Here is a 72,089-nt window from a genome sequence, read left to right as displayed (position 1 = left end):
TTTAACACACTAATTATAGGTTTGAATGGATGATATGGACGCCTTTTGGCACCAGTGAGGACCATTTCATAGGGGAGCTCTTAATCAGATCGTCTTATGTGCATTCCTAACATGCCTTTAACTAGGCACCATTGCTTCCATTTAATTAGGGATGACAATGGGGTGGGTTTTTTCGGGTACCCGCCCCACCCCGCCCCTAATGGGACGGGGTTAAATTTTAATAAACGGGTTTGGGAATTGTTTAAAAAACCCAGGGCGGGTTCGGGGCGGATTCGGGTATTGCCCCACCTTGCCCTGATTAATGTTTCTTTTATTCACTCTTCCACCGTTCTGAGTATGGTAGCTTCCTGTCGCCGGAAACCAAAGAGCACTAGCTCTTCTCCATTTCTTGGCTTCCCTCACCTCAGATTCTTCCGTTACCGCCGATTGAGATAATCTGTTCGTTGAAATTTCCTTCCCGCCCTTTTAGAATTCTACTATTATCATCATGTCTACTTCCAAGACTCATTGGAGAGGACACGAAGAGAAGAACCTGAAGGGGAAGCTAGCCCAGAGATTGTCGTCATTCCACTCTGGTATTCCGATGACTATGGCCCCGCAAGCGGAGCTTCACCGTCCAAAGACCTTACCGAACCTGCTCGCAGGTAGGAGTGTCTCTGGACTATTGCCGGAGGGAGGGGGCCACGGTTGACTAAGTTGTTGCTCAATCTCACTGTTTAGAGGAGTTTAGGGCCAGTTTAGGTTGTGATGTCGCTAGATTCAACAGTCGGAGATCTGATCACGGCGGCACTGCTGCAATACGCGAAGGAGGGGTAGCGGTTGTTTCAGTTATGAATTAAAAAAAATAAATAAATAAACGGGGCAAGACGGGGAGGGTATGAGAATTTATCATACCCGCCCCACCCCGTTTAATTTTTTAAATGGGACGAGGATGGGATTTGTTTTGAATAAACGGGGTGGAGTTGGGATGGAGGCGACCCGTCCCAAACCCGCCCCGTTGCCATTCCTACATTTAATCTTGAGCTTTAGTTTCCTTTACTTTGTGTTGGATTTATTATTATTATTATTACTTTTTGTATCTTGAAGTCGTTTTGACTTAGTTTAGTTTATATTTTGTTTGGTTTGAACATTTTTTATTTTATTTTATCATTTGTATCCATAACTTTTGCCTATATATGTATATCAGTTTATGTTATTCGTCTCTTTTTTATTTGTGTTTATGTTTTATCAATCTCTTTGTCATTTTTGCTATAGAAAAAGGGAGAGAGTTATGATTGATTGATGGTTAGATATCCACTACATACTTGACTCATATCGTGACTTGTGTTGTGACTTGCATCGATTTACTCTTACCTGATTTGATAGAATTATAAGTTACATTGTTTCCTGAACATTGCTTTACCGAGGTATCTGGTTGGTTATTTTGAGTAGGTCACAGGTATTAAGGTATTGCTTACATTTGGATGTAGTTTGATCATCATATGCTGGTTAAGGAATGTTTGGTTTAGAGGAGTGTTTTTTAAGAGATTTATAAACTCCATTTGAAAGTATTAGGAGGTATATATAATTTGCTTTTTGTCACAAAAATTTCCAAAGGGGGAGATTGTTGGTACATTAGGCTATGTAGCTTAAAATTGATAGTTTTTGTTCCATTCTTTTTACATTAGGATCTTTTTAGATTGTGCCTTACTCTTCATTGAAGAGACTATGTGATCAATCAAGATGACACAAGTATAAAAAGGTTTAGGAAAGGCAAATTATTGGTTCTTAGTTATCGCATGGATCAAGGTTTCTAAAACCTAGTTAAAAGAATTTTAAATTATTTTTTAAAACCTCCATGACCACTCAAGCATTGAAGAAAGTGCTCAAGCACTCTAAGGGTGCTTGAGTGCTCGTGGCAATATTCTCTAAAATTCTGAAGATTCATCTTTTGAAATTTTAAAGGTTTTATTTTTAGGAATAATATAGATCCAGTCTACCAGGTTCCTAGGCCTATAGATACCTTCTCTAAAAATGTTTTTGGTTTGATGCTTTTGAGGTTTAAAAATAAATAAATAAATAACTTAATTTACCTTTTTTTTATTCCCAAAACTCTTAGAGATGTTCATTTTCACTTCTATCGAGTTGTGAAAGAGGTCTACATCCCCTTAAGCGCTAAAGTTAGATCCATTAGAAGCACACGAGGTGTTGTATCACATATGTGAAGTACAATGTAGGTGCTAGGTAGTAAGGCTTATGGATAACTTCAGCTAGATAAAACTATATATTATACTGTACTTTCATATTGTGGATTTTTTATTTGAGGTCTTTGGCCATATGGCTTTTACATCCACAAATTGTGTGAGTGGTTTTCCACATAAAAAACTATCTCTTGTGTATTGATTGCACTTAGGGTATCCCTAATCTAAAAAGAGATAGTTAAATAATTGAAGTATTTATTTTTGGGCTAAATAAGGTTCAAACACCTATTCACCTCCTTTTAGGTGTTGCCTATATTAAATAAATGAACTTTCAAAAAATAATAAATATTATTATTGACTAATTATTTGAAATTAGTAAGTCCTAAATTTTTGTTATTATAAAATAAAATAATGATCCAAACTAAAATTTTCTTCCAAGAATCCATTTTTCTAAACTAAATCTTTTATTAACAATGTTATTATCATTTTCACCTCACTTATATAATTCAATTAATTATGTTTGTTGAATTACAACGACAAAAATAATAACAATGGTGATGATGATGACATTGTTGTTGAATAATAATAATAATAATAATAATAATAATATATTTAGTCTTAACCCTTGAAAATAATGTAACTAATAAAATACTTCGAATTGTAAATAATGATAAATATTAAATTCTAAATAACTACTTATACTTTATTTAAATAGATATAAATATCAAGAGATTTATATGTTAGTAATATTGTTATATAATAGATAGTTTCTAAATAAAAGATTTTATCACTTTCAATTGACTTTTTACTTATTTAAAAGCAATAATCTCAAATTTTACTAAAATAAAAAATAATTTATTGAAAAAGTTTTTTAAAAATTTTTTGTGAAAAAAAAATTGAAAATTTTTTAATCAAATTTCTAATATATATAATTGTAAAATCTAATTTTTTTTTTTAACCAATATCTTTTGCTAGATGATAAATACGATATCATATTTTTCCCAAACCAAATTTTCTAGCTCGGCGCATATATTTAAGTATCCCATCTGAAATCAATGCTTGAATAATTTGATGTCAATAATTTTTGGGTTATATGGTATAAATTGTTAAGAACACCTTAAAAGTACCTTTCAACTTTATATCTTTGTAAAAATGTTTTCGATGAAAATACCATTGTGGAAAGCTCCAAGGATAAAAAGACAACCGCAAAGAGCGGACACCTAGGATGCGGTTAGTAGGAAAAGTCATAAATAAAATCAATCCCCATGCAGGGTGACATGGATTTTGCAGCCATGTCTATTTTAGTTTATGATGAAAATTTTAAGAGGAAGTATCATTCAATGCAAGTGATCTTAGGAAGAATATGGGCCACATAAAAGAAAATAATTTAACAAAAACCACTAAATTTTTAGTATGGGTGAAGGAAGGGGATAGGCTAAATGTATGCATCAGTGGGCTGTGATCATTAATAATATGCTACCAAAGCTTGAATGTCATGTTACACATCATCTCCATCACAAATTGATGAACATAGAGACAAACTACATAAAATTTCCTCACCACAAACGTCATTGTTGCAAATCCCATATCCTTATTTATGGCCTTTAACCCCGCCATGCAATTGCAAAACACCGCCTTCACACAAACTCCATTCTCTTTTAGATTAACAGCCACACAAACTTTACAGCCATGGGGTCTCCGCATTTCCTCCTTGTAACCTTTCCAGCGCAAGGCCACATCAACCCAGCTCTTCAATTCGCAAAACGAATGATACGCACGGGAGCAGAAGTCTCCTTCGCCACCAGCGTATCGGCCCACCGGCGCATGGCTAAAAGGCCAAACCTTGAAGGCTTACAGTTTGTCCCCTTCTCTGATGGCTATGATGATGGGTTTAAATCCAGTGATGATATTCAACAATACATGTCCGAGATCAAGCGTCGAGGATCAGAGACTCTCAGAGAGATTGTTGTCCGGAACTCGGATGAAGGCCGCCCTTTTACTTGTATAGTTCACACCCTACTGGTTCCTTGGGCTGCTGAGGTGGCACGTGGCCTAGTGGTTCCATATGCCCTTCTTTGGAATGAGCCCGCCACTGTTTTAGATATTTATTACTATTACTTCAATGGTTATGGTGATGCGTTTAGAAACATTAGCAATGAGCCTACATGCTCCATTGAGTTACCAGCACTGCCGCTTCTCTCTAGTCGTGACCTTCCCTCTTTTTTGGTGAATTCAAATGCGTATACGTTTTTTCTTCCGATGCTTCAAGAGCAGCTGGAGGCACTCAACCAAGAAACAAACCCAAAAGTACTGGTGAACTCCTTTGATGCATTAGAGACCGAGGCCTTGAAAGCTGTGGATAAACTTCACTTGATTGGAATTGGTCCCTTAGTTCCATCTGCATATTTGAATTCAAAAGATCCATCTGATACTTCTTTTGGAGGTGACTTGTTCCAAGGTTCAGACGACTATATGGAATGGTTGAACTCCAAGCCCAAATCAACAGTTGTAAACGTATCATTTGGGAGTATATCAGTTTTGTCAAAGACGCAAAAGGAGGAGATTGCACGAGGTTTGCTAGATTGTGGCCAGCCTTTCTTGTGGGTCATAAGAGCACCAGAAAATGGAGAAGAAGTGAAAGAAGAAGACAAGCTGAGTTGCAGAGAAGAACTGGAGAAGAAAGGGATGATAGTACCATGGTGTTCTCAGATAGAGGTTTTGACACATCCATCGTTGGGTTGCTTTGTATCACATTGCGGGTGGAATTCAACCTTAGAGAGCTTGGTTTCTGGGGTTCCAGTAGTAGCATTTCCCCAATGGGCAGATCAAGGGACCAACGCAAAGCTGATCGAAGACATATGGAAGATAGGAATTAGGGTGATAGTGAATGAAGAAGGAATAGTCGAAAGTGATGAGATCAAACGCTGCTTGGAAATTGCTATGAGAGGTGGAGTAAAGGGGGAAGAAATGAAAAGGAATGCTGAGAAATGGAAGAATTTGGCCAGGGAAGCTGTGAAGGATGGTGGATCATCGGACATGAATCTCAAGGGTTTTGTGGATGAGGTTGGACAAGGCTGTAACGAGTCCATTGGTTCATGAAACATTGTTGTTTTGCTGGAAAGGTCTATAGACAACTGGTTTGGCTTCGCTTTTATTTTTTTATCTTTTCCTTTTGTTGTATCTGTGATTCGATTCGCAGGACGTGACCAGTGGTCCTCTTCCTTAGGTCTATTCCTCTCTATTATTGTTTTTGAAATTGAGGGGAAAAAATGAATATTAATTTATACATTTAGACTATAATTCACGTGCATTCAAGAGGACACGACAGGTCTTGTCGCAGGCCCATCGATGGTATTTTTGGTCCTACAATTTACTCTATTTGATGAAACTATAGATCCTTATGAGATCATCACCTTATGCAGAAGCAGCACTAATGATCTTAGAGTGAACGAATGATGCCTTACTATGCAAAGTTTTTCCATCAAAAAATACGGTGAGGTTAAACTCTCTTGTTTCCATCAGCTGCATTGAAATTCTGTAGATTTAGTTAGATCTATGTGAGCAAGTTTGTTGGACAGCATAGGATTTCTCCCTGTGTTGAAAATATTAACCTGACTTAAAGTGAAATTAAAAGAATTTTAGGAATTTGAGAGATATTTGGAATTATTATTTATTTAAAAAATTTTCTTTTTATGTTATTTGATGTTAGGATAAAGTCCTTAAAAGTATAACATAATTTGATAAATTTGAAATTTATTATTCTTTTAATGATATTCCAATTTCATTTTTATCTATTCTTTTTTCATATATTGTCTTATGAGCATTTTGGCCGAACATTTTTTGCATTGTACATGACTTAGGTGTCTTAAGAGTTGCATGAAAGATCCAAATAATAAGATCCTTGCAAGTAAATGATTTGTTTATAGTTTGTTCGTGGACATAGCCAATCCGTTTGAGGTTATAGTGTACTACCTCTTAATTTTAGGGATGGTTGATCTTAGCCATCACAATGAGGTTCTCATGGTCAGTACGTTAGTGTATACAATTACTCATTAGAATAGGGCCTATGGTGAGTCATGACATAATGCTATAGAGTAGTCATGATTTCACCAAACTACAATATTATATTGTCTCCCAACCTTGAGAGAATATTGAGTTTGTGTAAAAATTCACAATCACTTTGACCTATAAGTAAGATTCTAAAGTGATAATATATTTCCTATAGATTAGGTCATTGTTTGATTGAAGTATAAAGTAATAGGTATTTTTAATAAAGGCACAATGATATCTCATGGACTTTTTTGTAGTGTCCCCTTCAGTGATCCTAAGGAAGTGTATTCAAGTAAACTATGACCATAGTAGTTCCTTAATTGGAACTTGACATAAGCTCCTTGTAAGCTAGGATATGTTAATTAGTTGATCACACAATAGGCAGATTTGTAACTCAGGGATTGTTAAGGTCATCTTGAGAGACTGGTAGCATTTATCCTATTACATTACAAACATCAGTTCATGAGAAGATTATTTACAATGGATAGCAGGTCATGGATCCAAACACCTTATATCTCATTGTTATTTACATAAAGTACTAGACTGGAGTTGATTCTCTATAGTAGGATGTTGAGTCAACTTTCAACTAGTATTGTTGTATAGGTCCTAATGGACCCCATTCGAGCTCATATTCCTTGATGGTATAGTTTTATGAGGGTTAAATTGGTTCTTGATTCACTTATGAACACAAAAGTGTTTTGGTAAATAAGCAAGATTGCACAAGAGTTAGTGAACAAAAACTATTAATTGGGCTAATTGATTAATTAGTAACCTATAAGGTTAATTAATCAATTAAAAGCCTTTTAAGTTAGATTAAGTGACTAAGCCCAAGGTGGGCTTAAGTCACTTAAGCCTATGGAAGCATATAAATACCCCTTTAAGGGTTAAGACTTCAACTCTTGCTCTTCCATTCACTCATTCTCCTATACATTCCAAAGAGAGATCCATAGCCTCCACCCTTTCAGATCTCTAACATTTGAGTGTCAAGATTCAAGTACTCATCAGGTGAAAGATTATTGGGGTTTTTAGACCATCTTTGTTTCTACAACAATCTTCATTGATAAGAATCGATCTAGGAATGCCTAAATCATTGGTAAGGACATTTAATCCTCAAATACAAGATCCTATAAAGTTTTTCATATTTGTTTTCCTTCCCTTACTAAGATATAGTAGCTCGAGGGAAAGTTGCATGCACCTAATGAGGCTAGGGTTAGGGAATAAAGTAATACGAGATGCCCAATATTTAGGAGTCCTTGTTCAATTAGAATTAGATCTATAGTTTGACATGATTTTAGATTCATTAATGAGTTGAATAAAATAAAATATTATTTTAGTAAAAATAATCGTCAATACCTATAAATGTGTAGATTCCAACATGTGATATTAGAGTCATAAAATAAATAAATGTGCAAGGCTAGAAGATCAAAGCTATAATACTAAGGAGTTGCTAGAATATCAAGCTACAATTTTTATTAGTTAAATTACGGATGCAAATAATAACTAAATTCAATTTCAATTCCCAATTTGACTTATAAGAATTTCAACAATTGATGTATTAAGATGTGTGTATTTTTTATATCTTAAAATTTATATAACCTAATAATAACTACAACAATGTTTGCTAATCTGAAGACACCATCAAAGGAGCATAAATACTTATTTGAAGATTCTCTAAAGAAAGATAAAAAAAACACCCTATGCAATATTCAAAGCAATAGAGGAACACCAGAACCTAACCAATAACTAACAAGGGTTAGTAATCTAATTGATAGCATAATAGTTGCCCAATTCTCCTAGTTCTAATGGCATTTTATTGTAAGTCAACCATTTATCCAGAATACAATTATTGATTCATTTTCCATTAGTATCTCTAATGATTGGAATTAGAGGTTTTATTTTATGTTTAATCATTTTGTTTAAGAGGATCCTTAAATCAATGCTAGGGAAATTCCATAGGTTTCAATCTAACCATTGGGTATTAGTGGTTTGCTTTCAAGGAGGGATTGATTCCTGACAACCCTACTAATAAAGGGCTTAATAGTAACAAAAAAAATAAATAATAAAATACACATGTCATACTCCCAAAAAAAAATTATACAAAGTTGATGATCACGTCAAAAGAATGAAGTTGCAAATAGGAAGAAGTAAATTCGAGTATATCCACATGAATGACTCGAAATCAATCTCAGATTATTTTGATAAGGTGTAGATAATTGGAAACCATATGTTAGAAGTTTGATGATAAAAGAATAGTAAATAAAGTTATGCGATATTTAATGTAAAATTTGAATATGTGGTTGTTACGATTGAAGAAGAAAAGTACAATTGTAAATATAGTAAGAAGTTTGGGATATCATGGTTGTTATTCATAACAATATTTCTATTGAGAAATATATATATATATATATATATTCCAAATTTGAGAGTATAGGAATGAAAAAAGATGAAAGTTTCTCTAAATTTTGTATTAAACTAAGTTATTCAAGCTTTAATCTAGGTAAAAGGACCCTAGAATCTAAGGTAGTAAGAAAAATATTGAGATCTCTCCTTTCAAGATTTAGGCTTAAGGTTATCACTAAAGAAACAAAAAACAAGAATGTAAATATCTTGAGAGTGGATGAGCTAGTCAAATCCTTCTATCTTCAAAGAAGTCAAAAGATCTAAAAGCTTCTATGGAAGATTAAAATAAATAAAGGCTCATGATTAAAGGTGCAAATCCTTACTAAAATCTAAATATCAATGTTTATTAGGAAATTTAAATCTTCTATGAAACTTTAAAAGAAATCTAACAAAAAATTAACTTCAAGAAAAAGAAAGGAAATATCACTAAGAATAAAGGGAAATAGAAACCATCATCCTAATCCAATTTCTATGATGATAGTACAAAAAAGCACTTTTTTTTTTACTACTCTAGTCCCAAAATAAACAAGAAAGTAATGGAAGCGACTTAATGCGATTCAAAGTTTAATGGGAATAAATCAAATGACTCTAATGAGAGTAATAAAAACTCAAATTTTGTTGTTTTTATAGTTTTTCTTAAAGTAGCTAAATTAGAAATTAAAAAAAAATGAATCTTGTAAGGAATATGAAAATTCTTTTGAATAAAATAAAGAGCAAGAACCTAAAAATTTATAAGATACTTATAATTTTCTATAGAATTAAAGCTTCAAAATGAAATGTGTAAATGTGAAAAAAAAAATGACTAAAACAATTTTTAATATTGAATTTTTGAATGCTAAAATTCATGAAATGCATGGTATTCTAGATTCTTGTAATTATAAAAATAACAGTTTGTGCAACAATGTTATGGCTATGAAATCTAAAAAATTTAGTTTGCTTGATGAGATAAAATTTATAAAGTTTACAGATTGCAATGAACTTAATAAAAATGATGCAATGATTCCTAAGGAAGCATTTTGGAGATGACCTATGTAAAAAGGAAAAAGGTCTATTTGGTTACTTGGATGCCTTAGGCTCTACAAAATGTCGTATGTTGTTGGACTATAAGCTAATTTGATTAATATTATCCAAATTTATGATAACATGTTTGGTGCAATGTTCTCCTAGGACAAATGCGAAATCTAGGATGAGTGAGGGAAGTGTTTTCTTACTAGATTAAGTATAGTGCTGGGACACTCAAATTACTCCATTCCTTAGTTGTGGATTGTATAGCTCTCTAGATCTAACACAGTGGAAACATGGCATTCAAAAACCATAAGAGGACCTAGATCTAAAGAATATAGAAACCATACTTGTGATATGGATGTTCTCAGATTGATTTCAATTTGTAGAAGATATTGATGAAGATTCTAAAACCATAGAAAGCATTGTAGAGCTCATCTACCTAGTGTTCTTCCACTGAATCTCTCCTCACACAAATTTAGGTATGAGAAAAGTATAGAATTTTCTTTATAATATGGCTAGGGTTTCTATCTAGTGGCTTTCTAGAAGACCAAATGGCAAAAATATTTAACCCTAAACCTCTAAGGGGGTTTATATAAGGCTTTCTATGGGCTTAAGTGATTTAAGCCAAATTAAGCTTGGTTCATCTAATCCAACCCACATGAGTCCTAATTAATTAATTAGTTCTATTGGGCTCCAATTAATTAATTAGTCAATCCAAAAAGTCAATTCATAAGATTTAGTGCAACCTTGTATTTTTACCCAAATCCCTTAAATAAAAATGTGCCTCCATGAATGAGAAACTCGAGCGAGGACCACTATGACCTATGAGAAAATACTCACTCCCTTAGAATCCAATTTTGAAGTCGATTTAACATTCCACTAAAAAAAAGTCAACTATACTCTAGCATCTTATGAAATTACAATAAGGTGAAGCTCAGGTCTGTGACCTACTATCCACTACAAGCAAACTTTCTATGAACTAATGTCTGTAATCTAACAAGGTAGTGCTATCAACCTATCAAGATTAGCTTTACAATCCTTGAGTTACAGATCCACTTATTATGTGATCAATTGATATACTCAAACTCTAAAGAGTATATGTCAAATTCCACTAAAGGAATTGCTATGATCATAGTCTTCTTGATCACATGTCCTTCAGATCATCGAATAAGACATACTATCTCAATCCCAAGAGATTTCATAGTACTTCTATTGAGAATATTTATTGCCACTAGTCTCCATCAATAGTGACTCAATCCATAGGGATATATGACCATATTAAGGTCTCACTCATAGGTTAAAGTCTTCTATTGATTTTGACACAAGCTCAATATCCTCTCAAAGTTGAAAGTCTATGTATAGCTTGGTGAATCATGACAACCAATAGCCTTACATCATCATTCATCATAGGTCCCATCCATTATGTAATCGTATACACTAGTGCATTCACCATTTGAAACTCATCCCAATGGATAAAACAAGTCATCTCTCTAATTAGGAGATAGTGTACTATAGTCTCTATTGAGTTGCCTAAATCCATGAATCGACTGTGAATAACTTATTATCTTATGAGGAACCCATGACTAGGTAAATAAATAAATTAATTAATCTAAAACTATTACATCATGTCATGCTTTTGAGGGCTTTATTCCAACATATAAATAGTTAGTGTACCATTTAGTTCTAGTCCTTCGGTATATTGAAACAATGCTTAGTTAGATTCAATTAAGTTATAGTCTACAAAAGGTTAAGACACATTAACAATTAGACTTTAATCACCATGGAAAATAGAAATCTTACTAGAGGTGTCCCTAAGCTAAGTGAACCTAATAATCCCATTTTTTGAAGAGTGTCTCAAAGTAAAACAAGTTAGAAGGCCTTACAAAAAAATTAATGAACTCAATACTAATAAACCACCAAATTTGATTCACAAGGACCTTATGGCTCCTATAAAGACAATGAACATGGAAGGTAAGAGGTATGTCGTAGTTAGGTTGATGACTTCTCTTAGTATAATCTTTTTTTCGCATTTCTAAGAGAAAAGTCAAAAGCCTTTGATCATTTTAGATTAGGGACACTAAGACTTTATCAAGTAAATTCTCTAATGGTGATCATAGGGTAGCATAGGTGTCAAATGTATCCCTAATATGTTTTAAGGGCTAATGGGAGATTATTAGAATAAAACCCTAAAAAGTATGACATGATGTAACAATAAAGGATTTTATTATCTATAATATGATTCTAACTTCCTTTTTTATTTATCCTATTCATGCATTACATTATTAGAGCATTCAGGTTTGACATATCTTGCAATGCATATGACCTAGGTGCATTAGGAGTTGCATAGATGATCCAAGTCATAGGTTCCTTGGAAATAAATGAGTTATTCACAACTAGTTCATAACCTTATGCAATTCATTTAAGGTTGTAGTGTACTAATTCCTAATTGGAGGGATGACTTTTCTTAGTCATCAAAATGGTTTGCCCATGGTGAGTACACTAGTGTTTATGATTACACATTGGACAGGACCTATGGTGAGTCATGATATTGGCTATTAATTGGTCATGACCTCACCAATCTACTATATTGTTGAGCTCTCAACCTTGAGAGGGTACTAAGCTTGTACTAAAGTCTTCAATGACTTTTAACTAAGGGTGAAACCTTAAGGTTGCCATGTATTCTCTATAAATTAGGTCACTGTTGATAAAAGTTGGTGGCACAAGTATATTCAAGATAGGCATCATGATATTTCATAGGTTTGAAATAATTTGTCTTTTTAGGTGATCCTAAGGATTTATGATTAAAAAATCCATGGCCATAATGATTCCTTAATTGGAATTTGACATATGCTCTTAAAGAGTTACAATATGTTAGTTGATCACATAATAAGAGAATTTAAGATTGAAGAATTGTAAAGGTATATTGGAAGGTTGATAACATTCATCTCCTTAGATTGCAAACACTAGTTCATAGGGAGTCTATATACGATGGATAGTAGGTCACAAACCTAAAATTAGTATTCTGTTATAATATCGTAGAATATAAAAAAGCAATTGACTCTTTATAGTGGGATGTTAATTCACTTTCATAATTGAATTTTAAGGAAGCCAATATTTTCCTATGGGTCTCAATGATTCCTACTCAAGCTCATATTCCATGCTAGCATGGTTTTTAAGGGATTTGTGGATTCTATATTCATTGGTGTGCATGAGGGCATTTGGTCAAACATGCAAGGCTGCACAAAAGCTTATGAATTATCTTTGTGGATTGAGCTAATTGGCTAGTTGTAGTCTAATAGGGTTAATTGATTAGGACTCAAGAGTGATTCAAGCCTAAGATGGACTTAAGTCACTTAAACCCACATGTTAGCCTATATAAACCCCCTTAGAGGTTTAATATTTGTAGTATTTCCATTCACTTTTACACAAAAAGTAACCCTAGCCTCCACCCTCAAGAGTGGATTCCACCTCTTCATGTGCCAAAATCCAGAAAAGTCTTATCGAGTGGAAAATCTACTAGTCTATGAGATCCACATTGACTCTTCACTAAGTAGATTTGACCTAAGAACATCCAAGTCATAGATAAAACACTCTTTTTCTCTATATCTAAGTTTAAATGTATACTATGCTTCTATTTTATATTTAGAGAGCCCTTAGGATAGTTTGCATGCACCCTAATGGTCTAGGGATAGGAATAGAGATATCTAGGTATTTCCAACAAATTACATCAAAGTAATTATAACATATCATAGGGAGGTTAATATGGCATGTAAAATCAATTGATTTTGTCTCATCTAGAAAACATGAGCAAGGTTAGGATTAAAGGAAACATTGGTTACAATAATAGAAGGATGAAATGGTAAGGAGTCATATATCAAGGTAACTATTGGCCTAAAAATATAACTTTGATCTAAATGTTCCTATATCAAACTCCAAACAAAAATAAAATAAAAAAATAAAAATGGTGTAGGTCTTGAAAATTAACCTCGTGATCTTCTACTTCATAACTTTCTCCCAAACCTTGGCATGTGAGAACAGTGTAATCTTCTCCATAGAAATGAAGACTAGGGTTCTCTCTTCTTTTTGGAAAATAGAATGACTTATATTATATAAGTCCTAATCCCTAAGGGGATATAGACCTACCTATGGGCTTAAATAAGTTAAGCTCATCCTATGCTTAGGTCACTCAATCTAGTTTGCTAGGCCCTAATTAATTAATTAGCTATATTAGGCTCCAATTAATTAATTAGCTTAATTTAGAAAGACCATTGATAAACTCCTATGCAACCTTATGGTTTTACTAAAATCCCTTTATGCACACTTGTGAATAAAAATAAAAATAAAAACTCATTTATTCCTCAAATGATGTGCCACCAAGGAATGTGAGCTTCTGTGAGATCACTAGGAACTATAGGAGATTATTGATTCCCTTATAATTTAATTTTGAAGTTTTACTCAACATCCTTCTCAAGATAGTCAATCGCACTCTAGTATTCTTCAATATGAAATCAAGATATGAAGCTCACTCCATGACCTATTAATCAATTGTATAAAAACTTCCTATAAATTGGTATCCATAATCCGATGAGATAAATACTATCAACCTCTCAATATTAGCTCTCCAATCCTTGAGTTTTAGATTCTCCTATTTTTTAATAAACTTAATTACATACTTCAACTCTCTACGAGCATATGTCAAATTCCACATAAGGAATTTCTATGGTCATAATTTACATGATTACTAGTCATTAGGATCACCCAATGGGATACACTTAATCCCATAAGATATCATGGTGTCTATCTTGAAAATATCTTTTGTCATCTGCCTTAATTAGTGGTGACTCAATCCATAAATAATATACAACCACCTTCAGATCTTACACATAAGTCAAAGCCACTATAAATTTCAATACTAGCTTAATTCTCTCAAGGTTGGGAGCCTATGCAACATAGCTAGTATCTTGATGAATCATGACTACCTTATAACTAATGTCGCAATTCATTGTAAATCTTATCCAATGTGTAATCATACATGGTAGCACACTCACTGTGGGAAAACTATCCTAATGATTCCTCTTATTTTTATTTATAGGCTCCAATTTTTATGGATTAACTCCAAATTTTTTGGGTAAGTAAAATTTTGGTTGAAGCCCTAGTTTTTATGTAATGTTGATCCTCAATTTTTGTGGATATATATATATATATATATATATATATATATATATATATATATATATATATATATATTGTATAACCAACATTTTAGTCGAAGCTCCCATAATATATATATATATATATATATAATAGAAATATAAATTTAAAAATAAAACATTTTAAAAATCGTACCTATATCATCATTCTTATTGTATCATCAAATACATCTAAAATGGATATTTATGTGTAAGATATGTTTTAAAGTTTTACATATTATTGATTTACTACTCGATAATACAAATTTATTATACATATATTATTTAAAAGTAACAATTTGAACATTTGTATTATATCTTGTTTTATCAATTTTTTTTCTCAAAAATTCTTTGGTTGGTATTATTTATATATTCATAAAATCTAACTATAATATATCGATGAAAACCTATAATTTCATCTTGCTCATGAAAGAAAAAATATATATATGAGACTTGACAACATCTTGAACATATGTATTATTTCTTATTTTATTAATTATTTTTCTAAACTTTCTTGGATCGATATATCTTAATATATCCATAAAATCCAAACTTCTAGGAGATGATTTCTAGATACCTGGAATAAACTTGCAAATTCAAAATATTGAATCAAATAAGAGAATTAATGGAATATGAATACAACACCCAGCCTTAGGGATGGCAATGGGGCGGATTTTTTCGGGTACCCGCCCCGCCCCTAATGGGACAGGGTTAAATTTTATTAAACGGGTTTGGGAATGGTTTAAAAAACCCAGAGCAAGTTCGAGTATTGCCCAACCCCGCCCCGCCCTGGTTATATATAAAATTAATCCGGCTTGGGTATTCCTTGATTCCTCGTCCGAACACACTTTTGCCCTTTAACTCTTCCACCGTTCTGGGTATGGTAGCTTCCTGTCGCCGGAAACCAAAGAGCACTAGCTCTTCTCCACTTCCAAGACTCACCGGAGAGGACACGAAGAGAAGAACCGAAAAGGGAAGCTGGCCCAGAGATCGTCGTCGTTCCACTCCGGTATTCCAATGACTATGGCCCCGCAGGCAGAGCTTTGTCGTCCGAAGACCTTGTCGGACCTGCCTGTAGGAGTGTCTCTGGCCAAAACAACTTTCCTCGAAAACAAAAAGCAGCTAACAAAAGAACAACAAAAGTTTGTTTTTTTTTTTATTTTTTATTTTCTTGATTCCCAAACAACTCTACTACTCATCTCAATTGCCCATGCCAATGTGATTAATGGTAGCATTTCTGATATTTCCCTCACTCTGCGAGCATATCCCGTTGATTTCAAGTCCTGACATGTAGTTCCTCACTTCAATCTTGATCATGTCTTGTACCATAAGGAAAAAGTCTGTACTGATTACTACTCAAAAAGTGCTATTTGATAGCCTATAATTAATCCTTTTAAACACTTTTGAGTAGTAGTTTAGGTCTTTTAACTCAATTGGCATGTTAAGGATCCTTTAAAGCAATTTTGATCACTTTGTGTAAGTTTTGGTGTTTTTGTTAGTATTTTTGATCACCAAAGCAAGTCAAGACTGAGGAGAGCTATGAGGAATCTTGGGCAAAGCTTAGAATTCACTTTCCAAGAGTGAATCCGGATTGCAAGGAGAAAAAAGCAAAGAGAATCTGCCAGAAAGCATATTCTTGATGACAGTCGTAGCAGCCACTTTTGGAGCACTTTCTGAAGTCCAAATGATGCATGCTATATACCATTTCAAAGCTCAGGAAGTCAACAATCCAATGCTTCAAACGGTGTGCAATTTGAAGTTGAAACGAAGAAGTTTCAGCCATTACAAGTCAATCACTCCGAGCTGAAGGAAGCATTTTGCAAAGTGTTGCGAAATCACCCTTTTGTTGCGAAGTGATTTCGCAGCATTTTTGTACAGTAAGGTGTTTCTCCTTCTGACGATGCACGAACCATGCCGCGAGAAGGGAGCTGGGAACCTCAAGGTAGAAGCCAACTTCGCAGCCCTATGAAGATAGCTTGGTGTTGTGAAAATATTTCGCAGCCCTATTGAGTGTCTGCGAAATCTCGCAGACACCATTTTTCTCCTGCGAAATGGTTCCTGAAGCCTCCTGATATTTGCTACCGACATTGGGAGATATTTTCCATTAGATTTTTGTTGTCTAAATCCCAAAATACTCCTTGTAAACCACCAATTACAAGATTCCTTAGTTTTTAAGTTAGTAAAAAGACTAAATATCTATGTAATAATTAGTTTTATATTATGTTCATATATATACCTCTCGGGAGGCTATTCTCAGGGAGGAGTTCCTTCTGTAAACGTTTGGGTAAGCAAGTAAAGTCTATTGTCTTTCTACTGCCTTACCTTCTCACTTTGTATTTTCATTTTATTTCTAAGTTATGAATTCTCTGAGGAGTTTTCCCCAGAGAATGAGTAACTAAACCTCTAATTCCTTGGAGCTAAGGTTGCCGGGGAAGGTTCCAAGTGTAAGGATGCAAAGCTTTGTGGTTTTAGCTATTAATGAAGAGGAAGTGAAATCCTTTAGTGATTTCTATGTTTTTAGTTAACTTAAAACACCTTAGAGTCACCTAGGCCAACACTTGGTAAGGCAAGTGATTTCCAACCATGGAAATGCACTAGTTTACCCCTTGCGAGCCTCTGGGAGGTGACTTTAGGGTAGGATTTTCTAGAATAGCCAACACTTGGTAAGCTTTTGGACTCCTAGGAGACATCCATTAGTTATCTCTTGCGAGCTTTTGACGGGTAATCCAAGGTTAAAGATCACCTTGAATGGTTAAGGCTTAGTGAGAGGCTTAAACCATTGCAAGTTGCATCAGTGAAAGAATTAAAGTGAAATCTAATTGAAGGAGTCTCTGTACAACACCGGTTAGAGAATTGACTATGTGTTGAATCTCTAACGCGAGGAAATGAACCATCTGACCGGAGTTATGTCTTTTGCATGAGAAACCACTCCAGTGAACCTAACTCTCCAGGGAATGCTTTTCTTCCTAAATTATTCCAAACTTCTGTTATGATAGTTAGTTTAAGTCTCAACCTTTACCAATCAAAGTTTGTGTTTTACTTCTTAAGCTAACCATGAAATGAAACAAAACCAATTCACTTGGAATTGGTATCATTGAGAGCTTGTCAATCTTTCCCAGTGGACGATCCTAGAGCCACTATACTATAGTAGTTTTTTCTTTGCTACCCTAGTATATGGTGTTATAGGTTACAAATTTTGTTGATTAATCCCTCAATCAAGGAGCACCAGCTGGACACGAATCAGCTGAGACACCAATTGGGCACGAATCAAATGGCACCGTTGCCGGGGAATGAGTGTCAAGTTTATAGTGATACCATTTTTTGAGCACTTGTGATTTTCATCACAAGTTGGTAAAGTTTCTTTCACTTTACTAATTTTCATTCTTTCTTTGTTTATTCATAATCTAAGTTTATCTTTTAAAATTTAGCCTAGTTTAATTTTGTTATTGTAGCTCTGTTTTTCTTGTTGTCCTCTGTTTTTATTTAAGTTGCAGGTAGATACTAGTTGTGTATGCCCAAGTGGATACGAGACATTGGAGGTAGGCTTGTTAAGTGTGATACACCTCAGAGAAGAGAATTGGAAGTGATCTTGAATATCATGGAAGCTACACCTGAAGATCAGCATAGTCACCAAGGTCGTCAAGACAATCTCAATGAATTCAGATCAATGAGGGACCGCATGCATCCACCTCGTATGAGTGCACCATCATGTATAGTGCCCCCTACAGAGCAGCTAGTGATCAGACCATATCTTGTTCCACTTCTACCAACTTTCCATGGGATGGAAAGTGAGAATCTGTATGCACACATCAAGGAATTTGAAGATGTTTGTAATACATTTCAAGAGGGGGGAGCTTCAATTGACTTGATGAGGCTTAAGTTATTTCCTTTTACTTTAAAGGATAAGGCCAAAATTTGGCTTAATTCTTTAAGGTCAAGGAGTATCCGCTCTTGGACTGATTTACAAGCTGAGTTCCTCAAGAAATTTTTTCCTACTCATAGAACAAATGGCTTGAAAAGGCAAATTTCAAATTTCTCAGCTAAAGAGAATGAGAAATTCTATGAGTGTTGGGAAAGATACATGGAAGCTATAAATGCTTGTCCTCACCATGGCTTTGATACTTGGCTATTGGTGAGCTATTTTTATGATGGTATGTCCTCCTCAATGAAGCAACTCCTCGAGACAATGTGTGGAGGAGATTTCATGAGCAAAAATCCAGAGGAAGCTATGGATTTCTTGAGCTATGTAGCCGATGTTTCAAGGGGATGGGATGAACCAACTAAAGGAGAAGTGGGAAAGATGAAGTCTCAGTTGAATGCTTACAATGCAAAGGCTGGGATGTATACCTTGAAAGAAAATGATGACATGAAAGCAAAGTTGGCAGCTATGACAAGAAGATTGGAGGAGCTGGAGCTGAAAAGAATACATGAAGTGCAAGCTGTTGCTGAAACACCAGTGCAAGTGAAGCTGTGTCCCAATTGTCAATCATTTGAACATTTGGTGGAGGAATGCCCTGCAATTCCAACTGAAAGGGAGATGTTTAGAGATCAAGCAAATGCTGTTGGACAATTTAGGCCCAATAACAATGCTCCTTATGGAAATACCTACAACTCAAGTTGGAGGAATCATCCAAATTTCTCATGGAAGGCCAGAGCAACTCAATACCAACAGCCGGATCCACCATCTCAGCAATCTTCAAGTATTGAACAAGCAATAGCCAATCTCAGCAAGGTAATGGGAGATTTTATTGAAAAGCAAGAAGCCACCAATGCTCGAGTCGATCAAAAAATTGATAGAGTGGAGAGTATGTTGAATAAAAGGATGGATGAAATGCAAAATGATATGAACCAAAAATTTGATAACATCCAATATTCAATTTCAAGGCTTACAAATTTGAATACACTGCAAGAAAAGGGAAGATTTCCTTCTCAACCTCACCAAAATCCCAAAGGTGTCCATGAAGTGGAAAGCCAAGAGGGAGAATCATCACAGGTGAAAGATGTCAAAGCCTTGATCACTCTAAGGAGTGGTAAAAAAATTGAGCAGCCAACACCCAAGCCACATGTTGAGAAAGAAGAAGAGATAAAGAAAGGGAAGGAAATGGAAAATAAAGAGAGTGAGATCAGTGAAGAAAAGAAGGAATCTGATTCAACAAGGAATGCAATTCCAGAGAAGGAGCTTCTGAAGGAAGAAATGCTGAAGAAATCAACTTCTCCACCTTTTCCTCAAGCATTACATGGGAAAAAGGGGATTAGAAATGCAGCTGAAATCCTTGAAGTCTTGAGGCAAGTGAAAGTTAATATTCCACTGCTGGATATGATCAAACAAGTTCCAACGTATGCAAAATTCCTAAAGGACTTGTGTACTATCAAGAGAGAGTTGACTGTAAACAAGAAAGCCTTCTTGACTGAGCAAGTAAGTGCAATCTTACAATGCAAGTCTCCTTTGAAGTACAAAGACCCTGGAAGTCCTACCATTTCAGTCATGATTGGAGGAAAGGTAGTGGAGAAAGCCTTGCTAGACTTGGGAGCAAGTGTGAATTTGCTTCCATATTCTGTCTACAAGCAATTGGGACTTGGAGAGTTGAAGCCAACAGCAATCACTCTATCTCTGGCAGATAGATCAGTGAAAATTCCAAGAGGGGTAATTGAGGATGTATTGGTTCAAGTAGATAATTTCTACTATCCAGTAGATTTTATTGTTCTTGATACAGATCTTACTGTAAAGGAAGCTAATTTAGTTCCTATCATCCTTGGAAGGCCATTTCTTGCTACTTCAAATGCAATCATCAATTGTAGAAATGGGCTTATGCAACTCACTTTTGGTAACATGACACTGGATCTCAATATTTTCTATATGTCTAAAAAGAAAATCACTCAGGAAGAAGAAGAAGATCCAGAAGAGCTATGTATTATTGATACTTTGGTAGAGGAGCACTGTAATCAAAATATGCAAGACAAGTTGAATGAAAGTCTTGAGGATATTGAGGAAGGTTTTTCTGAATCTCCTATTGGGCTTGCTACTCTACAAAGTTGGAAAAAGATAGAAGGAATTCTACCTTTGTTCAATGAGGAAGAGGAGACAGCTGTTGAAAAAGAAATTCCAAAACTCAATCTGAAGCCTTTACCTGTGGAGCTGAAATATACATATCTTGAAGAAAATAATCAATGTCCTGTTGTAATATCTTCATCTCTGACCAATCATCAAGAGAGGTGTTTAATGGAAGTTCTCAAGAGGTGTAAGAAGGCAATAGGATGGCAAATATCTGATTTGAAAGGCATTAGTCCTTTAGTTTGTACTCATCATATATATATGGAGGAGGAAGCAAAGCCAATTCGTCAATTTCAAAGAAGGTTGAATCCTCATCTACAAGAGGTGGTGCGGGCTGAGGTGCTGAAGCTACTTCAAGCAGGAATCATTTACCCTATATCTGATAGCCCTTGGGTGAGTCCTACTCAAGTGGTACCAAAGAAGTCAGGGATCACAGTGATTCAAAATGAAAAAGGGGAAGAAATTACTACACGCCTCACTTCAGGTTGGAGGGTGTGTATTGATTATAGAAAGCTGAATGCTGTCACCAGGAAGGATCATTTTCCATTGCCATTTATTGATCAAGTGCTGGAGAGAGTCTCTGGACATCCATTCTATTGTTTCTTGGATGGGTATTCAGGGTATTTTCAGATTGAAATTGATTTGGCAGATCAGGAAAAGACCACTTTTACATGTCCATTTGGAACATATGCTTATAGAAGAATGTCTTTTGGTTTATGCAATGCACCTGCTACATTTCAAAGATGCATGTTGAGTATTTTCAGTGATATGGTGGAGCGAATTATGGAGGTTTTCATGGATGACATCACCGTATATGGAGGTACATTTGAGGAATGCTTGGTTAATTTGGAAGCAGTTCTTCATAGATGCATTGAAAAAGATCTGGTGCTGAACTGGGAAAAATGCCATTTTATGGTACGTCAAGGAATTGTCCTTGGCCATATCATCTCTGAAAAAGGCATTGAAGTTGATAAAGCAAAGGTGGAGCTTATTGCCAAATTACCATCTCCAACAACTGTGAAAGGAGTAAGGCAGTTCCTTGGCCATGCAGGGTACTATAGGAGGTTTATAAAAGGTTTTTCAAGTCTTTCAAAACCTCTTTGTGAGTTGTTAGCTAAGGATGCTAAGTTTATATGGGATGAAAGGTGTCAGCATAGCTTTGATCAACTGAAGAAATTTTTAACAACAACTCCAATAGTGAGAGCCCCTAATTGGCAATTACCTTTTGAATTGATGTGTGATGCCAGTGACTTTGCTATAGGAGCTGTGCTTGGCCAAAGAGAAGATGGGAAGCCCTATGTAATTTACTATGCAAGTAAAACACTAAATGAAGCTCAGAGGAACTACACAACTACAGAGAAAGAATTATTAGCTGTGGTATTTGCTTTGGACAAATTTCGAGCTTATTTAGTGGGGTCTTTCATCATTGTCTTCACTGACCATTCAGCCTTGAAGTATTTATTGACCAAGCAAGATGCAAAAGCAAGGTTGATTAGATGGATTCTTTTGTTACAAGAGTTCGATCTTCAAATCAAAGATAAGAAAGGAGTGGAGAATGTAGTAGCTGACCACTTGTCAAGGTTAGTTATAGCACATAATTCCCATCCCTTGCCTATCAATGATGATTTTCCTGAAGAATCACTCATGTTCCTAGTGAAAACTCCTTGGTATGCTCATATTGCTAATTATTTAGTAACTGGTGAAATTCCAAGTGAGTGGAATGCACAGGACAGGAAGCACTTCTTTGCCAAAATTCATGCTTATTATTGGGAAGAGCCCTTTCTCTTTAAGTATTGTGCAGATCAGATTATTAGGAAGTGTGTCCCTGAAGATGAGCAGCAAGGGATTCTATCTCATTGTCATGAGAATGCATGTGGAGGCCACTTTGCCTCTCAGAAAACAGCCATGAAGGTATTGCAATCAGGGTTTACTTGGCCATCTCTTTTCAAAGATGCCCACATCATGTGTAGAAATTGTGATAGATGTCAAAGGCTTGGAAAGCTAACAAAAAGAAATCAAATGCCTATGAACCCCATTCTGATAGTTGAGTTATTTGATGTATGGGGCATTGACTTCATGGGACCTTTCCCAATGTCTTTTGGTAATTCTTACATCTTGGTGGGGGTAGATTATGTTTCTAAATGGGTTGAGGCAATCCCCTGTAAGCAAAATGATCACAGGGTGGTTCTCAAGTTTCTTAAGGAGAACATTTTCTCAAGATTTGGGGTGCCCAAAGCCATAATCAGTGATGGAGGTGCTCATTTTTGCAACAAACCTTTTGAAGCCTTATTATCCAAGTATGGAGTGAAGCATAAGGTAGCCACACCTTATCATCCTCAGACTTTCGGGCAAGTTGAACTAGCTAACAGGGAAATAAAGAACATCTTGATGAAAGTAGTGAATTCCAACAGAAAAGATTGGTCTATTAGGCTTCACGATTCATTGTGGGCATATAGAACAGCTTATAAGACTATTCTAGGGATGTCTCCCTATCGTCTTGTCTATGGTAAAGCATGTCATCTCCCTGTGGAAGTTGAATACAAAGCTTGGTGGGCAATAAAGAAGCTGAACATGGACTTGATCAAGGCAGGAGAAAAGAGATTTCTAGACCTTAATGAGATGGAGGAATTAAGAAATAATGCTTATATCAATTCCAAAGTTGCAAAACAGAGGATGAAGAAGTGGCATGATCAACTCATCTCCAACAAGGAATTTCAGGAAGGGCAAAGAGTTTTACTGTATGACACAAGACTCCATATCTTTCCTGGGAAGCTCAAGTCGAGGTGGATAGGCCCGTTCATTATTCACCGAGTATGGTCCAATGGAGTGGTGGAATTATTGAATTCCAATGGCAAGGATAGCTTCAAAGTCAATGGATATCGTCTCAAGCCATTCATGGAGCCATTCAAACCAGAAAAGGAGGAGATCAACCTCCTTGAGCCTCAAAAAGCCTAAGAAAAAACGGGTTTGTTGGACGTGGTTTTACCACAGTCCAAAATTTTTGTAAATTTTGTAAATTTTCAAGTTTTTTCCATACATTTGATCTTAGTTTTTGATCTTAAATCATGTTTTTAGGTGTGTTTTAATCGTTTTGAATGATCCCAGGTGGAAGAAATTTCAAGGAGTTTGAAAAGAAAAAAATTGGGTCGAAATCGGAGCCAAAACAGAGCAAAAATAGGGGAAAAACAGAGCTCTGCGAAATTTCGCAGAGTGAAGGAAACTTCTGTGAACTGAGCATTTTGTTGCAAAACCATTCCGCAACACTATAGAAGTCTCTGCGAGGGTATTTCGCAGCTGCGAAAGTGAATTTGGCACACGAGTGCCACTTCGCAGTACAGTAGCATCCATTTGGCAGCTGCGAAACACAGTGCGAAGTGGAAAAGCGTGATTTCGCACCAAAAGTCTCATTCCGCAGGGTATTTCGCAATTGCGAAAGTGGTTTTGGCACACGAGTGCCACTTCGCAGCACAGTAACATCAATTTCGCAGCTGCGAAACTCACTGCGAAGTTGCTGCAAAAATGGCATTTTGCTGCGAAATTGGCGTTTTGTTGCGAAACTTAAACTGACCCTTAGGCTTCCGTTTTTCCTATTTATACCGGTCATTTGAGCTGCGAAAAGGGTTTCAAAAATTAGAGCACCATTCTCGCAGCCTGTTCGTCTTCTTCACCAAGCCACGTCGTCCGAGCCTCCGGTCATCTTCTCCGATCAGCAACGCCGGGCAAAGTTCGATAGCCCGAAATGGCGCGAACACGAGGGGCTAAGGCTTCATCTCCTTCGAACCGCAAGAAGAGTCTGCGAAAGGAGCCAAGCCCAGGTTCTGCTCCAGAGCCTTCGCCGTCAAGGCCAAATCCTCCTCTGGTGAAGCCCGCGCCACCAAAGCCGCCGGCAAGACGATACCTTACCAGGTCAGGCGGTCGGCCATTGCAGAAGAAACCCAGGGTGGAAAGCTCAGAACCCGTCGATTTGACTAAGCAATCTCCAGAGCCTTCCCCAATTCCATCACTGGTTCAAACTCCAATGCCGTCTCCGGTTCCCTCGCCGAGTCCCCCTCCAGTTCCATCGCCGGTACCATCTCCGGCGCCGTAAGAAAAATCTCAAGAGCCTCAAGCGCCACTTCCCGAGTCCCAAATTCAAGCTGAAACAGCTCTGGAAGAAGTAATCCGAAGGCCAATGCTACTTCAACCCCCAATTGAGGGAAACTTGGATTGTAGAACACGACCATTCCATTCCGAGCTATGCTTCGACTTACCGGCATTCAGAGTGAGGCCGGAGCTTGCCCAATCATTCCAGCTGCTGAGGAGGTATCACATGGAGCACTTGCTGACTCCAAGAGACTTTTTCTATCCCCGGATAGCCACGGATTTCTACCAGTCCATGACAACCAAAGAGGTCAGAAATCCAACCTTGATTCATTTCACAATCGATGGGAGACATGGTATATTGGGAGCACGACATATTGCTGAAGCCCTGCAAATTCCTTTTGAGCCAACCCAATTCGATAATTTTAGAGTTTGGGCAAATCCTACTGAGATAGAGATGGTTCGCACCATAATATCTATCCATTGCAGCATTGGACCCAAAGAAGGGGAGTTCTCCTGGAAGCTCTATACAAGATGTCAGAAGGATTCTTCTTTGGGCCTCATCATCTGATCATGGCAGTCCTTCTCTATTTTGAAGAGAATGTTCACAAGAAGAAGCTTCAGAGAGCAGATTGCATTCCCCTCCTCTTCCCAAGGCTGCTATGCCAAATTTTGGAGCAACTGGGATACCCCTCTGAGCCTCAGCTGGAGAGAAAGCGAATATGCCGTGAGTCATTCACTCTTGATAAATGGAATAATATGACGACCTACAAAGTTTATCAGCCTGGGCAGCCTCAACCAGCTGCAAGGAGAGCCTCCCCAAGACATATACCTGAAGGTATAACAGTTGCTGCTCCTGCCAGTCCTAGAGCTCCACCAGCTGCACCTACTTCATCTCAGCCATCCACATCAGCTGAGCCGAGGATGGCCATTCCTAATCTGAATATCGAGAGTTGTGTCGTGCATTGGAGACTCTTACAGCTTCTCAGAGCAATCTTGCTCAGGAGATGGCAGCCATCAGAGCATGCCAAGAGCAGATGTTAGCCTCTCAGGCTCAACAAGCTGCCATCTTAAGGCAGCTCCAAGTCCATTTCGATCTGCCACAAGCTGTAGAGCCCTCCACTGATACACCAGCAGAGCCAAACCCTCATCTTTCAGAGTCTCATCCTCCAGAGCCCGAAGCCCCAGCTGATCCACCTACTGAGGAGGCAGATCCTTCTGCCTAGCACCACCACCCCACTCATCAGACATTATATATATCTTCTGTTTATGTTTTTTATGCATTTTGTTTTTTTTTTTTTTAGTTGAAAAGAAGTCCCAGTATTTTGGTACTATATTTGGGATTCCTTGTGATTACTTGTCTTTTGCACTGTACTTGAATGAACAGAAAGTAATACAAGTTGAATTTTTCTTGTTAAAAGTTAGCATTAAGTTATTCTTATTTCCTTTTCTCACATATTCTATTCTTTTTGAAACATGTGGTTTTCCCCAATCAATATTCGAATTTGATTTCAGCAAGGAGGTACCACTTCCTCCCTTTTATTACAGTCACTCAAATCACATTGAGGACAATGCTCAGTTCGGTTAGGGGGGTATGAGGAAGGAAGTATGCTAAATCTTTTTGGTATTGCAATTATATTGGTTAATTAGTTGTAGATTTTACTTTTTGCTAGTGTTATTCTATTCTCCATGAATTTTAAGGAAAAATTTTCGAATTAAACCAAGAGAAATTGAACTGTTGTTTTTCACTTGGCTTAGAGTATGGATTATGCTTACTAAAGTGGTTCAATTGTTGAAGCTTCTATTGAAATTGAATTTAGTTCTTCCACTTTAAGCTATTCACACATTGTGCACATTAGATTCCGATTATAAGATGAAAAGCTATTTCCCTCTTGACTTAGGATAATTTTGGGACTTGGTATATTTGACCTCATTTGATAAAAATTGAAGCACCCTGCAAAAGGCCAATGAGCCTTTGAAATAAAGAAAGTTGTTTGCTTGCCTTGAAACCCGAGCAAGGTCTGAGGGGTATATGGTGAAAGCCTTTAAAGCCTGGTGCCCTAAGCCTTAATTGGTTGGGAGTCACCGACCTCAATGCTCGTTATAAGGGTGAATAGGTAAAGTTAGCATATGGTAGATGCTTGGGTATTAGAATCTCATTCTTAAAAGTCCGGGGAAAAATCCGAGGAGTTAGTGGTTGAAAGATCCTTAAAGCTTGGTGCCCTAAACCTTAATTGGTTGGGAGTCATCGATGGACCCCCATTACATGGACAAGTCAGAAAGAGTGCCCCATAAAGCTTCTCTAAAAAAAATAAATAAATAAATAAATAAATAAATAAAAAAAGATGATGAAAGTGTGTTCTTTTCTTATTGATTTTGGTTAATTTGCTAAAGTGTTGAAAAAAGATAGGTTGGGGGGAGAGACTAGTTTAGCATATTATTCTCGAAACCTAAGGAACCAATACACATAGATTTGTGTGGAAGACTAAAGTTTGATTCTTAGAAAGTGGAAATGATTTTAAAACTTCAGTTTGCATAATGCACTCCCTTGATTGACAGTGTTTAGCATAGGTGTTATGACTCTTGTTGAGATTTGGGTTTGTATTTCTTTAATGATTCATGTGAGAATTAGATCATCATGCCACTTGAGAATTATTTCCTTTCAGCATGATGTTGTAAATTTTAGTATAATTTGCTATTTATTTTCATTTTTCTCTCCTATATTGCTAAGGGACTAGCAATATGTCGGTTGGGGGGAGTGATTACTACTCAAAAAGTGTTATTTGATAGCCTATAATTAATCCTTTTAAACACTTTTAAGTAGTAGTTTAGGCCTTTTAACTCATTTGGCATGTTAAGGATCCTTTAAAGCAATTTTGATCACTTTGTGTAAGTTTTGGTGTTTTTGTTAGTATTTTTGATCACCAAAGCAAGTCAAGACTGAGGAGAGCTATGAGGAATCTTGGGCAAAGCTTAGAATTCACTTTCCAAGAGTGAATCCGGATTGCAAGGAGAAAAAAGCAAAGAGAATCTGCCAGAAAGCATATTCTTGATGACAGTCGTAGCAGCCACTTTTGGAGCACTTTCTGAAGTCCAAATGATGCATGCTATATACCATTTCAAAGCTCAGGAAGTCAACAATCCAATGCTTCAAACGGTGTGCAATTCGGAGTTGAAACGAAGAAGTTTCAGCCATTACAAGTCAATCACTCCGAGCTGAAGGAAGCATTTTGCAAAGTGTTGCGAAATCACCCTTTTGTTGCGAAGTGATTTCGCAGCATTTTTGTACAGTAAGGTGTTTCTCCTTCTGAAGATGCACGAACCATGCCGCGAGAAGGGAGCTGGGAACCTCAAGGTAGAAGCCAACTTCGCAGCCCTATGAAGATAGCTTGGTGTTGCGAAAATATTTCGCAGCCCTCTTGAGTGTCTGCGAAATCTCGCAGACACCATTTTTCTCCTGCGAAATGGTTCCTGAAGCCTCCCGATATTTGCTACCGACATTGGGAGATATTTTCCATTAGATTTTTGTTGTCTAAATCCCAAAATACTCCTTGTAAACCACCAATTACAAGATTCCTTAGTTTTTAAGTTAGTAAAAAGACTAAATATCTATGTAATAATTAGTTTTATATTATGTTCATATATATACCTCTCGGGAGGCTGTTCTCAGGGAGGAGTTCCTTCTGTAAATGTTTGGGTAAGCAAGTAAAGTCTATTGTCTTTCTACTGCCTTACCTTCTCACTTTGTATTTTCATTTTATTTCTAAGTTATGAATTCTCTGAGGAGTTTTCCCCAGAGAATGAGTAACTAAACCTCTAATTCCTTGGAGCTAAGGTTGCTGGGGAAGGTTCCAAGTGCAAGGATGCAAAGCTTTGTGGTTTTAGCTATTAATGAAGAGGAAGTGAAATCCTTTAGTGATTTCTATGTTTTTAGTTAACTTAAAACACCTTAGAGTCACCTAGGCCAACACTTGGTAAGGCAAGTGATTTCCAACCATGGAAATGCACTAGTTTACCCCTTGCGAGCCTCTGGGAGGTGACTTCAGGGTAGGATTTTCTAGAATAGCTAACACTTGGTAAGCTTTTGGACTCCTAGGAGACATCCATTAGTTATCTCTTGCGAGCTTTTGACGGGTAATCCAAGGTTAAAGATCACCTTGAATGGTTAAGGCTTAGTGAGAGGCTTAAACCATTGCAAGTTGCATCAGTGAGAGAATTAAAGTGAAATCTAATTGAAGGAGTCTCTGTACAACACCGGTTAGAGAATTGACTATGTGTTGAATCTCTAACGCGAGGAAATGAACCATCTGACCGGAGCTATGTCTTTTGCATGAGGAACCACCCCAGTGAACCTAACTCTCCAGGGAATGCTTTTCTTCCTAAATTATTCCAAACTTCTGTTATGATAGTTAGTTTAAGTCTCAACCTTTACCAATCAAAGTTTGTGTTTTACTTCTTAAGCTAACCATGAAATGAAACAAAACCAATTCACTTGGAATTGGTATCATTGAGAGCTTGTCAATCTTTCCCAGTGGACGATCCTAGAGCCACTATACTATAGTAGCTTTTTCTTTGCTACCCTAGTATATGGTGTTATAGGTTACAAATTTTGTTGATTAATCCCTCAATCAAGGAGCACCAGCTGGACACGAATCAGTTGAGACACCAATTGGGCACGAATCATGTACCAAAGGTCATCGGCTCAGGATTCTTCGGTACAGTGAAGGTCAAAGCCGATTGATTATCTAGAGACACCACCTTGTTGTGGTGAGGAGCATAGTCGAGATGTGGAGATTTGTACTTGTTCTCATAGGTCTCAATTCTTGGGAGGGAGAGGGTGAGCATTGTTGGAGGATAGTCTTTCTTCGAGGATGGCTCAAACTGTTGAGGAGGCACTTGGATCGCTCCAATTCTTGCCACAGGTCGATATAGATTTGGAGAAGAAACTATGGGAAAGCCAGTGTCGCTTACATCAGATCTAGTAGGATTGCCAGGGCTTAAGCAAAGCCCTGTTGCTGCCATCGAGGGGCCACCACCGCTCGATTGCCTCTTCTCAGGCCGCGATCCTTCGTTATCAACCAACACAGGCGTCGACACTTTTTCGATCTCTGCCGCAAACATCCTCTTCAAAGTCGTGTTCCAATGGTTCTTGATCGCAGTTCAATTTAGAAAGTAAGCCCTCTCTCGCCGGTTTCAATTATGAATTAAAAAAAAAAGTAAAATGGGGCGGGTATGGGAATTTATCATACCTGCCTCGTTTAATTTTTTAAATGGGATGGGGATGGGATTTTTTTTTAATAAATGGGGCGGAGTTGAGATGGGGGCGACCCTTCCCGAACCCACCCCGTTGCCATTCCTACCCAGCCTGACCTTTTCCACTAATGAAACATTTTGGAAAGGCTCATCAAATTAAAGAACAAATAAAAGCAAAATAAAAATGAAAAGAAAAAGAAAAGAAACCTACTACCTTAGCTCCATGTACCCAAGAGAAAGGGAATATTTCTATTTTTCCATTTATCCTTTTTTTTTTAATACAATTAAAAGAAATAATTGAGATAATATTACTTACAACTATATGGAATAGTTGAAAATAAATAAATAAATTAAAATAAAGTTGTTAAAGAGGCATTCAAATATAAAAATTTTATGCTTATTTTTTTATGGAATTGTAATTTTTACTAAATTATTTCATACAGAAAAAAATTCAATATTAAAAAAAATTACTTTATCTTTTTTTTTTTTTTTAATAATTTCTTTTGTACATGGTGGAATAATGGGATTTCAAAACTTAGTAGGTCCCTACCATAAAGATGACCACTTATACAATGAGTGGTGGTATGGATTAATAATGTGAGTAATTAGTGTTACTTTCTCTTCACATCCTCTCTAAAATGCTTTTCTAGGTTAATAATTAATTAAATATCTATAATTTTAAAATATATATAAAAAAAAAGGGAAAAAAAACCTAGACTTCTACATTACTTCAACAAAAATAGATCCTATATAGCATTGACTAAGGCTGAATCAGTTCTCAATCAATTGTATGAAGACATTTCTTTTGCCTAACATATGAAAAAAACAAAAATTGCTATTAATTTTATAAAATAATTAATTTATTTTAAAAATGTCACAGTAAAATATTTCTATTATGAAATAGAAAATAAAATTTCATCCTCAATCAAATCAAATAAACAATTATATCAACTACGTTGAATAATTATGTGGTGTTTATTTGTTTGTTTTTTTTTTTAAATAGAACTTTAAATTAAACTATGTTTACTAGTGTTAAGTATTGTGTTATTTATTTTTTTAATATTTTATTTTTATTAAGGGTTTAAAAAATCAACATATTATTTTTTTATTTAGAAAAAATCAAATATTTTAATTTTTTATTTATCTAAAAATTTATAATAAATCATAAAAAAATAGAAAAACAACCAAAAGTAAATTATTTTTAAAAATTTTTTTTTAAAAAAACGAACACCCTCTTAGTGTCATATACATAATATAAAAGTTTGTAACACTACATACTTTTATTTTTATTATCTATAAAGGAAATGGTTGCATGTGATAAATAAGCACTTAAAAATGGAAATTTTGGAAAGGAAGACCCATCTATACGTGAAATGGAAGTAATCCAAATTAGAAGGAATCCTTAACAAACACTCTTCAATAATAGCATACCCATTGATTATTCCTGGCCTTTTTCCTACTACCAATGCCTTTGTTTTTTAATGTTTCATGGCAACTACCTCATCCTTGTCTCCATATCAACATTTCCAATCTTATTTCTACGCGTAAACACAAATGTTGGCTGTACTTTAAGGGAAATCAACTAAATAAAAATGGAAAAATGGCTTCTTCTTTTTTTCCAAATTCTCTCGTCAGTTGCCCTTTTTTCCTTCTTCTTCTTTTTTTTTTTTTTTCAATTTTATTGGGAAAAAGAAAAGGACCCTTGATGGTGGAAATTACACTATAAATTTAATGCTTTGTGAATCCAAACTCATCTCCACCCAATGAATGTAGAGACCCTGTTTTGGTCAACACCATTTTGGCCCATAGCTTTTTCTTTCAATGTACACGACAGCTAGTTGGAAATAACCCTTTTCCACCGCCACCCATCAATTATATATTCAATTCAAATTTGCTTTTGAGAAAAATATCAAAACTAAATTGATAATTAAGAAGAGGCAAATTTTGAGGGAAAAAAAAAATCGATCCCAAACAAAAGAAATACACAATGGTTGCTTTTGTGATTGCTATGGTTTAAATTTATTTTTTTTAAAACAAAAAAAGCTAAAACATTAATATAATTTATTTTAAAATTATAAAATTCAATTTTGAGTGAAATTAACTCATCTAAATCTCACAATCTCTAAGCTTTGCAATGAAATGATGCCTTTATAAACAAAAGGGGGAGTAAAAGCTTAAGGTCTGGTAGTCTCAACCCTGCTTCGAGGTTATGGCGTCTTTGAACCTTTGGAAGATAGTCTGACACTCCAGTTCCCACCTCCATTCCCTCCCCTTCTTCAAGTCAATGAGAGGGATAGCCATCTCAGAGTATCCCTTAATAAACCGTCTATAGTAGTTAGCTAATCCAAGGAAAGAACACTGTTCTGTTACATTTGTGGAGGCAAGCCAATCCCGAATTGTTACCACCTTAAATCTATCCATCTAACTATTATTTAATTGATCTTTACTTAAGAATTAAAGATCAAATTATTTTGAACCTTACGTTAATGAATTTTTTTTTTTGAAATAATTTGAATTATTTTTTGGACTGTCTGTTTAAAAATTTTAATTTATTATATAAGTTAAATGAATATAATAAATATTCATAATTCTTCTTAATCCAAATAATACAAGAAAGAAAAAATAAAAATAAATCTCAATTTTTAATTGTGAAACACAAGAAAATACATTAACTAAAGTGAAAATTTTGAAAATATGTTTAATATATATATATATTTAAAAAAAATTATAGAATAATAAAAAGTTCAAATGAATTTTTTTACTATTTTTTCACTTTCCCACAGCCAAACACACCCTTAATATACCTTAAAGAGTAATTAGAAACCTTTTTAACAATTTTATCCTCATTAAAATAAGACTTTAATTCAAATATCAAGTTAATAAAAAAGAGAAATATGGGATATAAAAAGGAAACAAAGAATTAGAGAATTAAAAAACATGATGGTACGTTTGGCTCTGAAAAAGAAAAATATATTTTTCATATTGGTTTTATTATAAAAAATATAAAATAAATCAAATATAATTAAAAAAATATTAAGAAATTTACATATTTTTAAATTATTTAATTTTTATATAAATAATTAAATAAGCAAAAAAATTTTAAATAATCTATTAATTAAAAAAAATTTCAATTTTTTTCCTCGTATTCTTCTTCCTATATTCATTTTTCTCACATTTTGGAGTATGGGAAAAGCAATTGGAATTTGACAACTCATTCATTCGACCCACATAACAATGTCGTGTCCCGTGATCCTATTTACTACATCTGAAAGCGACTTGGAATTTATCTTCTACATTCACATGTTTCCAATGCCATAATCGTACATTTTGAATTTATTTTATTTTATTTTTTTTAATTTTACATTCAAACGGTAACATATCAAGGATATTTTTTTTTCATTTATTATTAACTAATTATTATCATATTAATACTTTACACCACTTTATTTTCAAATTTATTATTTTCTGTTTAGTGGTTTAGTAAAATATTTTCATCATGTTTGGTTATTGGAGAGTTTGAAGGAAAATTTAAGAAAAGGAAACTAAAGAAGAAAATTAGAATGAAAGAAAAAATAAAAAATAAAAAATAAAAAATAAATTTAAAATCAATGAATTATTTTTATGTACCATTTTAAACTTTTTTATACTTATTTAATTTTTTTATGTAAAGATTAAATAATTTTAAAACATATAATTTTGTTAATAATTTTAATTATATTTGACTTCCTTTTATATTTTTTATAGTAAAATTAAATACGAGAAAGTCATTTTCCTTCATAATCAAACATAGTCATTAGTTTATACACCCATTTCAAAAGCTTAAGATATTAAGCTTATGTTTGGTTTTTGAAAATTACTAAGGTAAGAAAATAAATGTAAAGAAAAATTATTTTCTCATGTTTGGTTGTTTATGAAAAAAAAAAAATCAAATGTAATTAAAATTAGTTAGAAACTTATATATTTTTAAATTATTTAATCTTTATATCGATGAGTTAAACTAAGTAAAATAAGTTTGAAGTAAAAAATAAAAATAATTTATCTACTTTTAATTTATTTTTTATTTTCCTTTATATTTTTTTTCCTTCTACTTTTCCTTTGTATTTTCATTCCCTTTCATTTTCTCTCAAATTTTTCGAGAACCAAACATATCTTAAATAATGGTTCAATTTGTACTGTTTATATCTCCAACACATTTTACTTAGCTTAATGAGATGATGATATTGTAGCTTGAGAAGGAAAAAAAATCAAGCCTTTGTTTGGTTCTCGACAAATTTTATGAAAAATATGAGGAAAAGAAAATAGAAATGAAAAATAAAAAAAAACAAAAAGTTACAAAAAATAAAAAATAAATTTAAACTTAATAAAATATTTTTTTTTTATGATTTTTCAAACTTATTTTAATTATTTCTCTTTATTGTATAAAGATAAAATAATTTAAAAATATATAAATTTTTCTTAACACTTTTTGTTTTTTTTTTTTTTTACTGCTTTCTAAAACTAAACGGGAAAAGTATGTCTTGCTTCATATATTAAAAAAAATGAAAAATAAAAACTCATTCACAACTCTAAAAATATTTGGATATTATTTCTTAATATGATTTTGAAACAAATTTTTATTTCCTATCTTAGTGAATTAAATTTTAAATAAATGTTATATATTATTTGCTTTTCAAACTATCTAATATTATAAAAATAAATATCATTTAAAATAAATGAGTTTTTATTTATATTTTTTATTTTATTTATTTATTTGGATATATTAAAACCTATTAGCATCTATTACCAAATATAATGACTTGGAATTAAAATCTTCAGCCCACAAAAGTAAGAGTTTTCAATACTCTGAAGAATGATAAGATCTATATGAAAATTATATATATTGAAAAATAGAAAGGAGAAGGAAAGAGGGGGATGGCGGTGTGCCGAACCTACGCATAAAAGAAGTTGTTATCGACCAGCTGTCGAAATCATGGCTTGAGGACCCTACACAGAGAGAATCCCAATCATTCTTTAAAAACTCTTCCCCACAAACAACCCAATGCCTTAAAAGCACCCAACTCCCCTCAAATAACACCAATGCCTTCCAGCTTCTGCTACTTTGCTCAGCTGTCTCCAGTTGTTGGTCACTCACGCGTCTCCCACATCATACGCTCTCTCTCTCAACCCTATATATACCAATCCCTCTCTTCCTCTAAACCTCACATCCAATACTCTACAAAACCCACTATTCTCTTCTCAAAATGGGGTCTTCTTCAAATAGGTATTCATTTTTTTGCTTGGTTTTTGCAATGGTTCTGGCTACTGCCTCTGCTGGTAACTTCTATCAAGACTTTGACATAACATGGGGCGATCATCGTGCTAAGATCTTCAATGGAGGACAGCTTCTGTCTCTCTCTCTGGACAAGACATCTGGGTCTGGGTTTCAGTCCAAGAAGGAGTATTTGTTTGGGAGGATTGATATGCAGCTCAAGCTTGTTGCTGGTAACTCCGCTGGCACTGTCACTGCCTACTACGTATGTCATCATTCTCAAACTTCATTCCTCTTCTACTTCGATATCATTACAAAACTTTATTTTGTTAGGGATGATAGTGCTTTTCTCATGTTCACAAAAGATGAAAGTTGCTTGAATATATGTTTGCGTAAAAGATAAGATTTCTCAACATACTTGTTCTCGTGACCTCCTTTAAAATGGTGGGTGAGTGACCGTTTTTCTTTCTTTTTCCTTTTGGGAACTCGGGAGTAGTTTTGTCCCCTCAGGGTATAGAGTGATTATTATAGAAGGTATTATTTTGTTTGTTTTGAAATATTAAAGTGTGTCAAAAACAGTATTTAGTTTTAAAAATAGAAAACAGTTGTCGTTTTTATTATCAACCAACAAGTCCTGTTTCATCAACTCTCTCTCCAAACTTCTTTAAGGAACATTACTTGATACCTGCTATGTAGTGAAATCGTAGGATGAAATTGGAAATTGAGGTTATATTTGTGATGCAGTTGTCTTCTCAAGGGCCAACCCATGATGAGATCGACTTTGAGTTCTTGGGAAACCTAAGTGGAGATCCTTATATCCTCCACACCAATGTATTCACTCAAGGGAAGGGCAACAGGGAGCAACAATTCTACCTCTGGTTCGACCCCACCCGTAACTTCCACACCTACTCCATCGCCTGGAGCGCCCAACACATCATGTACGTAACCCTACATTCCAACGCTACTTCCATTCTTTTTCTATAAACTAAAACTGAACTGGGTGTTGGTTTTTTCATCAGTTTCTTGGTAGACAACGTTCCCATAAGGCTATTCAAGAATGCAGAATCAATGGGAGTTCCCTTCCCAAAGAACCAGCCAATGAGGATATACTCAAGCCTCTGGAATGCGGATGACTGGGCCACAAGAGGAGGGTTGGTGAAAACTGACTGGTCCAAGGCACCCTTCACAGCATACTACAGAAACTTCAGAGCCAGCACTTCCACCTCTACAAGCACATTCTCTGACAGTGCCTTCCAGACCCAGGAACTTGATGCCTACGGCAGAAGAAGGCTGAGATGGGTTCAGAAGAACTTCATGATTTACAACTACTGCACTGATCTCAAACGCTTCCCTCAAGGTGTCCCTCCTGAGTGTAAGCACTCAAGGTTTAATCTCTAGAACAGTTTGGGTGGAGTTTGTATAATTAAGGGTGAGCCATGAATATTCTTTTGTTGTTTCCTCTCCATTATGGGCTTGATGCTTATAACATAGGGTACAAATAAATTATTCTTTGCTTTGTATTTAAAGGTTAATTGGTGTAATTTATCAATCTGTTTTTGTATTTCAAATAAATAATATAATGAATTATATGGTGTTGTATTTTTTGAATTTTAGAGAGGAACCAGTTCGATCAAGCAATCTAAAATGAAAAACAAGTATAGAATGTCATTTTCCAACATAGAATGAAAAATGACATGATCCAATCAGATCGACACCAGGTCACAGCTCAGATCCTCCATAAACAATCGATTGATAATCTGTACATAATTCCAAAAATCCAAAACAACTATTCTACCTTTCTGAAATGAAAATATTTCTCCATCCCTAAACAAATAATATTTCCTCAAATATTTCTAGCTCTGTTATTCCTTGTTGGTTTGTATGGAGTTGGTTGGTGTTTGTTTGTACATAATTCATCTTTCTTCTTTTTAACATGTAACATCTCATTGAAAAGGGGAACAAAAAAAGTTCTTCCTCCACAAAAAATATTGTCCTTATACTACAACAAACTTCTCATATAATTTTAATCATGAATGCAATTTTAAGGCACAAAAAGAAGTTTTTGCAATCAAAATTTTTTTGCATAGAAATAAGGTTGATTCGTTCTCAATAGCCATGAGATGATCATCTTAAGGTAAACCTTTTGTCAATGGATGCTCCTATTACACTTGTACCTGGGATGAAGTTTATAGTCACAATAATTATTTTTGAGGGATGAAGTTTATATTCTTGGAAAACAAAGGTTTTCTCAATGATGAAGGTTGGTTCATGACAGAAAGATTACATTTCATCCCATCATGTATTCATGGCAAATAATTTTTATAACATTTTTACATGAATTTTTTATTTATAGAAAAAAGGATGAGGTTTGTAGTCATGGATAAAAAAATATTCTTTTAGGGATGAAGTTACAATCATGCAAGAAAAAAAAAAAAAAAAAAAAAAGAGTTTTAAAGATGAAATTTATGTCATGGTAATTAAAAGAAATTTCTCCATGGTTTTTTCATATTATATTTGGTGTCCCTTCTTTTTGGTTGAATGTTATTGGATTATCATTCTTGATTCTTGTTAAGTTGTTATTATTGTTGAGTGATGGTTATTATTGTGGAGGAATCTCTTAACCTTGGCAGGTGAATACTCTAAATCTCTTCCTTTAACTTCCCAACAAGTGGTATCAAAGTCTAGTTGTGGGAACTTTTATTTTTGAAAGGGATGGAAATAGAAAGGAACTTAGTAACCATGGTAAAACTTAACAATTCAAATTGGGCTATGTGGAAGTCCATGATGGTAGATTTTCTCACCATCAAAGATTTGTTAGATACTCTTGAGGGTGAAAAAGTTAGGCTTAAAGATATTTCTGATTTGGAGTGGAATAAGATGAACAAAAAAGCAATTGCCTACATTAGGCAATGGATTGATGCAACCCCACGTCATTATGTGGCATATAAAACAAATGGCCATAGTCTCTAGAAGAAACTGGAATCAATGTTTGAACAAAAAATTGTTAGGAATAAAATTTTCTTGTTAAAGAAGTTAGAGAACATGAAGTTAAAGGAATGAACACTAATGACAGATCATTTGAATGTTTTTAGAGTATTGCAAATCAATTGGTTGCTATGAAAATGGTTATGGATGATGAGATACAAGCTTCTTTGTTATTGTGTTCACTACCAGACAGTTGAGAAACTTTTGTTGTGACTATTAGTAACTCTGTTTCGAATGGTGTATTATCTATGGAGCTTGTGAAGGGAAATTTGTTCAATGAAAAAACAAGAAGGAAGGCTTATGATCCAGAAAATGCACAAGTCCTCATCATAGAAAGTAGAGGAAGAACCAGGAATTGAGGACAAAAAGGTCATGACAAGTTCGAGGGGAAGTCTTAGTCCAGAGATAAAATAAAATGTTTCCATTGTGGAAAAGATGAGCATATGAAAAAGAATTTTCAAATTTGGAAAATGGAACAGAATAGATAGAATCAGGAAAAATAAGATAACAAGAATATCACAACCTCTATATCCAACAGTGATTAAGTTTTAGTGCTCTCAAATGAGTGTTTGCATGTAGATGAGCAAAGAGTTGAGTGGATTGTAAACACTGCAACCTCCTACCATGCTACTCCTCACTTGGAGTTGTTTTCTTATTATAGAGTTAGAAACTTTGGCACATTTAAGATGGGAAACTCTAGTCACTCCAAGATTGTAGGGATATGTGGTGTTTTCTTTGCAACCAATATGAAGTGTAAGTTGACATTGAAATATACAAGGCATGTTCCAGATTCATGCCTTAATTTGATGTTATGTTCTGCCTTGGATAAGCAAGATTATAAAATCTCAAACATAAATTTTAATTAATGTTGCATCTTTTCTCTTTGCAAGGTATAGGGTGACATTTGCAATTGTTGCAATTTTGAGATTACAAGATCATACGTAAGATCTTATTGTCATGCATAGATGTTGAAGTTTTGGATACTTTTGGGTACATACCTATATCTTTTAAAAGATACATTTGATGAAATTACCAAGTCATGTTCTTTTTTATTATTATTATGTATGTTTGTTGGATTCTTTCTACATAAATTTTGGTACATGTTAATATCATTTTAGTAAAATTTCAAATATAGACTTAAAATAATGTAGTTCTTTTATCTACTTGCAAGAAGTTGAATAACATTTGTAGTAGTTGCAATTTTGAGAATACAACATCAGCATAGGTTCTTACTATCATGTATGTAAAGTTGCAATTAGTTTTTTCTTTTATTGGATATTTTTAGGTACATATCTTATCTATATTTTTTCCCTAAAAGTTCATTGCTATATTTTTTATTTTTTTAATGTATTTTGGTATATGTTTATATCTTTTTAATTAGTACTTTTAAATATAAACATAAACTAATGTTGTTTTTTTTTTCTTATTTGCAAGAGGTTGGGTGATATTTGCAACATTTACAATTTTTAGAGTACAAGATCATGCATAAGTTTTTGTCATCATGTATAACTATTAGATTTTTTGGTAAATATCTATCATTTATATATATATATATTTGATACAAGTACAAGATCATGTATAAATTCTTGTTATCATGCATAATTATTTAATTTTTGGTTCTTTTTTAGTAAATATGTTATATATATATGATAATACTATAAGATCATGTATACCTGCTAGGTTGTTTGTGGATACATTTCGATATATTTAGGATACATATTTATATATTTTTAATGAACTTTCAAACATAAACATAAAATAATGTTACTTTTTTCTTTCTTGCTAGAGGTTAGGTGACATTTGCAGTAGTTGCAGTTTTTAGAGGAGAAGATCACGCATAAATTTTTGTTATCATATACAATTACTTGATATTTGTTTTTTTTTTTTGGTAAATATCTATCCTTTTTTCATATATATTTGATAAGATAACAAGATTATATATAGTTGTTAGGTTGTTTAGGAATACATTTGGATACATGTTTATATCCTTTTATTAATCTTTCAACTATAAACATATACTAATGTTTTTTTCTTACTTGTAGAAGGTTAGGTGGCATTTGCAGCAATTACAACACTTTTGAAGGCACAAGATCATGCATACATTATATTTATCATGTATAACTATTGAATTTTTGGGTACATATTTGCCTTTTTTTGTATGCATGTGATGATAATACAAGATTATGCAAGGATATTAAGTTTTTTTTTTTTGTCAATATATTTGCCTACATGTTCATATATATATATATATATATATATATATATATATATATATATATATATATATATATATATATAATATACTTTATACATTCATGTAGTTTATCTATATATATATATATATATATACACACACACACACAACAAGTTCAATTTTTGTAGATCATTTGGGCAATAGGTTAGGTTGTTGACATGTTCCATATGCAACCTTGATATGAAATAAAACAATTTCCTTTATATGAATAAAGAAATCTTGACATAAAAGAAATTGTATTCCTTGACATAAGAATAAAGGAACCTTAACATATTAAAATTTCAACTTTGAAAAAAAAAATCCTTGACATATGTGTAAATTAAATTTAAAAGCATATAAAACAACATTGACATATATCATACTTAAGCTTAACATATATTGAATATAATCTTGATAAAACAATGAGTCAACCTTCACATATGTTTAACCTAACCTTGACTAAAATGGATGAAACATTCACATATGTCATATTAATAAGATTCCTACATTGATAGAAATAAGGTCTACCTTAACATATGCATATGTCAAGCTAGCTTTTATCATTTCTTGACACTGGCATAGATGACATATGTGAACACTGATCTACCTTAACAGATATCCCTTATCTTGACGATGAAAAACTGTCAATGAAGAGCTTTTTTCTTGTAGTGTGGAAGCTCACTAAAGGCTCATTGGTTGTTGCAAAAGAAGAAGCATGTTGCACTTAATTTGTACAAGACCCAAGGGAAAGCTTGTAATGAGGAGTTACATGCTATAAAGGGTACTTCCTTGGAGTTGTGGCATAAAAGTTTGGGACATATGAGTGAGAAAGGATTGCAAGTTTTGGCAAGGAAGTTCTTAATTCCCTTGGCAAAAAATGAATCCTTGTCTTCTTGTGATCATTGTTTGGTTGGAAAACAACATAAGGTTTCCTTTAGTAGTAGATATAAGAAGAAGTTAGAAAAGTTGGAGTTGGTACACTTTGATGTTTGTGGCCCCATGGATGTGGAAACTCTTAGAGGAAATAAATACTTTATCACCTTTATTGATGATGCTACTAGGAAGGTATGGATTTATTTGCTTAGATCAAAGGATCAAGTATTTTAGTATTTTCTACAATTTCATCCCATGATTGAGAAAGAGACTAGAAGGAAATTGATATGTCTTAGGTATAATAATGGAAGTGAGTACAACTCAAGGGAGTTTGAAGTTTATTGCACTACAAATGGTATAAGACATGAGAAAACAATCTCAAGCACTCCACGACATAATGGTGTGGTTGAAAGGATGAATCACTCCACATCATTGAGAGGGATAGGTGTATGCTAAAAATTGCAAAGTTGTCTAAGGTGTAAAACTTTTGTCCATGTTCCCAAATAACATAAATCCAAACTTGATGATAAGACAGTTCCACATGTCTTTGTTAGGTATGGTGATGAAGACTTTGGATTCAAATTTTGGGATCTAACCAAGAAGAAATTGGTAAGAAGTAGATATATGGTCATTCAAAAAGATCAAACTTTAGGAGATTTTGACAAACCTAATCAATCCAAAGCTATAAGTAACGACTTTATTGAGTTGGTACTTATTCCTTCATCATTAGAGCAGCCCAAAAATGAAGAGGAGGAAATTGATGAGCTACCAAGAGATGATAGTGCAAATGACATAGCTACACAAGAGCCAGTTGAGCATGAGGAGTAGGGGGAGCAATCACTTCATCAGGAGGCTTTGGTACCCCAAGCTAAGAGGTCTACTAGAGAGTATTGTCCTTTTACTAGATATTCTTCCTCTAAGTACATGTTAATAATTGATGAGAAGGAGCTGATTCGTCCCTAGCAACGGCAGTGGCAATGGCACCATTTGATTCGGGGTTCGATCCCCGGCAACGGCGCCATTTGATTCGTGCCCATTTGGTGTCTCAACTGATTCATGTCCAGCTGGTGCTCCTTGATTGAGGGAGTAATCAACAAAATTTATAACCTATTACACCATATACTAGGGTAGCAAAGACAAAGCTACTATAGCATAGTGGCTCTAGGATCGTTCACTGGGATGGGTTTTCACTTTGCAAATGATATTAATTCAAAGCTGAATTGGTGCCTTTTCATTTCAAGGTTAGCTTTAAAAGAAAACATAAAGATGTTTGAATGAAAAAGGTTTGGTTTTAAACTAACCAAAAATAGTAACTGATTTTACTTATAAAGAAAAGTGTTTCTTGGAGTTCAGATCACTAGGCTCGTTCCTCATACAAAAAGGAGAGTTCCGGTCACTTGTTTCTTTTCCTCGCATTAGAGAATTAACATATAGTTTATTCTCTAACCGGTGTTGTACAGGTGCTTCCCATTAATGGGTTCAAACACTAAATCCCTCTCACTGATGCAACTTGCAATGGCTCATACCTCTCACCTAGCACTTGCCATTCAAGGTGATCTTTAACCTTGGATTACCCGTCAAAAGCTCGCAAGAGATAACTAATGGATGTCTCCTTGGAGTCCAAAAGCTTACCAAGTGTTGGCTATTCTAGAAAATCCTACCTTCAAGTCACCTCCCAGAGGCTCGCAAGGGGTAAACTAGTGCATCTCCATGGACGGAGATCACTTGCCTTACCAAGTGTTGGCCCAGGTGAATTAAAGGCGTTTTAAGTTAACTAAAAAGATAAAAACCATTAACGGGTCACACTTTCTCTTCATTAAAAACTAAAACAACAAAACTTCCAATTTATGCATGTGTAAACTTACCCGGCTTTCCTCACTCCAAGAGACAAAGAGCCTAGCCTCTCATCCTCTGAGGAAAAATCCTCAAAGTTTGGTTGGCTAGAAATAAAAATGAAAGAGAAGACAAGAATATATATGAAAAACAGAGCAAGTGCTCTGTTTGTTGATTCTATATATGATATATCTATATATTGATCGGATTACATATATCTCCGAGCGTCTCCTGAGAGTGTTTACAAGAGAGTTTATATAGGAAGGTAATTTACCCTTCCTTGGATACTTCCTAGCTAAGGAATTACATGAGTGGCTGAATACAAGGAGAAAATGGAAATTTATACAAAAATATCTGAAGAAAAATATCCAAAAGAGTCGGTGGCAAATATCGGGAAGCACTAAGGACCATTTCGCAGGAGAAAATGGTGTCTGCGAGATTTCGCAGACACTCATGAAGGGTTGCGAAATCACTTCGCAGCAACAAGCTATCCTCACAGGGCTGCGAAGTTGGCTTCCACCTTGAGGTTCTCAGCTTCCAGCTTGCGGCATATATCGGGTGACTTCAGGAGGAAATCCACAACACTGTACAAAAAGGCTGCGAAATTCTCGCAACAAAAGGCTGATTCCGCAACACTTTAGAGTGATTGACTTGAAGTGGCTGTAACTTCTTCGTTTCAACTCCGAATCACGCACCGTTTGAAGCATTGGATTCTTGACTTCCTGAGCTTTGAAATGGTGTATAGCATGCATCATTTGGAATTCAGAAAGTGCTCCAAAAGTGGCTGCTACTGTCATCAAGAATAGGATTTATGGCAGATTCTCTTTGCTTTTTCTCCTTGCAATCCGGATTCACTCTTGGCAAATGAATTCTAAGCTTTGCCCAAGATTCCTCATAGCTCTCCTCAGACTTGACTTGCTTTGGTGATCAAAATACTAACAAAAACACCAAAACTTACACAAAGTGATCAAAATTGCTTTAAAGGATCCTTAACATGCCAATTGAGTTAAAAGGCCTAAACTACTACTCAAAAGTGTTTAAAAGGATTAATTATAGGCTATCAAATAGCACTTTTTGAGTAGTAATCAGGAGCAATAGAGTTTCCAGGAAGCTAAGTTTTATTAGGATAGTTGCAATTGTTTGAGAGCCATGCGAGATGAGATGGATTATTGCATTAAAATTATATGAGTAGGTACAACTTCCTAAAGGAATAAAATCATTGAAAAACAAATGGGTATTCAAGTGGTTGAGGGATATAGTTAAAGAAAATAAGTCAAGTTGATAAAGATTCACACCAACAAAAATGTCTCAAATATGTTGACAAAGGTTGTCACTAAGCAAAAGCTTTAGTCCTGCATTGACATAACAGGTTTGAACTCCATGTGATGGGTTTATGGATTTGAATTCCTACCTCATATGTTGGAGGGGGAGATTGTTGGGCTAAGTTTGTCCAGACCATGAGCCCATATATTAGACTATTTTATATTTGAGTATTCCTTAAGTGCAAATATAAATAACATTAAAGTTTTGGTATTATGAGAGAAGGGGTGATTGAGAAAATGAATATATATATATATATATAGGATTGTTTTTTGGGCACTGTTCTAAGGCTCAAGGGTGAAGTTACAAGTTCTTTCATCAACCTTTTGAGGAAATCCCTATGGTACGTATAATTTCTTCCTAATCTCTTTTTGTTCATTGTTTTCTAGGGTGATGGATTCCCACCTCAAATATTGAGATATATTTATATAAGTTTTCAAAGTGAAGAAACCTATGAGGACTTAACTATTGTATCACCATTTGGAGGGTTTTTCCATGTTATATTTGATGTCCCTTTTTTTTATTAAATGTTCTTGGATTATCATTTTTTATTCTTGTTAGGTTGCTATTATTGTTGAGTGGTGGTTATTATTATGGAAAATCTTTTGAACTTGGCAAGTGAATACTCTAGATCTCTCATTTTAACTTCTTAACAAAGCCATGGGTGGATTGACCATTTTCTTCACAACAAAGCAAGATGATCAGAGGACACATTATAGCACCAGCAATTGCGATCATGATTGTCCTTACATATTGGCCTTGCTTTCCTTCTTTCTTTTACACATTTACATCAGGGTGATTTATTGCCCTTCTTTGAACATGTGATTGTTCTACACTTCACTTAATTGTTCATTTTCTTTCCTCACGATCAAAGTTCATAATTTGATCCCTTGCTTCCACTAGTTGTTTGAACTTCAAGGAAGTTCTTTGGCAATTTTCTTTGCCTCCATCAACCTCATGTAATAACCCTTCCTTGAAATTCACCTAAAATGCCTCATTTCATTCTATTTTGTTGCATACCCCTGTTAGCTCTAAAATACAACTTACAAGAATTCAAGTAAAAAAAGATATGATTAACACTCAAAAGTGATAATAAAATCTATGTTTTTAAGTGTGAAAATAATGTTTTTTGTAGTGTTAATCACTTTCATCTTGTTATATGAAATAGAAAACTCATTTTTGTCAAAAACACAAAGGCCTTGCAAGTAAATGTTATCATCTAAGATAGCATCAAGTTCAACAAACATAATGTTATAATGACTTTGTATCCTCCTTTCTAGTTGTTTGAAAGGTTGTTAATAGCAAATGTGTGCCACAAGTCCAAATACACCAATAACAAGGTTGAGAATGAGGAGCCAAAACTTGTAGAAGTAGAAGAGTAGTCGAAAGAAGAGGAAAAAGAAGATGAACCTAATAAGGGGTGGTTCTCTTTGTCATCGATTAAAGTTGAGATCGATTGATTGCTCACTATGGTGGGGATGATATATTGCCTCAATAGTGTCAAGCCCCCAAGTGCAAGGACTTAAAATTGTAATAACTTCTAAAGAAGGTTGAATTGTGAGATTATGATTATAAAGATGTTGACAATGCAGTAACTTATTGAGAATTCATAATAGGTAACATTTCTAGCTACTAAATTGTCCAATCTACAAAAGGAGAAGATGAGGCTTGAGGATCCCTGAAATATCAATGATAACCGATTTTATTCTTTATTTTGCTCCCTTGTGATGTAACTTAGGAGTTAATTTAAATTTTATATGTTTTAATTTTTACTTAAGTTTTTTAATTAATTTTTTTAGAATTAGTTATTTTATAATTAAAATTTAAAATTTTAAACTATTTTACCTTTTCAATTTATTTATTTTTTTATTTATGTATGCTTTTCATCCATCTTCTGAAATTTACTTTTTGGTAAAATATAAAAATACACCTCTCTCCTTTGATTCACAATAAAGACTTGAAAAATAAATATAATAATTATTATTATTGGAATTGAATTTGATGAACTAAGGAAAAGGAAATAAATTCATGGTTGGATCAGCAGAATCCGGTCAGATACTGTTTCCATCCATAAACTCTGAAAACACATTGTTTCCTTTCAATATCAAATGTAATTTAATACAATATTCATTCTGCAAACTGCAGCCCTTTATTTAAGGTTTCACACCCCTTTACAATACCAGTCATGAGCAATTCTCCACATTTCACCCCTTTCCCTGTAAACTAGCCCCGGCCATGGCTCCTCCTCACTTCCTCCTTGTCAGCTATCCAGCGCAAGGCCACATCAATCCAACTCTCCGGTTGGCCAAGCGGCTAATACAAACCGGTGCTCAGGTCACCTTTGTCACTACCGTCTATGCCCAACGCCACATGGTCAAACCGCTGTCTGTTTGTGGATTATCCTTCGCCCCCTTCTCTGATGGCTACGACGATGGGTGTGAAAACAAAGACAATTTACATCACGTTCTGTCAGAGATTAAGCGCCAAGGAACGCGAAAGCTCACTGAGCTCGTGCTGGAATGTGCTGACCAAGGTCGGCCCGTTGCCTGCATAGTGTACACCATGATCTTTGATTGGGCGCAAGAGGTGGCACGTAGGGTTCAGGTCTTATCTGCTTATTTCTGGAATCAAGCGACCACAGTGTTTGACATCTACTACTATTACTTCAATGGTTATGGTGATGAGGTTAGAAATAAAAGCATTGATCCCTCATCGTCCATTGAGCTTCCAGGACTGGAGCCACTGTTCACTAGCCGAGACCTTCCCTCTTTTCTACTGTCTTCAAATAAATTGACTTTTGTTCTCGAATCGTTTCAAAACAATTTCGAAGCACTTAGCCAAGATGAAAACCCTAAAGTACTGCTAAACACCTTTGATGCATTAGAGCCCAAGGCTTTGCGGGCCTTGGACAAGCTTAAATTGATTGGAATTGGCCCCTTGATTCCATCTGCTTTCTTGGATGCAAAAGATCCAACTGATATTTCTTTCGGAGGTGACCGATTTCAAGGTTCCACTGACTACATAGAATGGTTGAACTCCAAGCCCAAATCATCAGTCATTTACATATCCTTTGGGAGCTTAGCTATTTTGTCAAAGCCGCAAATGGAGGAGATTGCCTGTGGTCTGCTAAATAGTGACCGACCTTTTTTGTGGGTCATAAGAGAACCCGATAAGGGAGAAGTGAAAGATGAAGAAATGCTGGGTTGCAGAGAAGAATTGGAACAGAGAGGGATGATAGTACCTTGGTGTTCCCAATTGGAGGTTTTGACCCATCCATCATTGGGATGTTTTGTGACGCACTGTGGGTGGAATTCAACCTTGGAGAGCATGGTTTGTGGGGTTCCGGTTGTGGCATTTCCCCAAGGGACGGATCAAGCCACCACCGCAAAGCTGATCACGGACATGTGGAAAACTGGCATTCGGGTGTGGGTGAATGAAGAAGGAATGGTTGAACGTGATGAGATAAAGATGTGCTTGGAAATTGTTATGGGAGATGGAGAAAGAGCAGAAGGATTGAGAAGGAATGCTGAGAAATGGAAGGAGTTGGCGAGGGAAGCTATGAAGAATGGTGGAATGTCGGACAATAATCTCAAGGCTTTTGTGGATGAAGTTGGACAAAAATTGTAACTAGTCAGTGCATCTAGATTCGTTCATGAAAAGTATCTTTTCTGGGATTCAAAAAGCTCCTAGTCAGTGCAGTTATATTACCTGAAAATCAGTGTGTTCAAGTTTATGTTTATTTATTTATTTATTGTTTTTTTCCTAAGTGGAGAGAGTTTTTTAAAATTTTTAGATGTCTTTAAATAAGATTTGAATATTTATTAAATAATGAAATTCACCGCCGAGTCAGATTATTCTTCCATAATGGGATCTGACTGTTTGATTTTGAAATCAACTACTCTTACCAAATGTGGTGAGCAATCGGTAGACCTCAAGCCACTATCGTTTGTATCCCCATGTTGGTTTGCAATTTGACATCAAAATGTGGTATCAAAATAAATAGATAGTGTTTGAAAGAAAGAGAAAAAGCAGAAAAGAAAGAAGGAAGATTACCATTACCTTCTATGTTTTTCATCTTATTATTATTCTATAGAAAATATAGTTCTTTCAATAGTAAGTCACCTGTAATTACTTGAAGAGTTTTTAATAACAAAAAGAGAACTAACTAAGCTATAGCTCAAGTAATCAACAATTGTAACAGTTGTAGCTGAACGAATCTTCTCTAACAGCCCCCTCAAACTGATTAGGGACCTTGTGTGACACTGAGTTTGTCTCGCATGCTAGGAACTGAAAGCTAGGGAATAGCTTAGGTGAAAAGGTCTACAAGTTGAGCGCATGAGGGAACATGATAGATATGGATTTACTCAAAGGTGAACTATGTTGAGGAAGTAATGTGGAGTTCTCGAAGAAGAGATTAGAGCCATGAAATTTCGACCAACATTGTAACAACACTGTGATATTCACTCATGGCCTGTTTCCAATGACTAAGTTGGAGTGCTTTAAGGACCGAAGTTGGTATGGTTGAGATCAAGGTTCAAAGTATCAGCTGAGTCCGGTATGACTTGGCTGAGTCGTATCCGCCTCGACACCTGTAACGATGAGACCGATACCAAATATGGTATAATGCACGAACTCGGCTGGGAATCGATTAGACTCGGCTAACTCGTTTGAGTTTTCGAGTTAACTCGGTTGACTCGGTTAGATTATAGAGAATTTTCAAAATTTTCATAAAATAAAATAAAAAAATTAATCAGAGATTGCCCTTTCAAAAGCAAACACCTATTCTAAAATTTTAAACCATCAATGAGAAGATCAAAGAAGATGAAGAAGAAAAAACCCTAACTATGACCCGTTCAGAAATAAACGGAGAAACCACTGAAGGATGAGGGCATGATTTAGGATTTACTTACCTGATTTTCGTCAAAATTGAGCATTACCGAAGGGTGGAGTCTTGGTGTCGACGGTGGTGACTAGTCAAGTGGACAGAATATTTCACCGGCGACGTCAACAAGTCAACCCCTCACAGTCAGATTGCTCCCCCTCTCATGTTAGGAACGATTGCAAATTTGCAATTGCAGGTGGTGTCATCTATTGTGGGTCTTGAAAGCATGGTGGCATGCGAGGGTGGGAGATTGGGAGCTCTGTTGTGGGTCTTGACAACAATGGTGGTGAGGATGGTAGATTGGGGGCTCAAATTAGTAAAGTAAAAAAGTTGCCTTTTATATGGATTTACACAGAGAATGGAGTCTAATTTACATGGAAAATACCTTTCATATAAACACTTTAATATGATTTAATAATAATATATTAGGAAAATTGAGTACCCGACTTGCTAAAGTAAAATGATATGAAAGGTATATATGAGGTTTAATGATAAATTAAAGTGTTTATATGGCAAAGTGAGAATTAAATCCTCAATTTTTAATATTATCATAAATAACTTTAAGCTAAATGTGAAAAAAAAAAATTGTTTTGTTAAATTTTTCAGCTTATTTAATTATATCTATTTTATTTTTTAATTTATGTAATATTTTTATAATTTTTTGAAAATTTTAATTATCTTATTTTACATATCGCCCGATACCGAATCGAGACACCGATACCAATATGCCTCGTGACCCTCCGAGTCAATGACCGATACCGCAACTTTGAACCATGGTTGAGATATTAAAGTCCTTGGATTTGAAGATGTCAAACTTGGAGTGTGTGGTCATGTGATGGGTAGTAGAAAGAGGCTAAGTAGGGGGTGGAAGTGGGAGTTGAACATAGAATGAGAGGTCAGGCGGAGAGGCGTGAGTGAGGTAGGGTGATTTGGAAATTGGACTGACAAATGAGGAAGGGGGTACTTGTGAAGGAGCCAGGTAAGAAGAAGTGGGTGAAGAATTTGAAGAAAAATATGAAGAATTTGAAGACAAACTATGGAGGAACACCTCAATTCATTCTGTGATACCTTCCTTTACAATGAATGAAAGCATAAATAAATAGCCTACAGATATGAGAAAATTCCGGAATGGAATTTCCCTTACATGGAAAGTGAATAAACTCTTACATGGGAAGTGAATAAACTACCTTGCTAGAATTACTCCTAAGAATAAACTCTTACATGGAAAGTGAATAAACTATCTTGCTAGAATTACTCCTAAATCAATTATAATAAAGGTTGTACATTACACTAATTAAGGAAGTAAACAAAGGATGTTGGCTTGATTTCCAACACTCCCCCTCAAGCCGCGTTGTAGATGTTGATCATTCCAAGTTTTTCTGTCAGATCTTCGAAGTTAACTCGAGCAAGAGCTTTTGTGAGAATGTCAGCCGTTTGACAGTTTGTCGGAGTGTAGCTGACTTTGAAAACTCCTTCTTCAATCTTTTCCTTGATAAAGTGTCGATCTATCTCCACGTGCTTAGTTCGATCATGATGAACCGGATTCTTAGCGATACTGATGGCAGCTTGATTGTCGCAGTATAACACCATGGGATGCTTCAATGGAACCCATAATTCTTCTAACAGCCTGTTCAACCAGATTCCCTTGTAGATACCTTGTGCCATAGCACGAAATTCTGCCTCAGCACTGCTACGGGCTACCACTGACTGTTTCTTACTTCGCCATGTAACCAAGTTCCCCCAGACAAATGAACAATAGCCTGAAGTTGATCTCCGATCAGTCACTGAACCTGCCCAATCTGCATCTGAAAAAATCTCAATCTCTTTCTTTGTTGTTCTTTGAAAGAAGAGACCCTTTCCCGGTGTCATCTTGAGGTATCTCAATATTCTGATCACAGCAGTCATGTGTTTTTCGGTTGGATTATTCATGAATTGACTTACCACACTAACGGAGAAGCCGATGTCTGGCCTTGTATGAGAAAGATAGATGAGTTTCCCCACAAGACGTTGATATCTTCCTTTATCAACTGGCGCACTTCCATCACTTTCTTCCAGTTTGACAGTTGTATCCATAGGTGTTTCTGCCAGCTTGCATCCTAGCATTCTTTTTTCATTCAATAAGTCCAGAACGTATTTGCGTTGTGAGACTGCTATACCTTTCTTTGACCTAGCAATCTCCATTCCGAGAAAGTACTTGAGGTTTCCAAGATCCTTGATCTCAAATTCCTTTGTCAGTAATTTTTTAAGTAAGTCAATTTTCTCTTCATGATCACCTGTCAAAATTATGTCGTCCACATATACAATGATAATTGTCAGTTTCCCTTCTGGGAAGTGTTTCACAAATAATGTGTGATCGGATTGACATTGAACGAATCCGTACCCTTTCACTACCTTAGTGAACCGTTCAAACCAGGCCTTGGGAGATTGTTTGAGACCATACAAGGATTTTCGGAGTCTGCAAACCTTGTTGAAATTTGATGTCGTCTCAAGTCCAGCAGGAATGTCCATGTAAACTTCTTCCTCTAAGTCACCATTGAGGAAGACATTCTTCACATCAAGTTGGTGAAGCGACCAATCGAGATTAGCTGCCAAGGATAAAAGTACACGAACAGTATTGAGCTTGGCAACTGGAGCAAAAGTTTCTTGATAGTCAATGCCATAGGATTGGGTGAATCCTTTGGCGACCAACCGAGCCTTATACCTGTCCACATTACCATCTGCCTTGTACTTTACTGTGAAAATCCACTTACACCCAACTGGTTTCTTACCTCTTGGGAGGTCAGTAATTTCCCACGTACCATTCTTTTCCAGCGCCCGAACTTCCTCATCGACTGCCGTCTTCCACTTAAGATACTTGAAAGCTTCCTGAATATTCTGAGGAACTTGTATCTCTGTGATGCTAGAAGTGAATGCACGAAACGTAGGTGATAGCTTATCATAAGAAATAAAATTTCCAATGGAATGCTGAGTGCATGATCTAACTCCTTTCCTCCAAGCTATGGGCATATTAAGAATATCATTTTCTAACTCGGAATCAACAGTACCATCAGGAGCGTTGTTACCTGGAAGTTTGCTTGGATTAGGACCCGGTTCTGCCTCATGGGTTTGTTGAGAAAGTGCTCTTTCCTCCGTTTCCTCTTGGATGTGCTCCTTATCCCACAAGTCAACAATGGACTCGGGTTGATTAAATGACTCTGGAGGAATGTGATTTTCAGTGGTGATGGGTGACTCACTGAATGACTCAAGATCCCAAAATTGATATTCCTGAGTTGAATTCTCCACCTGAATATCGTTTTTGGGATAGTAAGGCTGGGTTTCAAAACAGGTGACATCCATTGAATTGTAGAATTTTCTTGTGACCGGAGAGTAACACTTATACCCTTTTTGATTTGAAGAATACCCAAGAAAGATGCATTTGAGTGACCTAGGATCAAGTTTACTTCTATGTTGTTGATTGATATGAACAAAGACAGAGCACCCGAAAATTTTGGGTGGGACGGTGGAGATGAGACGAGTAGTCGGAAAGGATTTTAGGAGTGTTTGACAAGGTGTTTGGAATTTTAGTACCCTAGATGGCATCCTATTGATGAGGTAGGCTGCCGTAAGGACAGCTTGCCCCCAGAAAAATTTTGGAACATTCATGGAGAACATTAGTGATCTAGCCACCTCTAACAAATGCCTATTTTTCCTTTCAGCGATTCCATTTTGTTGTGGGGTATCAACACATGAACTTAAGTGAACTATCCCTTCTTGTGCTAGAAATTCTCCTAGAATGGAGTTGAAATAATCCCTAGCATTATCAGACTTTAGAATTTGTATTTTTGACTGGAATTGGGTCTGAATCATATTTTTAAAATTTTTGAAAATTTGACTCGTTTCAGATTTTTCTTTCGTGAGGAATACCCAAGTTAATCTAGTGTGATCATCTATGAATGAGACAAACCACCTAGTACCAGTTACATTTTTTATTCTTGACGGACCCCAGATATCGCTATGAATCATTGAGAATGGACTAGACTCTTTATAGGGTTGAATGGGAAAATGAGACCGGACTTGCTTTGATAATTGACAGATTTCACACTCAAAGGATTTTGGATTTTTATTAAATAATGAAGGAAATAAATGCTTGAGATACATAACATTTGGATGACCTAAGCGATAGTGCCACAACCTAATTGCACTATCGTTATTTTGACATGAAACCGAAAAAGAATTACTACCAACTGTCATTTGAGGTTGTTCTTGTGGATCGTGGCGCTCCTTAAGGATGTAGAGTCCAGAGCATTCTTCATCATTGCCAATCGTCTTCCCCGAATCCAAATCCTGAAATTCACAGTGAGTGGAGGAAAAATTAGTAATACACCTCTTTTCCTTAGTGAGTTTACTAATTGACAATAGATTACAGTCCAAGTTAGGAACAAGGAGAACAGAGTTGAGAGTAAGATCCCTTGATAGCACAACTGAACCTGTTCCGGCAACCTTTGATAGTGAGCCATCTGCTATTCGGACTGTTAAATTATTTGGACATGAGCTATATGTATCAAAAATTGTCGCATCTCCCGTCATATGATCAGATGCTCCTGAGTCCACTATCCAAGGTTTTTTACGTTTCTTACCAACAGTGAAGGCACTCAAAAAATTACCTTTGTGAGCCAAGGTTCCGAAACCAATGACCTGGTTGGAAGATGAGCCAGTTTGTGACTGTACTGACAAAAGAGGAGACAGTAGTTTCTGAAGCATCTCTATTTGCTCCTTATTAAAAGGGCTAGCTTCAGGTTTTGGCGATTGTTCATCGGTAGCCACATGATTGCCTCGTCCTTCTTTCTCAAGTGGTTGACGTGGCTTCCAATCTACTGGCTTTCCATGAATCTTCCAGCAAGTTTCTCTTGAGTGTCCCGGCTTTTTGCAATGATCACACCAAGGTCTACCTCCTTTAATTTTTTGACGGTTGTCAAAAGGAGCGAATTGAGTCTTAAGAGCCGAGCTTTCTGCCATATTCAGTTGTTGATGGGATCCCATCATGAGATTTTTCCGACTTTCTTCGCGACGGACTTCAGAGAATGCCTCTCTGAGGCTAGGTAGGGGTTTTACTCCCATGATTCTTCCTCTGATTTCATCAAGATTTTTGTTCAAACCTAACAAAAATTTAAACACACGTTTCCCTTCGACAATCTTTTTATACAAAAAACTATCTGTAACACAATTCCAGTTATGAACCTCAAACGTATCAAGTTGACGCCATAGACGAGTAAGAGTATTGAAATATTCAGTTACTGTAAGGTTTCCCTGACGCAAATCGTGGAGGATGCCTTCAATCTGGATGATTTCAGATGTGTTTTCCTTGTCTGAGAAAGTTTCTTTTGCAGTGTCCCAGATTTCTTTGGCAGTATCAAATGACAGAAAATTTTCACCAATGTCAGCGGTCATAGAGTTGACTAGCCAGTGTCCCAGATGCTGTGGTTTCTGGTGCCGCCGAATCTCCGGTGATGTAGTCATCTTTCTCCTTTCCCCGTATAAACATTAATATGGACTGAGACCATTGCAAATAATTTTGCCCATTCAGTTTATGGGCTGTGATTGGAAGATGAGAGGTTTCCATCTGATGAGAGGATGAAGACGATGAGATGATGATATCAGAAGTAGAAGATGATGAATTGGTAGCCATTCCAAAGGCTGGACCGTATTTAGGCATAAATTAGAAGAATAGAATTGAGTAAAAAAAAACTGACTAAAGATGAAGACGATGAGACAGGATTAAACCTGCTCTGATACCATGAAGAATTTGAAGAAAAATATGAAGAATTTGAAGACAAACTATGGAGGAACACCTCAATTCATTCTGTGATACCTTCCTTTACAATGAATGAAAGCATAAATAAATAGCCTACAGATATGAGAAAATTCCGGAATGGAATTTCCCTTACATGGAAAGTGAATAAACTACCTTGCTAGAATTACTCCTAAGAATAAACTCTTACATGGAAAGTGAATAAACTATCTTGCTAGAATTACTCCTAAATCAATTATAATAAAGGCTGTACATTACACTAATTAGGGAAGTAAACAAAGGATGCTGGCTTGATTTCCAACAGTGGGGAAAACCATTAACGAGAATGAAGGAAGTGGGGAGGGAGATGGTGAAATGGGGGAAGATGGTGATGCTTATTGCGCAAAAGGGAAGGTGAATTTATCAAAAATAACATCCCGAGAGATAAAGATACAGCCATCAGGGCTAAGACATTTGTAGCCCTTGTGGTTTAGACTATAGCCAAGAAATGTGCAGGGAATGGAGTGGCATTGAAGCTTGTTTTTGTTGTGAAGCCGGAGATTAGGATAACAAATATAACTAAATACCTTTAGTTGGGAGTAAGCTGGTTTTGTGCAGAAAAGTAGTTCAAGTGGGGTTTTGTTTTTCCGAATCAGGGTGGGTAATTTGGTAACAAAAACACAGGTGCGAAAGGCCTCATCCCAGTATTTGAGAGGTAAAAGAGTCTTATGCTAGGAGGGTAAGTCTATGTTCAATGATATGTTTACGCCTATTTTGTTGATGAGTATAGGAACATGAGGTTTTGTGGATAATGCCATTTGAGAGAAGATAATAGGTGGAGGTACAACACTCTCCACCCCAATCAGTTTGTAATATAGCTTTAATTTTGTATCCTAGTTGAAGTTCAACTTGAGACTTGAAGGTAAGAAAGGATTGAAATGCTTTAGACTTTTGTTTCAGCATGTAAATCTATGTGAGCTAAAAGTAGGCATCAACAAAGTGAATATGATACTGATATCCATTCAAAGAGGGTACTAAGCTGGGCCTCATAAATCAGAATTGATTTGTTCTAACGGTGTTGTATATGAAGAGGTTGAAGGAAAAAGTGGAAACTTATGAATTTTCTCATGCAACAAGCAAAACAAACAAAAGAAGACCTTTTATTAAAATGAGAAAGGTTACATTTGTTGAGTACAAGAGATAAGAATTGAGTAAATAGGTGGCTTTGGCAAGCCGAAAACTATTTTTTGTTTTCTGTTATCAAAAATAGAAAATAAAGTGTTTTTTTCAAATAACATCTTTTAATTGTTTTTAGTTTTCATTTTTTTAGAGCTATTTTAAAAAATAATTATACAAACACATATAATGATTAAAAATAAAGCTCTAGATATAAAAATTATTTTTAAAATATATTAAAAAATATTAAAAATAAATTAGAAATATTTTGTATTCCCAAATAAACTTTTGTTTTACAAAACATTATATAAAAACTATTCTCAAAAATTATTTTTTTACGCAAAAAAAAAAAACAAAACAAAACAAAAGTATCTTAATTTTCAGATTAATTTCTTATTTAAATAAATTAAAGGTTGCATGCATCTTCCTCTCACTCACATTACTGTTTGACAGTACTAATACTTCTCCCATTCTAACTAACAAACCAAATGCTCCACTTATCCTTCTTTGTGACTTGATTGTGAGTACTCCTTTTTAAACAAAAGAATTATGAAAATTTTAATTCTTTATGTTCTACTTTTTAGTGTTTAATACATGATAAAGATCCAACTGCTTTGTAGAATTTTCTACTAAATTTTTTAATAAAATTATTAAATCTCTCAAATTAATTAGGTATGCAGAAGATTTGTCAATGAATGATATGTATAGTTGCCATAAAAAATTATCCATAGCCTACCTCTATGCCACTTAAAAATGACTGTTTAGTTGTACTAAAAGTAAATACGATAAAATTATAATACAAATGAAATTCAAATGAATAATAATAAAATGCTAATGAAGTGTGAATAAAATAAATAATAAAATTTTATTTACTCTTTAATAATATATGATATTTCTTATAAATAATTAAATATAATAATTCTCCTATTTAATGAAATAAAAATATTAACACATTCATATTTTATAAAAAGTATAATAATAGTGAACATAAAATAATGAAATATTAATGCATTTGTGTTTTATATTTAATATAATAATATTAAAGATAAAAGAAGAAAATATTTTAAAATTTTAATTATTTAGTCATAATTTTAACTTCTTCCCAATATTTTTAATTATAATAGTTCATAAATTATATATTTATAATATAATATTAATGGTTGGATTACAATTTAACGATGGGTAAGAGATTAAGATTCTTATAATAGTGATTCTAACAAGTGTTTCTAATTTAATACTTGAAAATTTTTATCTTTTGATCATATATTGGAGAAAACAAACATGTTTTCTAGGATTGTTATCATATGCACTCTAAGAGTATGTTTGACAATGATTCTATAAAGTATTTTTATTCTAAAAAATATTTTTGAAAAATATTAGGCATTTCATAAAATTTGAAAAATATTTTTAAAATTTTAAAAAATCATTTGTAGTATTAAAAAATTACTTATAATATTTTCTAAGAAAACACTTCATAGGTGAATCTCTTAATTTGAAACACATTTTGGAAAAATATTTCCACTAAAAACACCTTGAATAGACGCACTTCAAGTATTTGTTTGTAAGTAATTTTAAGAAATATTTTTATTTTTTTCTAATATTTGAAAACAACTTTTTTAATAAAAAATTTCAAACATTGGAATTTTTTTTTTTCTAAAAAAAAAAAAAACCATCTTATATCAAACGATTCTAAATCATCCACAGTATAGAAAAATAAATATGGATTTTATTTCAAAATCAATTGATTAAGCCAAGCAAATGGCTTCGAGAGAGATCTTTTAGTTCATGGGCTGGAGATCACAAATTTGAAATTTCTCTTTTTTCCGGAAGCAGTTACACTCGCACCTAGGACATGGTTCAGAGTACAAATGTCTTTTATTTGAATGTGATCGCCCCATGCTAATTGGGACCAAAGCAAGCACTCTAAGCATTTAGGAAAGCCATAAAACAGCATAAAGTAAGTCGTACAACTTCATATCAACACAACTTAACTCCCATTAAAGGGTACTGCCTCCTCCCAATTCATCCAAAAAAGCCTTCAGATTGTTGTCGGAAGATCCACCATCTTTCACAGCTTCCCTTGCCAAATCCTTCCATTTCCCAGCATTCCTTCTCAATTCTTCCCCTCTTTCTCCACCTCCCATGACGACTTCCAAGCACCTCTTGATCTCCTCGCCTTCAACTATTCCCTCCTCATTCGCTGTCACCCGAACGCCTGACTTCCACACATCTTCAATCAGCTTCCCGTTGGTCCCTTGATCCGTCCATTGGGGAAATGCCACAACTGGAACTCCAGAAGCTAGGCACTCTAACGTTGAGTTCCACCCACAATGTGTAATGAAGCATCCCAACGATGGATGCGACAGAACATCCAACTGAGGACACCAAGCCACTATCATCCCTTTCTCCTCCAACTCTTCTCTGCAACTCAGCTTCTCTTCTTCAACTTCTCCGTTTCCGGACGCTGATCTTATGACCCACAGGAAAGGCCTGCCGCTGTGTAGTAAAGCACGTGCAATCTCCTCCATTTGTTGCTTTGACACAACACAAAGTGTCCCAAACGATACATAAACGACTGATGACTCGTGTTTGGAGTTCAACCAATCGATGCAGTCACTCGGATCTTGGAAAATATCTACTCCAAAAGAAGTATCAGATGGAACCAAAGGTCCAATTCCAATTACTTTAACCTTATCCATAGCTCGTAGCGCCTCGGCCTCCAGTGCGTCGAAGGTGTTCGCCAGCACTTTGGGGTTCGTCTCTTGCCTAAGTGCCTCAATTTCCTCTTGAAATTTTGAGAGCCATAAAGCATGTATGTTTGAAGAGACTAATAAAGACGGAATATCACGGCTAGACAGCAGCATTGGAAGCCCCGGTAACTGAATTGGACTTGAATCCTCATTGCTGCAGTCACCAACCACATAACCATAACCATTGAAGTAATGATAGTAAATGGTGAAAACAGTGGCTCTCTGAATCCAAAGAAGCACAGACGGAACCTGAAGGCTACGCGCCAGTTCTGCCGCCCAAGCAAGGAGGATGGTGTGTACTAAGCAAGTAACTGGTCGGCCTTGGTCAGCGCTTATTGCAGTGATCCGCCTGAGGGTTTCTGATCCGCAACGCTTGATCTCGGACAAATAGTGCTGGGGATGATCTTCGAGCTTGAACCCATCATCATAGCCATCGGAGAAGGGGACTAGGGTTAAACCGGGGAGGGCTGGACCTCTGGGCATGCGGCGATGGGCGGAGACGGAGACGGCGAAGGTGACGTGGGCGCCGGTTCTGATCAGGCGCTTGGCGAATAGGAGGGCTGGGTTGATGTGGCCTTGCATTGGATGTGATATAATGAGGAAGTGGTGCTGCTCCATTGCTGTGGCTGAGGATGTGTTTGTGTGGCCGGTGAGTTGCATGGGTGATATATATAATGATTGGAGGGGACACTAACAACAACAGTAATAATAAACAATAAGCTTAAATTTGCAAATTTATTATTTGTAACTTTAATTCAACATTTTGAGTTTCATTATTCAAAATTATTATATTAATTTAATATAATATATTTTATGACATCATTTAGTTATCGAAAAATAATGTTAGTATGATTCAATTCCCTTAGTTTAATTTCTTGCTTCTTTGCTAATCATGGGTGTCAAAAATAAATTTAAATGTTATTATATTATCTCATATTCGTTGGGGTAAATTATAGTATTCGAGGTATTGCATCATGAATATGGATCATGATATAGGTGCTAAAGAGTAAGTTTTAGGTAGCGGTTGTCAAGTAAAATTGTGTATTAAAATTTTATATTGTGGATCATCGATCTAAGATCTCATTTTTACTTCCACACTTTATGTTGGGCTTTTCTAAGTAAAATCGTTTATTCTCCTTGTGATTGATTGAGAATTTCAACTCTTATATTAAAATCATTAAAAATTACTCATTCAACCATTTTACCTATTTACCTTCATTTGTCATAATTACCTCATCGATCTCTTTTTCTAATCTACAACCTCCATTATTACTTAATCTCCTTTACCCTAATTATAATTTATGAAGATAAATATGTTAATTTTATTAAACAACCTTAATACTTAAAGTAATAAGTTTTAAGTCGACAACTTTAATATAATTTAACTTAAAGTCAACTTAAATTATCAAGTAATATGTATTAAGTTTTACAAAACACTCTCTCAATGATTGACTTATCCTCATTTATGACTTGATCGTGAGTACTCCTTTTTAAACAAAAGAATATGAATTTTTTTTATTTTTTTAATGTTTAATACATGATAAAGATCCAACTGCTTTGTAGAATTTTCTACCAAATTTTTTAAAAAATAATTAAATCTATGATATTAGGTATGTAGATAATTAGTCAATAATTGATATGTTAGTTCTAAAGCCACATTGGGGCCATAAACAACTATCTATAACATACTTGCATGCATCTGAAAAATGACACTTTAACGAAATACTAATAAAGTGTAAATAAAATAAATAATAAAATTTTATTTCACCATTCAATAATACATGATATTTCTTTTTAATAATTCTCCTATTTCACAAAATAAAAAAATATTAACACATTTGTATTTAATATTTAATATATTAAAAAAAATAATGAAATATTAATACATTTATATTTTATATTTAATAAGATAATACTAAAGATAAAAAAAATAAAATATTTTAAAGTTTTAAATTATTTAGAAATAATTTTAACTTCTTCGTATTAATTTTAATTATAATAATAATAAAATTATTATATGTGTAATCCAATTATTGTATAGAGATTAAGCATTTGTTAGACAATGATTTTAATAAGTATTTCTATCCAATCTAATATTTGAAAATAATTTTGTTTTTATAAAAATTTTGAAGTGGTACAAAAATAAAAAATAAAAAATAAAAATCCTATTTTTTTTTTTTAGTGTTTAATACATGATAAAGATCCAACTGCTTTGTAGAATTTTCTACCAAATTTTTAATAAAATAATTAAATCTCTGAAATTAGGTATGTAGATAATTAGTCAATAAATGATATGTTCGTTGTAAAGCCACACTGGGGCCATAAACAACTATCCATAACGTACTTGCATGCCTCTGAAAAATGACACTCTAACGAAATACTAACGAAGTGTGAATGAAATAAATAATCAAATTTTCTTTCACCATTCAATAATACATGATATTTCTTTCCAATAATTCTCCTATTTCACAAAATAAAAAAATATTAACACATTTGCATTTAATATTTAATATATTAAAAATAAAATAATGAAATATTAATACATTTATGTTTTATATTTAATATGATAATACTAAAGATAAAAAGAATAAAATATTTTAAAATTATAAATTATTTAGAAATAATTTTAACTTCTTCGTATTAATTTTAATTATAATAATAATAAAATTATTATATCTGTAATCCAATTATTGTATAGGGATTCAGCATTTGTTAGACAATGATTTTAATAAGTATTTCTATCCAATCTAATATTTGAAAATAATTTTGTTTTTATAAAAATTTTGAAGTGGTAGAAAAATAAAAAATAAAAAATAAAAATCCTATATCAAACAAATTCTAAATCATCAATAGTTTTTTTTTTTTTTTTAGTGTTTAATACATGATAAAGATCTGATTGCTTTGTAGAATTTTCTACCAAATTTTTAATAAAATAATTAAATCTCTGAAATTAGGTATGTAGATAATTAGTGAATAAATGATATGTTAGTTGTAAAGGAACATTGGGGCCATAAACAACTATCCATAACGTACTTGCATGCCTCTGAAAAATGATTGTTTAACGAAATACTAAGGAAGTGTGAATGAAATAAATAATAAAATTTTATTTCACCATTCAATAATACATGATATTTCATTTTTAATAATTCTCCTATTTCACAAAATAAAAAAATATTAACACATTTCTATTTAATATTTAATATATTAAAAATAAAAAAATGAAATATTAATACATTTATGTTTTATATTTAATATGACAATACTAAAGATAAAAAGAATAAAATATTTTAAAATGTTAAATTATTTAGAAATAATTTTAACTTCTTCTTATTAATTTTAATTATGATAATAATAAAATTATTATATCTGTAATCCAATTATTGTATAGAGATTAAGCATTTGTTCGACAATGATTTTAATAAGTATTTGTATCCAATCTAATATTTGAAAATAATTTTTTTATTTAAAAATTTTGAAGAGGTAGAAAAATAAATAAATAAATAAAAATACAATATCAAATTAACTCTAAATCATCGATAGTGTTTTTTTTTTTTTTTACTGAAATTAGGTATGTAGATAATTAGTCAATAAATGATATGTTAGTTCTAAAGCCACATTGGGGCCATAAACAACCATCCATAACGTACTTGCATGCCTATGAAAAATGACACTTTAACCAAATACTAATGAAGTGTGAATGAAATAAATAATAAAATTTTATTTCACCATTCAATAATACATGATATTTCTTTTTAATAATTCTCCTATTTCACAAAATAAAAAAATATTAACACATTTGTATTTAATATTTAATATATTAAAAATAAAATTATGAAATATTAATACATTTATGTTTTATATTTAATATGATAATACTAAAGATAAAAAGAATAAAATATTTTAAAATGCTAAATTATTTAGAAATAATTTTAACTTCTTCGTATTAATTTTAATTATAATAATAATAAAATTATTATATCTGTAATCCAATTATTGTATAGGGATTAAGCATGTGTTAGACAATGATTTTAATAAGTATTTCTATCCAATCTAATATTTGAAAATAATTTTTTTATTTAAAAATTTTGAAGTGGTAGAAAAAATATATATATAAATAAAAATCCTATATTAAATTAATTCTAAATCATCGATAGTTTTTTTTTTTTTTTACTGAAATTAGGTATGTAGATAATTAGTCAATAAATGATATGTTAGTTGTAAAGCCACACTGGGCCATAAACAACTATCCATAACATACTTGCATGCCTATGAAAAATGACCCTTTAACAAAATACTAATGAAGTGTGAATGAAATAAATAATAAAATTTTATTTCACCATTCAATAATAGATGATATTTCTTTTTAATAATTCTCCTATTTCACAAAATAAAAAAATATTAACACATTTGTATTTAATATTAAATATATTAAAAATAAAATAATGAAATATTAATACATTTATCTTTTTTATTTAATATGATAATACTAAAGATAAAAAGAATAAAATATTTTAAAATGTTAAATTATTTAGAAATAATTTTAACTTCTTCGTATTAATTTTAATTATAATAATAATAAAATTATTATATCTGTAATCCAATTATTGTATAGGGATTAAGCATGTGTTAAACAATGATTTTAATAAGTATTTCTATCCAATCTAATATTTGAAAATAATTTTTTTATTTAAAAATTTTGAAGTGGTAGAAAAAAAATATATGAATAAAAATCCTATATTAAATTAATTCTAAATCATCGATAGTTTTTTTTTTTTTTTTTAAATTAGGTATGTAGATAATTAGTCAATAAATGATATGTTAGTTGTAAAGCCACACTGGGGCATAAACAACTATCCATATCATGCTTGCATGCCTCTGAAAAATGACTCTTTAACAAAAGGGAGAATTGTGTTTTGGGCCCAATTGGGCCCAAAAATTAACATTTGGTCCATATAACTTCCATAATTGATGGAAAGGATATGAGATGTTAAAAGACCAATATATCCTTCAAATTTCTATACATTACCTTTTAAGGACATAAAATAGTGATTGACTAAAATACCCCATGACCTTTCACATAAACTTTTTTTTTTTTTGTCTTTATTGCACCATTATTCATGCAACCATAATAATTCTATTTTAACAATTTGGATTTTTCATTATTTTAATTTTTTTTTATATAAATAATTGAAAATCAACATTATTTTCTATTTTAAATTATAAATAAAGAAAAATTATGTTCGAAAGCTATTTTAAAAAATACTTTCTAAAAAATAGTAATATGATTTATATTTTTTATATTTTCTTTTTGAAAAAACATTTATTTAAAAAATGAAAACTATTTTAAAAAATAAAAATTGAAAACCTTGTTTAGTACTATTTTTATATGAAAATAATAAAAAGAACTAAATTTCATTCATTGATTATCCATTTTTTTTTTTCATTAGTTATTTTAATAAAAAAAAAAATATATAGTATGTTTACGATTAAACAAAGAAATTAATCAATTATGTGTTTTTTGTGGGACTATCTTTTACATGAAAAATAATTAAATAACTAAATTATATATATTTATTACTCTTTTTAATTTTATTTTCTTTATTTATTTTTTATCGAAAATTTTAATATATCCATAATTAACAAAGTAATAAATCAATTGTGCACATTTTAATCTATTAAAATAAATTAATTTCTAATTTAATAAATAAAATGAAATAAGTAAATAAATTTGGGGTTATTTCTATTTTTTAATATATCTTATATCAATATTTTTTATGATTAAATAAATTTTTTATTTTTTATTTCTTTAATTCCAAAAATAAAATGAAATAAATAAATAAATTTAGAATTTTCCAACTGATCTTATATTCATATTCTTATGGTTAAATAAATTTTTTATTCTTTTTTCTTTATTTCCAAAAATAAAAGGAAATAAATAAATAAATTTGGCTTAAATAATAGTTTTTAAGTAATTTCTTTGTCTTATTTTTAATTACATTTTGCATTGAAAATAAAATAAAATAACGTTTTTTTAGTCACTGTACAAGGTATTTACACTAAGTGTACATGACAAATATACTAACTGTACAAGGGTGTACAAGACTATTATTTGTGAAGGATTTTAAGTGATTCTAAAAAACTTGTTTGTTTATTTCCCTTAACCAATGATAAATGACATTTCTTATACACATTAGTTAAGCATACATTCATCTCATGTATTTTATCTAACTTGTATATGGTCATTTTAATAGCTACCTCACTTATGATGATTGTAAAACAAAATTATACAACAATTTTTTTTCCTTTTTAAAACCAAACCGATGCAAACATGGTTAATCGACCTATTGTTAGATATTCATAAAATGATGTATGAAATTTGAGTTATTGTACATGGGTATTACACTAACTGTACAAGGGTATTACACTAACTGTACAAGACAAATTTACTAATTGTACAAGGGTGTACAAGACTACTTTTTGTTAAGGATTTAAAGTGATTTCGAAAAACTTTCCCATTTTTTTCCACTCAAATATTTTTTCCCCACTCAAATTCTCTCACTCAAGAATTGTTTCGAATTTTATTTTTAAATTTCATCATCAAATTTTTGTAATTGCATATTTTGTTTTTGTAGTTTTAACAATGTTCTTTCTTTCCACTATTTTTTTTTTTTTTGTGAAATTTTATCCACATGAATCTATATTTAAAATTATAATCATATTTATCAAATTTTTTACTAAGATTATCTTTAATTTTTTTTTAAATATATTTATACTCATTTATTTAAAAAATGAAAAACTAATTTTTTTTTTTATAAACATGTTCTATTACCTTTCAAGTAAAAAACTAGATAAGTTTCAAAGTCAATAAATAAAAAAATTAAATACCACTTTCAATAATTTTTAGATAAAATTTTATATAATATATTTTATTTGAAACTTAATTTTTAAAGTTTAACTAAAAAATTGTATTGACAATTTTCTTGTTGGGGGTCAAAATACTTTGCATTAGTCTATCTAGATAAGAAAAATTATTAATATAATATTAGAACTTCATATCTTAGTTATATTTTTTCAACAAATTTATCTTTTTAAAAATTTTAAAATAAAAACATTAAAAATTAAAAAGCTAAATATATATATATATATATATATATATATATATATATAATAAAGTGAAGTGATAGTTAATTTAAAATTTTTTTAAAATATGGTTAATGTAGAAAATATAAAAAATAAGAGAAAAATATAGATGAAATGGTAATATAAATTTAAAATAAAAAATGAAAATTAAAGTAAAAGATAAATACATAAAGATAAAAAATATTTGGATGAAAAATCCCAAAATTTTTATCATTGCTTTTAATAAGAGCAAAAAGATTCAATATCTTTAAAAATGAAAAATAAAAAAATATTATTGTTTTTTATTTGACATAAAACAGAAATATATATTGGAATAAAAAGGAAAAAAAAAGTTAGAAATGAGTAATATTTAATAGGGAATAGAAAAGGAAAAAAAATACAAAAAAAAATTAAAATTCACACTCACTTGTAGGCATATAAGGAATAAGGGTATTTTAGGAATTAATGAAAGACAATATCCTTCATCTTAATTTTCATACTTTGTTTGAGTCTTGGATTTAAATATGGGTGGTTGGAAGACCAAATGTTAATTTTTGGGCCCAGCTGGGCCCAAAACACAAATCTCCCTTAACAAAATACTAATGAAGTGTGAATGAAATAAATAATAAAATTTTATTTCACCATTCAATAATACATGATATTTCTTTTTAATAATTCTCCTATTTCACCAAATAAAAAAATATTAAAACATTTGTATTTAATATTTAATATATTAAAAATAAAATAATGAAATATTAATACATTTATGTTTTATATTTAACATGATAATACTAAAGACAAAAAGAATAAAATATTTTAGAATTATAAATTATTTAGAAATAATTTTAACTTCTTCGTATTAATTTTAATTATAATAATAATAAAATTATTATATGTGTAATCCAATTATTGTATAGAGATTAAGCATTTGTTAGACAATGATGTTAATAAGTATTTCTATCCAATCTAATATTTGAAAATAATTTTTTTTTATATAAAAATTTTAAAGTGGTAGAAAAATAAAAAATAAATAAAAATCCTATATCAAATTAATTCTAAATCATTGATAGTTTTTTTTTTTTTTTTTTACTGAAATTAGGTATGTAGATAATTAGTCAATAAATGATATGTTAGTTGTAAAGCCACACTGGGGCCATAAACAACTATCCATAACGTACTTGCATGCCTCTGAAAAATTACTCTTTAACGAAATACTAATGAAGTGTGAATGAAATAAATAATAAAATTTTATTTCACCATTCAATAATACATGATATTTCTTTTTAATAATTCTCCTATTTCACAAAATAAAAAAATATTAAAACATTTGTATTTAATATTTAATATATTAAAAATAAAATTATGAAATATTAATTCATTTATGTTTTATATTTAATATGATAATACTAAAGATAAAAAGAATAAAATATTTTAAAATCTTAAATTATTTAGAAATAATTTTAACTTCTTCGTATTAATTTTAATTATAATAATAATAAAATTATTATATATGTAATCCAATTATTGTATAGAGATGAAGTGTTTGGTAGACAATGATTTTAATAAGTATTTCTATCCAATCTAATATTTGAAAATAATTTTTTTTATATTAAAATTTTAAAGTGGTAGAAAAATAAAAAATAAATAAAAATCCTATATCAAATTAATTCTAAATCATTGATAGTTTTTTTTTTTTTTTTACTGAAATTAGGTATGTAGATAATTAGTCAATAAATGATATGTTAGTTGTAAAGCCACACTGGGGCCATAAACAACTATCCATAACGTACTTGCATGCCTCTGAAAAATGACTCTTTAACGAAATACTAATGAAGTGTGAATGAAATAAATAATAAAATTTTATTTCACCATTCAATAATACATGATATTTCTTTTTAATAATTCTCCTATTTCACAAAATAAAAAAATATTAAAACATTTGTATTTAATATTTAATATATTAAAAATAAAATTATGAAATATTAATACATTTATGTTTTATATTTAATATGATAATACTAAAGATAAAAAGAATAAAATATTTTAAAATCTTAAATTATTTAGAAATAATTTTAACTTCTTCGTATTAATTTTAATTATAATAATAATAAAATTATTATATCTGTAATCCAATTATTGTATAGAGATGAAGCGTTTGGTAGACAATGATTTTAATAAGTATTTCTATCCAATCTAATATTTGAAAATAATTTTTTTTTATATAAAAATTTTAAAGTGGTAGAAAAATAAAAAATAAATAAAAATCCTATATCAAATTAATTCTAAATCATTGATAGTTTTTTTTTTTTTTTTTACTGAAATTAGGTATGTAGATAATTAGTCAATAAATGATATGTTAGTTGTAAAGCCACACTGGGGCCATAAACAACTATCCATAACGTACTTGCATGCCTCTGAAAAATGACTCTTTAACGAAATACTAATGAAGTGTGAATGAAATAAATAATAAAATTTTATTTCACCATTCAATAATACATGATATTTCTTTTTAATAATTCTACTATTTCACAAAATAAAAAAATATTAACACATTTGTATTTAATATTTAATATATTAAAAATAAAATTATGAAATATTAATACATTTATGTTTTATATTTAATATGATAATACTAAAGATAAAAAGAATAAAATATTTTAAAATCTTAAATTATTTAGAAATAATTTTAACTTCTTCGTATTAATTTTAATTATAATAATAATAAAATTATTATATCTGTAATCCAATTATTGTATAGAGATGAAGCGTTTGGTAGACAATGATTTTAATAAGTATTTCTATCCAATCTAATATTTGAAAATAATTTTTTTTTATAAAAATTTTGATGTGGTAGAAAAATAAAAAATAAATAAAAATCCTATATCAAATTAATTCTAAATCATTGATAGTTTTTTTTTTTTTTTTTTACTGAAATTAGGTATGTAGATAATTAGTCAATAAATGATATGTTAGTTGTAAAGCCACACTGGGGCCATAAACAACTATTCATAACGTACTTGCATGCCTCTGAAAAATGACTCTTTAACGAAATACTAATGAAGTGTGAATGAAATAAATAATAAAATTTTATTTCACCATTCAATAATACATGATATTTCTTTTTAATAATTCTCCTATTTCACAAAATAAAAAAATATTAACACATTTGTATTTAATATTTAATATATTAAAAATAAAATTATGAAATATTAATACATTTATGTTTTATATTTAATATGATAATACTAAAGATAAAAAGAATAAAATATTTTAAAATCTTAAATTATTTAGAAATAATTTTAACTTCTTCGTATTAATTTTAATTATAATAATAATAAAATTATTATATCTGTAATCCAATTATTGTATAGGGATTAAGCATGTGTTAGACAATGATTTTAATAAGTATTTCTATCCAATCTAATATTTGAAAATAATTTTTTTATTTAAAAATTTTGAAGTGGTAGAAAAAAAAAATATATAAATAAAAATCCTATATTAAATTAATTCTAAATCATCGATAGTTTTTTATTTATTTATTGAAATTAGGTATGTAGATAATTAGTCAATAAATGATATGTTAGTTGTAAAGCCACACTGGGGCCATAAACAACTATCCATAACATACTTGCATGCCTATGAAAAATGACCCTTTAACAAAATACTAATGAAGTGTGAATGAAATAAATAATAAAATTTTATTTCACCATTCAATAATAGATGATATTTCTTTTTAATAATTCTCCTATTTCACAAAATAAAAAAATATTAACACATTTGTATTTAATATTAAATATATTAAAAATAAAATAATGAAATATTAATACATTTATCTTTTTTATTTAATATGATAATACTAAAGATAAAAAGAATAAAATATTTTTAAATGTTAAATTATTTAGAAATAATTTTAACTTCTTCGTATTAATTTTAATTATAATAATAATAAAATTATTATATCTGTAATCCAATTATTGTATAGGGATTAAGCATGTGTTAAACAATGATTTTAATAAGTATTTCTATCCAATCTAATATTTGAAAATAATTTTTTTATTTAAAAATTTTGAAGTGGTAGAAAAAAAATATATGAATAAAAATCCTATATTAAATTAATTCTAAATCATCGATAGTTTTTTTTTTTTTTTTGAAATTAGGTATGTAGATAATTAGTCAATAAATGATATGTTAGTTGTAAAGCCACACTGGGGCCATAAACAACTATCCATATCATACTTGCATGCCTCTGAAAAATGACTCTTTAACAAAATACTAATGAAGTGTGAATGAAATAAATAATAAAATTTTATTTCACCATTCAATAATACATGATATTTCTTTTTAGTAATTCTCCTATTTCACCAAATAAAAAAATATTAAAACATTTGTATTTAATATTTAATATATTAAAAATAAAATAATGAAATATTAATACATTTATGTTTTATATTTAATATGATAATACTAAAGATAAAAAGAATAAAATATTTTAAAATCTTAAATTATTTAGAAATAATTTTAACTTCTTCGTATTAATTTTAATTATAATAATAATAAAATTATTATATCTGTAATCCAATTATTGTATAGAGATGAGGCGTTTGGTAGACAATGATTTTAATAAGTATTTCTATCCAATCTAATATTTGAAAATAATTTTTTTATATAAAAATTTTAAAGTGGTAGAAAAATAAAAAATAAAAAATAAAACTCCTATATCAAACAAATTCTAAATCATCAATAGTGTTTTTGTTTTTTTGGTTAAAAAATCAATTGGTATGAACATGGAGATTTCAAATGGAAAAAAAAAAAATCCCAAAAATGGGTGTAAAATAAAAAATAAAAATAAAAATAAAAATAAAAATAAAAATTCTTGAGTCCACCATGTAAAATGGAAAAGCGTGGGTCGCACAGGTCTTTTCCCAGGATATGTAGCATAGAGAATAGGACAGAACGACGAATGCTTTTCTTATCACGCTTGATAGAGTCTCCCCTTGAATTCTCTAGGTTCTATCAAAAACTCAAGTTTGCAGCCAAAGTAGTGTTTACTTAAAAAAAAAAAAAAAAAAACAAACAAACTAATACATCTGTCAAACTAGTCTTTTGAATCCACATCAGCAATCCACATCAGCAAACTTTTACTCTAAAGACCCATTTTTTCATCCGAAATCATTCAACAAAGAAACCCTAACTATTATTTTCTCTTCTCTGCCGCTCCCACCATCTGCGGCTCCCACCAGCAGCTCCACTAGCAACGTCTTGAAGTGGCTAGGTAAGTTTTTGAAGCATTTTAACAGTGGTTCATGAGTTTTTTTCCCCTCATTTTCCTTAGCTTTCTTACAAACCAAACAGAGGAAAACGAAAAATTAAAAACAACCTTTGAAAATTTTTAAAATCTCAAGTTGTTTTTTGTGGTTTCTACTTGTGAACGGAAGAAAAAAAGAAAGATTGACAGAGAGAGATAAGAGCACTGAAGGAAATTGGTTTCTACACTTTGGGGGTTTGGGTAGATTTTGAATTTGGGCGGTGGAATGGTTGACTTCTGCACTTTGAGGGTTTGGGTAGATTTCGAATTTGGGCGGTGGTGGGTTAGGGTTCGAAGTGGACTGATCCAATTGGATGATTTGATAGAGCAATGAAAGAGGAAGAGAGGAGTGAGGAACGAGAGGGAGAGATTGTGAGAAGAGAGACGAA

At 32.7% G+C, this 72,089-nt stretch overlaps 6 protein-coding genes across 6 annotated transcripts; 4 read left to right on the top strand and 2 right to left on the bottom strand.

Annotated features, from left to right (window-relative positions):
• The first annotated feature begins 3,573 nt into the window (after window positions 1-3,573).
• LOC100258380 (UDP-glycosyltransferase 75C1) lies at window positions 3,574-5,466 on the top strand. Its single transcript, XM_002262847.5, has one exon. The coding sequence runs from the start codon at window positions 3,870-3,872 to the stop codon at window positions 5,277-5,279; it is 1,410 nt and encodes a 469-aa protein (XP_002262883.1). The 5' UTR covers window positions 3,574-3,869; the 3' UTR covers window positions 5,280-5,466.
• A 19,149-nt stretch (window positions 5,467-24,615) lies between these two features.
• On the top strand, window positions 24,616-24,963 carry LOC132253845 (vegetative cell wall protein gp1-like). Its single transcript, XM_059737099.1, has one exon. It carries the CDS (start codon window positions 24,616-24,618, stop codon window positions 24,961-24,963), a length of 348 nt encoding a protein of 115 aa, XP_059593082.1.
• Window positions 24,964-29,636: 4,673 nt separating this feature from the next.
• LOC104879411 (transcription factor MYB44) lies at window positions 29,637-30,077 on the bottom strand. Its single transcript, XM_010652147.1, has one exon. It carries the CDS (start codon window positions 30,075-30,077, stop codon window positions 29,637-29,639), a length of 441 nt encoding a protein of 146 aa, XP_010650449.1.
• A 5,257-nt stretch (window positions 30,078-35,334) lies between these two features.
• Window positions 35,335-37,065, top strand: LOC100263523 (xyloglucan endotransglucosylase protein 1). The gene is made up of 3 exons (XM_002262725.4): window positions 35,335-35,722; window positions 36,202-36,395; window positions 36,477-37,065. Exons 1-3 carry the CDS (start codon window positions 35,450-35,452, stop codon window positions 36,853-36,855), a joined length of 846 nt encoding a protein of 281 aa, XP_002262761.1. The 5' UTR covers window positions 35,335-35,449; the 3' UTR covers window positions 36,856-37,065.
• A 9,778-nt stretch (window positions 37,066-46,843) lies between these two features.
• On the top strand, window positions 46,844-48,328 carry LOC100263517 (phloretin 4'-O-glucosyltransferase). The gene has a single exon (XM_002263462.5). It carries the CDS (start codon window positions 46,937-46,939, stop codon window positions 48,326-48,328), a length of 1,392 nt encoding a protein of 463 aa, XP_002263498.1. The 5' UTR covers window positions 46,844-46,936.
• A 10,051-nt stretch (window positions 48,329-58,379) lies between these two features.
• On the bottom strand, window positions 58,380-59,901 carry LOC100246377 (phloretin 4'-O-glucosyltransferase). The gene has a single exon (XM_002263386.4). It carries the CDS (start codon window positions 59,892-59,894, stop codon window positions 58,524-58,526), a length of 1,371 nt encoding a protein of 456 aa, XP_002263422.1. The 5' UTR covers window positions 59,895-59,901; the 3' UTR covers window positions 58,380-58,523.
• Window positions 59,902-72,089: the final 12,188 nt, after the last annotated feature.

The sequence above is a fragment of the Vitis vinifera genome, chromosome 5 (genome assembly GCF_030704535.1).
Source record: "Vitis vinifera cultivar Pinot Noir 40024 chromosome 5, ASM3070453v1".
NCBI classification, from domain to species: Eukaryota; Viridiplantae; Streptophyta; class Magnoliopsida; order Vitales; family Vitaceae; genus Vitis; species Vitis vinifera.
The sequence above is the reverse complement of the archived record's forward strand: the minus strand, read 5'-3'. Positions and strand labels throughout refer to the sequence as shown.

Excerpts from the sequence above, each read along its gene's own strand:
- LOC100258380 (XM_002262847.5), top strand. The coding sequence starts at position 3,870 with ATGGGGTCTCCGCATTTCCTCCTTGTAACCTTTCCAGCGCAAGGCCAC.
- LOC132253845 (XM_059737099.1), top strand. The coding sequence starts at position 24,616 with ATGGCGCGAACACGAGGGGCTAAGGCTTCATCTCCTTCGAACCGCAAG.
- LOC104879411 (XM_010652147.1), bottom strand. The coding sequence starts at position 30,077 with ATGTTTGCGGCAGAGATCGAAAAAGTGTCGACGCCTGTGTTGGTTGAT.
- LOC100263523 (XM_002262725.4), top strand. The coding sequence starts at position 35,450 with ATGGGGTCTTCTTCAAATAGGTATTCATTTTTTTGCTTGGTTTTTGCA. Across the intron at positions 35,723-36,201 it reads GCACTGTCACTGCCTACTAC|TTGTCTTCTCAAGGGCCAAC; the intron begins GTATGTCATCAT and ends TTTGTGATGCAG. Across the intron at positions 36,396-36,476 it reads TGGAGCGCCCAACACATCAT|TTTCTTGGTAGACAACGTTC; the intron begins GTACGTAACCCT and ends TTTTTTCATCAG.
- LOC100263517 (XM_002263462.5), top strand. The coding sequence starts at position 46,937 with ATGGCTCCTCCTCACTTCCTCCTTGTCAGCTATCCAGCGCAAGGCCAC.
- LOC100246377 (XM_002263386.4), bottom strand. The coding sequence starts at position 59,894 with ATGGAGCAGCACCACTTCCTCATTATATCACATCCAATGCAAGGCCAC.